Source organism: Phycodurus eques, chromosome 15, assembly GCF_024500275.1.
Source record: "Phycodurus eques isolate BA_2022a chromosome 15, UOR_Pequ_1.1, whole genome shotgun sequence".
Classification (NCBI taxonomy): Eukaryota; Metazoa; Chordata; class Actinopteri; order Syngnathiformes; family Syngnathidae; genus Phycodurus; species Phycodurus eques.
The window spans coordinates 9,563,396-9,632,687 of record NC_084539.1 but is presented as its reverse complement, the minus strand read 5'-3'; the positions used below and the strand labels follow the sequence as shown (position 1 = coordinate 9,632,687).

Below are 69,292 nucleotides of genomic sequence, written 5' to 3'. Positions count from 1 at the left end.
TCACATATCATATAGAAGTGTAAACCTCCAAGTCTCAAACACCGCAATTGTTTTAAAAATCCGATTATTGCAGCCACTTTAACAGTTTGGTGGAAAAGTCTAGAAACCACGCAATCTCAGTCAGTACCATATCATTCCTTCCCAATCTGGCACAATCCCGATTTTTGAGAAGAACAAAATACCCCTTTACTACATCATATGGGAACAAAGTGGAATTGACCACCTACATCAAAAATGTAAAAAAATAAAATAAAATGTAATGCATTCATGTCACGTGAAAGCGTATTCCAAGAATTTCAAATGAGAGGTAGTAACTTCTTTCAATACTGCAAAGTAAGAACAACAATCTTAGAGATTCTGAGCACGCATGAATACTTTAGAACTACCAGTTTTTGTTAAAAATAAAAAAGTAGTAGAACTACTCTCACAAAATACAAAACTCATTTCAAAAGTATACAAATTAATCTCAAGTGCTAATTTAATACCCTTACCAGTCGCAAAGCGGGAAAAAGACCACTCAGTGTCTACTGACATTGATACCAGTGTGCAAATCTGCAGAAATGCATTCTCAATGACAAAAAAACCCCAGTAATTTACAGCTAATCCAGTTCAAAGTACTCCATAGATCAAATGTTACGCAATATACTATGCATAAAATGCGCTGTTCAAAATCAAACATATGCACTCATTATACTGAAAATGCTCCAGACACTTATTTGCATGCTCTTTGGCATTGTACACCCGTACAGCGCTTCTGGTCTGTAGTTACACAAAAACCTTCCTCAGTTTTGAATTGTAGGATTGCAGTTTCTCCTAATCTTTGTCTATTGGGTGATTTTAAAAGGTATAGATCTTGCAAATAAACATGCTCAACTAATGCTTGCAATTCTAGCAATCGCTAAATAAACAATAATGTTAAACCAGAAAGATGAACAAACTGTCCCCATTAAGGGGTGGTTGTGGTTGGCTGGTGGGTGTGGCATTGGGTCCCTGCTCCAGGGTCCAGCTCTTTCAAATAAAATACTGAACTACTGCTGTCATAATTTACTGTACCGGCATTTCAAAACGAAAATTTGCACTGCTGTTGACTCAACTATTTTAACATTGATGAATATGTCAATTTTAGAACACGTGAAAACTTTTTGCTTCAAGATTATCGTTCTTTTTTTAATTTTTATTTGTATTTTTTATTTTTTTAAACTACAATTATATGTCAAAGGTTCTCACGGATTTCTGCTGGTTGCGCGATGGCTGTGTGCTTGCGGGTAGAGTAGCCCAAAGTTTTACTCAACTAAGACTACGATCATATGACTCAAGTAAAATGTACTCCTCAAAGTAATTGTTTGATCGAGATGAATATAATTAATAAAATCAATTTATGGTCGATACTTTGCGGATTTCGTCTGGAACCTCGAGCGAGAGTTGTTGTGACAGGGGGTGTTATTTTGAGCTCTGTGCTGACTGTGACGCTAAGCTAGGGAGGTCGAAGTCATCAGCGCATTCACTGTGTGGATACGGCAAGAAAACCAAACGACCAACGAGGCTGGTACATTGTGCTACATAAGGTGTAAAACAGCGTAGAATTACGACAAGGGAAATGGGAGTCCCTTTCACAAAAAACAAAAATCAATATATTCTTTTTTGCTTTAAAAAAAAAATGTGTTTATTGAAAGCATACTCTTTGGCGTTGACAAAACAATCCCCTTCCTAAAAATCAATTGAGGAGTAAGCAAATTGGGGCTTAATTTCAGTGTCCATGGATTGCCTTCTATGGCAAGGTCGACCTCCCAAACATGGCCGCTGTATGGGCACGTATGTTAGTCGGACTGCTTCATTGCGCTAGCGTAGCTACCTATTCATAAGTTGCGAGTAGGGGTGACAGTGTTGATCACATTTGACTTGATTTAACCCCACTCAAGACACAAAGCATAAGGTAGACATATGGGATGATAGTAATAATTCAGCCACGAAAATGCTTCATTTGTGACAGGCGTGTGACGTCACCTTTACAGTCTCAATTAAATGACGTAGTCGAGAAACGACAGTCTCATTTCTCCAAACATTTCAATTTCTCTGTCCTAGCTTAGTTTAGCTTGCTAGCCGCTAACAAAGAGACACGATCGACACATCTCTAAGGAGAGATCAAGTGGGAGCGCAAAGTGTTGTAATTATCGTGTGAAAATGTGGAAAAGAAGGACAGCAGAGTACGAGGAGGAGCTTTGTGGAACAAAAGAGGAGGACGAGCGACAACGTCAACCATTGGACGCTGTTTGCGAGAAGCCTCGCGTTGGGTTACGCACAGCAGGTTTGTTCTCTTCTTACGCTCGCTTGTTTAGTCACGACTTTGATTTTCGGCTACCTTATCCCGTTACACTTAATATCACACGATCCAATAATGTGTTGTGTGGATCCGATGTGTGCCTTGTGTGGACCCAGGGGCGTAGGCCGCATTTCAGAAATTCTGATGCAACACAAAATCGCAAAAAAACTTTTGAATATACAGTCCCGTAATTATATTGGAACTAGTTTTTATTATGAACTCGTAAAGTGGAAAACCTAACACAGAATCAGACTTAAAGCAATGACTTAATAGTCGTACAAAGTGCAAAAAAAAAAAAGCAATTTTCACGAGAGTGTGACCTGTTTTAGAAAGTACAACACACACACATGGTTGAAAGCAGAAGTGTACACTTACAATATAGTAAGACAATTTCATTTTTTTTCTCACAGTTTGACATGGAATAAGACTAGATTTTTCCTATTTTAGTTCAATTAGAATTACCAATTTACTAAATGACAGAACAATGAGCGAATCATTTTTCGACACAATTTTTCAAGTCAGAAATTGATATTTCATTAGTATTTGGTGGCATTCTGCAACGTATTACAATATATATTACAACAGCTGTATTCTGCAATTACGTTGGTTGGTAGAAAAGAGATTCATAAACTCATCCCAGTCCAGAGACTATGCTTGTCTTGATTTGCAAATAGGCACGGTGGCCGACTGGTTAGAGCGTCAGCCTCACAGTTCTGAGGACCCGGGTTCAATCCCCGGCCCCGCCTGTGTGGAGTTTGCATGTTTCTCCCCCGTGCGGTGGAGATGCTTGTGTGTGGCAGGGGCAGCCCTGTGCAACTGTACAGTTGCTCTGCCCTTCCAGACCGCACACTTCTCCCAGCCAGGTCTACCAGTGCTTCCTCCTGTTCGTAGCTGTACTGAATCCGAGCAACAATGGCACAAGACCTAGACAGCTGTGAGTTTCACAGCAATGCACATGCTTCATAGCTCACATAGATGTATGCCGTCCAACAGTCTTTAACTGCAAAGTCTGACCTCTGTTTAATAAATTGTCCGTATCAAGACTAGGAATATTCTCAGTCAGTTTTTCTTTCTCACATTTTATGTAGACCCTGCATAACCTTAACCGTTAGACACATTTCTGAAATTTCGTTTGGAAGCAAAAAAGTATCCATCCATCCATATCACTGCAAAAAGTCTGCAGCATGTCTTGTTGCAAATGTATAGGGTATAAAACTGGGTCCAGTTGGCAGAATGGTGGTGGTTAAGCCTGTGCAGGGTCGGATGAGTAAAGGAGGGTTGCTGTTAATGATTAGAAATTATTTTCACAATTTGCTTCCTCCAAGTTAAATACATCTTTTTGTGTTTTTATGAAAGGAGTTTTGGTTAGCCCTGTCAGTTGTCCGTGTGGATGCGGCGTACAGCAGCTTGGATTCACTTGATTGGCCCCTTCTGACGACCACGGGACTGAGTGCCAACACATCACTTGTGGACTTTGAATTTGGGCGAGTACAGAGGGGAAGTGTACTCTCCTATCAGCAGCCAAAACGTCAAGCACGAAGCAGAGTTGTATCTGAATGCCCCACCTCCTCCATGTCTTCGCATTATTACCCATCAGCTGTCACCAAGAGTGTGTGTTTGGGTATGCACTGAAGAACATCTACATATACAGTACAGGGCTTGTATTTATCTTTTTTAGATGGATATAAATATATATTTATACAGTATATATAAATATCACAGTAGAATAATAGTTTGTCTGATTTATTCATGAACTTTATACAAAATGTCATTGAACGTTTTTATGACAATACAAGAAAATCTAACAATATGCTGTTATGGCTGTGTTCAAATTTGTTCGTCACTGCGCGGCAGATTTTGTTTTTCCAGAACAAGGATGAATGAGTAATAAGCATTTTTATTATTTACAGAAACTGACTTTCGCTTTATGTGCGTTGTGCTTTCTGTTTCATATTGAAGTTTCTGTTTTTCAACATTACTTTGACAAGAGGTTTGTTTTGGTAACAAGCCACTGCAAAAATGTCATTTATGCGTCCAGCAATAAATAATAATCGGCTCCTGGGTGAAGTGCAGAGTGCAGACCTTGGTTGTATGATGGGACAGTGAACTTGTCACGACGAATATTCACAAGCCACCGCTTTCTGAGTTCGACATTGCTGGGAAATCCATCCATCCAGCCATCCATTTTCTGTACCACTTTTATCCTCACTTGGGTCGCGGACGTGCTTGAGCCTATCCCAGCTATCTTTGGGCGAGAGGCGGGGTACACCCTGAACTGGTCGCCAGTCAATCGCAGGGCATATACTGTATAAACAAACAACCATTCGCACTCACCGTCACACCTACCGGCAACTTAGTCTTCAATTAACCTACCATGCATGTTTTTGGGATACGGGAGGAAACAGGAGTACCCAGAGAAAACCCACGCAGGGACGGGGAGAACATGCAAACTCCACAAAGGCAGGGCCGGGACTTGAACCACAGTCCTCAGAACTGTGAGGCGGAGGTACTAACCAACTTCTTAGTAAATTATTGCCCATTAAGACCTTATACTTCCTTTAAACTGTTGGACTATTTGCTTACACAGTTGTTCACAAAATGATGAACCTCACCCCATCCTTGCTTGAACAAGTGAGATTTTCTGGGCTGCTCCTTTTATACCAACTCATGACTGCAGCAATAGTGGATACACAGGTAATGCAAAACTAGCATGCAACAGAAAACATTTGTACAAGAAGTACAGTGAAGTCATCCTTTATTAACAATTATGATTATAGAGTTATGATTAAGTTGTGAAATTTGCTAATTTATACAAAATTAGTTTCATGTGTAACATACTGCAGTGAGTGTCCAACAGTAATGTTCTTGACATAATTTTAAAAAATATGGAAATGAAGACGGCGGCACGGTGGACGACTGGTTAGAGCGTCAGCCTCACAGTTCGGAGGACCCGTGTTCAATCCCCGGCCCCGCCTGTTTGGAGTTTGCATGTTCTCCCTGTGCCTGCGTGGGTTTCCTCCCACATCCCAAAGACATGCATTAATTGGAGACTCTAAATTGCCCGTAGGCATGACTGTGAGTGCGAATGGTTGTTTGTTTGTATGTGCGCTGGGATTGGCTGGCAACCGGTTCAGGGTGTACCCCGCCTCCTGCCCGATGACAGCTGGGATAGGCTCCAGCACGCCCGCGACCCTAGTGAGGAAAAGCGGCTCAGAAAATGAATGGAAGGATGCATGGAAATGAAGACAATTTGTTCTGCAAGACAATTAGTCTGCAAGACAATTAGTCGATGAGCTGAGCCTGTGTCTGTGAGCTGGTATGGCCAAATCTAGATCTTCGCCCCAAAATCAATGCTTTTCCGCTTGCGGAAATCTAAAATGAAGGTAAAGGTACAACTGGAGAAGCCCACTCACAATTGCCTCTGCATATTCACATTTAGAAAGAGAGCAACAGTGTTGATCATAGTTGAGTTAAATTTTAATCCACCTGAAACATAAAGCGTACAGTAGAGTGGACGTGTTGTGAAGGTAGTAAGACACAGAGACGATTGATTTGTTACACTCATCAATGACATGGCGTCATCTTTAATTGTCGTTGACATGAAATGACGTAAACAGAAGCGTGAGGATCAAGGACAGAGAAGGTAGAAAATAAACAAAACAAAACAAAACATTTTGTCCATTTGTGTCTTGCAGACATCAATGAAGATCTTTGTCCTGAGCGGCTAAAGCCAGAATCCCCTCGCATTAAAGAGGAAGTGGAGGATAAAGGATCTTCTCACATTAAAGAGGAAGAGGAGGAGCCAGAGTTTCCCATTGTTAAAGAAGAGGAGTCTGAGCGCCCTCACATTGAGCAACAGCTGCTCTCCCTTCAACCTCACATGAAAAAGGAGAAGGAAGAGCCCTCATACATTAAAAAAAGAGGATGATCTCACCAAGTTACCATTGAGTGGTGTCCCTTTGAAAAGTGGAGATGAAGCTAAAGGTCAAAGTGAGAAGATCAGAGGGGTGGACCCTCCAAGCAGCAGTACAACTGGACACATGACCACAGAAGGTGATGGAGACTACTGTGGAGCATCACAAGCAGAAGGCCTCATCGCTCCACTATCAGATAGTGACAACACATCACACTCTCCTGACACTGATGATGATAGAGAACAGCCTGATGGTGATATGAGATGTCACACTAAAAAAAAACACTGGAAATGTTCTCAGTGCGGGAAAACTTTTCCTTATAAGTCGAATTTGAAACAACACATGAGAATACACACTGGTGAGAAACCTTTTGCCTGCTCAGTTTGTGGTAAAACATTCACTCAAAATACATTTTTAACAATACACACAAGAACACACACTGGGGAGAAACCTTTTTCCTGCTCAGTTTGTGGCCAAAGATTCTCTCAGAAGGGAAACTTGAGAAATCACGCAACAACACAACATGGGGAAAAACCTGCTTGTTCAGTTTGCAGTGAAAAATTAAATGAAAAGGAAACATTAAGAATACACACAAAAACGCACACTAGGGAGAAGCCTTTTTCCTGCTCAATTTGTAGTCACAGATTTTCTAATAAGACAAACTTGAGAAGTCACACAAGAAACCACATTAGGGAGAAACACTTTTCCTGCTCAGTTTGTGATCAAAGATTCTCTCAGAAGAGAAACTTAATACATCACATAAGAACACACACTGGGGAGAAACCTTTTATCTGTTCAGTTTGTGGTCAAAGATTCTCGAGAAAGGAAAGTTTAAGAAGACACACAAGCACACACACGGGAGAAAAACCCTTTGCTTGTTCAGTTTGTGGTAAAAGATATTGTGAAAATGGATTATTAAGAATTCACACAAGAACACACACTGGAGAGAAACCTTTTACTTGTTCAGTTTGTTGTAAAAGATTCTCTGATAAGGGAAGCTTAACAATACACATAAGAACACACACTGGTGAAAAACCTTTTGCCTGCACAGTTTGTGGCCAAAGATTTACTCAGAAAGGGCACTTAAGAAGACATTCGGTAACACACACTTTTGTCTGCGCTGTCTGTCGTAAAAGCTTCTCTCAAAGAAAGAAATTGCCAACACACACAAGAACACACACTGGTGAGAAATATTTTGCCTGTTTACTTTGTGGTCAGAGATTTTCTAAAAGACAGAATTTGACAATACACACTAGAACGCACACTGGTGCGAAACCTTTTGCCTGCTCAGTTTGTGGTCAAAGTTTCAATGAAAAGGGAACCTTAAGACGTCACACAAGAACACACACAGGGGAAAAACCTTTTCCCTGCTCAGTTTGTGGTCAAAGATTCTCTCAGAAGGGAAACTTAATAAAGCACACACGAATGCACACTGGGGAGAAACGTTTTCCCTGTTCAGTTTGTGGCAAAAGATTTACTACAAAGGGATATTTGACAGCCCACAGCGTAACACACACTGGGGAGACACCGTTTGCATGCTCAATTTGTGGCAAAGGCTACGCGCTAAAGGATAGCTTTATTAAACACTCAAGAACACACTCTGGAGAAAAACCTTTTGCCTGCTCAGTTTGTGGTCAAAGATTCTCTCAAAAATGCAATTTGACAACACACACAAGAAGACACACTGAAGAGAGGCCTTTTTCCTGCTCAGTTTGTAGCCAAAGATTCACTTGTCAGGATCAGGCTAAGAGACACAATTGTGCTGGTGAGAATAGCAGAGAGCAAGAAGCTTTAAATTAAAATGTAAATGTTTAAATCTCAAGGCATTTCATCGATTGTTCTATTGTCTTGTATTGTGTATACCTTCTTGCATTTTATGTATCTTCCTATAAAGTCTCCTGTGGAAAAATGTTTAGAATTAGCAGTTATGCTAACGCACTTAGCAATGCATCTGCTTTTTCAATGAGTCAAGGTTCGGTGTCCATCCAGATTTCGGTGCCACCAATATTGAATGGGACTCTCCCACTTGCCACTGTTGTTGGTTGAGACTTAACTTGCTGACCAATAAAGTTTTCTTTGTTCAGTCAGCTTGTATCAGTGAAGTCTTCTTCAGTATCACCCCTCGTTTCCTTGGGGGAAGAGGGATCCGATCTATTCACCACAAAATTGGAACAAGCGGCTTGCTGTCAGTCCTGACCTCGCTCCAGGCCAGCAAAATGCAAGTTGAGTGGTTTTTCACAATTGGGAGTCAGACGAGCCTGCCGAGGGGTTTTGGTTGATAACGGGGCACTTCAAATGAACTGTGGGCAGAACAGACAGATGTTTGTGCTTGGAAGGCAGTGCCATTAGCTCTTTAGAAAGGTGTAAATTAAAACAAGGTGGAGTTAGGTGTCATCCATTTCACAAAAAGAGAAGATAGTTTAAAGGAAGAGAATAAATGTCTAACAAAGAGAATGTGGCAAATGAAGAAAATATGTGAGATGAAGAAAAAATGTTGGAACCAATTAGAACGGTCAGTCGAGTAAGATTAGTGATGCTAAATAACCATGTGTGTCAAATGAAATTTAAGGTCACTTTTAACGGACAAGTTGGTAGTAAATTAGCAGTTGAATAGCCCGAAGATAGCTGGGATAGGCTCCAGCACACCCGCGGCCCTAGTGAGGAGAAGCGGTACGGAAAATGGATGGATGGATAGCACGGTCAGGGATGCGTTCACTGAGCCAAGTTTCAGTAGCAGAGGGCGGCAAAACGTGGAGAGTCTTTGTTGGTCCTTGTGAGAAGAAGAAGCTTGTCCGTTTTGTGGGGCAGAGAGCATAGGTTTGCAAGATGAATTGATGGAAATGGAGATCGAAACCCCCACTGGGGTAGTTTCACCAGTACGCCCTTGCGTTTCCCTCTGTTTCGCCTTCTGTGTCTCTGCTATGTGCCATAGAGCGCTGCTACGTCTTTGGTTATTCATCCATCCATCCATCCATCCATTTTCTGAGCCGCTTATCCTCACAAATGTCGCGGGAGTGCTGGAGACTATCCCAGCTGACTGAGTGAGAGGCGGTGTACATCCTAAACTGGATAGAGATGGAAATATGTTGACTGGTGCCAGTAGTGTGCTAGACACATGGAAAGAATACTGAGGAAAATGAGAGAGAAGGGAGAGCAGAAGAGGCAAGTGTGGTGGACCAGTAAGTGGCAATGAATAGTAAGGGGGACGTTAGAAAGGCATTAAAGAGGATGAAAAATGGAAAGGCAGTTGGTCCTGATGGCATTCCCGTGGAGGTATGGAAGCATCTCGGAGAGGTGGCTGTGGAGTTTTTGACCAGCTTGTGCAATAGAATTCTAGCGCGTGAGAGGATGCCTGAGGAGTGGAAGAGAAGTGTGCTGGTGCCCATTTTTAAGAACAAGGGTGATGTGCAGAGCTGTGGGAACTATAGAGGAATAAATATCTTCCAGATTTCTTAATTTATGTTTAAAAAAAATTATAATCATTCTCTGCGGGAGCATGAGGGATCTCTCCAGATCCTCCCCTTACAGTGTTTTTTTTCTTTTTTTGGTCACCTTTTTCATGTCTTTGGTGTTTGCATGTCTGATTACATGATATATGTTGAGAGGAACAGCGATATTTAAAAACAAATCTAAAACAAGAACAAATATAAAACAGATGTGTATCCGTAAGAGGAGTTAACTTATGGAATGATTATGGCAATGAATTCAAAACATGCAGCTCCCTAATTACGTATAAAAAGATGTGTAAAACAAGAGTGGTTAATAAATATACAAATCAGGTATAAGGGGAAAAATAAATAAATACAATTAAAGTAATAAAACATTGTGTTAGTTATGGGCACGGCAGAATCATTCGAATCAATTCTTTCAAAAGATTTGTTCACCATTTTATTGTTTGGTAAATATTTTTTGCAGGTGAAGTCCGCAAACTAGAGACTTGCGTCAGCAATACTGACCGTCGGTGGTGACGTCAGTTCGGAAAAGTAGAGCCGTATTCATTTGAAAGAGTATTGTCGTTTCCTGTGTTTGAAATGAAGATAGTTTCATGCCTCCTTGACCCCGTGACGTATTCCAACAAAGATGAAGGAAAGGTGGCATAAAGGTTAGGCGATTGGATTTACCGAAGAGGGCCATAGGTATAAACAAAAAGTAGATAAGACACGCCCATATCAGCTGCGTGCCTACGACGTGGCTGTGCAAGAGGAGACAAATTGTCAGTTTATTCCATGTTTGTGGCCTGCAAGAAAAAGACATAACTGATAAGCCGGCACATTATGCTGCATAGTTTTGGGGTGGGCGGCACGGTGGACGACTGGCTAGAGCGTCAGCCTCACAGTTCTGAGGACTCGGGTTCAATCCCCGGACCCGCCTGTGTGGAGTTTGCGTGTTCTCCCCTTACCTGCGTGGGTTTTCTCCGGGCACTCCGGTTTCCTCCCACATCCCAAAACCATGCATGAATTGGAGACTCTAAATTGCCCGTAGGCATGACAGTGAGTGCGAATGGTTGTTTGTTCCTATGTGCCCTGCGATTGGCTGGCAACCAGTTCAGGGTGTACCCCGCCTCCTGCCCGATGATAGCTGGGATAGGCTCCAGCACGGCCGCGACCCTAGTGAGGAGAAGCGGCTCAGAAAATGGATGGATGGATGGATGGATGGATGGATGGATGGACGGTTGCACACAACGCCGTAAATTACAACAAGGGGACTGAAAATTACCTTTCCCAGGTAAAAATATTTTTGGGCTCTTTTTTTTCAAATTGTTTGTATTGATAAGACCCGCTTTGGCGTTGACAAAAGAAATCCAATGAAAATCGTTCGAGAACTTAAGCTAGTTACGATTGATTTCAACGCCTTTGCCTTGCCTTTGTGGGGAACTTTGCCCCCACCAATGTGACCGTTGCGAAGGCACGCCGGTTAGCCGGGCTGCTACCGAGCGCCGTCGTTTCTAGAATTCTATGTATATCAGTGAGCCGCAGATCGCTTCCGCCCAGGGTTTCGCTCCAACTCCAAAAGCGTTTCCACCCACTTCACTCAATCTCCTTGAATTTGCACCGAATGAACCTACTGAATTCTCGACGCAGTGCGGTCATCAATACTTCGCTGGACTAAAACATCACTCTTCAATCTCCGTGTTTGGTTCAAATCGTCTCGGTGACCGCTGAAGCTTCTCGGCCTAGCCTAGCTTAGCATTGCTTGCTAGCCGCTAGCAAAGAGACTCGTTTGCGATCAAGTGTGAGCCTAAAGTCTTGTCATTGTCGTGTGAACATGTGCTCAAGAAGGACAGAAGAGTACGAGGAGGAGCTTTGTGGAACAGAAGAGGAGGACGAGCGACATTGTCAACCACTGAACGCCGTTTTCAAGAAGCCTCGAGTTGGGTTACACACGGCAGGTCTCACTTGTTTGCTGACTATTTTCTATTTTTACAATATTCCCGTTTTTGTTTAAGGGCACCGCGTGACGTTACATTTGATTTAACATCCAATAATGTGTACTTTGTGTTTTGTCTCACGAAGGCAAAAACGTTGGTCACGGCAAGTGAAATCAGGTTTCAGTCAGGACAAAAATAGGAGGGTGACGTAATTATGCGCATAAAAGTGATTGGCAGAAACTTCTTCCGCTTAATAACGCCGTAGCTGAGAATCTTTTCATCGCAGTATGCAAGTTTGTGCGAGCTGATGGCAAGCAAAGATATGCAGCAAAGCGTCTGTACAACAGCGACAACTCGTATTTGCATTAAATACGCAGCTCTAGACAAATGGGTCCCTTTCACCCACCTCGCCTGACCTCAGGCGATGGACAAAGGACGACACAAAAGATTGAATGAAAAGTAAAAGTATTTTGACCTGTGCAAATAAGTGTTCATCATTCAGTTGTTGATTTGGAAAATGTTCAGTGGAATGTCTCGATACATGACGGTTATTTTCATATTTGGTTAAAGCTTAGGCTCATATGCCATTCATCATTTGTATACGATAGTAGGGCTACTAGAAAAGGTCAAATATCACCAAAATGAACACAGGCATCAAGTATTTAAAGGAGCTATGGGGTCTTAATGGGCTATATTTCTCGAAGAAGTTAATTTTATGTATGTATTTATTTATTTTTTTGCTCAAGAAAATGAAACTGGCAGTAATTTCCAATAATATCAGTCCACTATGGGGGCACAAGCCAGTGAAAACTGTAGGCCGATCCCAAGCCCGGATAAATGCAGAGGGTTGCGTCAGGAAGGGCATCCGGCTTAAAACTTTGCCAAACAAATATGAGCGTTGATCCAAAGAATTCCATACCGGGTCGGTCGTGGCCCGGGTTAACAACGTCCGCCCTAAAGGGACAAGCCGAAAGGAAAAGAAGAAGCTAAATATTAAATAACTAATTGCCTTTGGAACGCTCCTTTATCATCGCCAAAATCGGCATTTCAGTCTTCAAACCAACGTAAGAGCCGTTGACAGTAAAAAAAAAAAAAAAAAAAAAAAAAAAAAAGCTTAACATTGAGCTGAAACTTCACCGTAGCAAATTTACATCACAATGAATTGGGACAAAATTCACACAAACGTCTCACAATGTCACAATCCCTTACCTTGTGCCTCATCGGTGGGTAAGGAAAATAATCGTTTTATAGCATTTGGTTCCATCCGTTAAAAAAACAAAAAAAAATTCCACCAGTGCCGTGTGAAGTTAATTTTCGTGCCAAAATGCTGAGTTCTGGTGTGTCCCCTTCAAAATAAAAGGTTACAAGCTTAAAACAGGAAGTGAAGTTAAAACTTGCGCACATAAACCATTTGACCTGATAACACTGTTCCAAATAATGATTTTTAACAATGCTATATTTAACTTTTAGCTGAAACATTAATTAATAAATATTAAGTCCAGCGGGTTAGTTCCACACACGTGACTTTTGAGTGCATAGGCTGGATATTGATCCAGGTTATAAAGAATCAAATGTTCATTTTGGTCTATGCTGCGGGCTGCTAAGAAAATGGATGTTCATAATTTGTACACCCTTTATTTAAACCATGCAAACGTTTTAGACCCCGCCCCCTAAAAGGTTTGGAATCGAGAATCGTTTGGCACTGGAATCGAAATAAGGAACTGGAATTTGGACCGGAATCACTCAAATTCAAACGATGCCCACCCTAAAAGTGGCAGTGCAGTGATCCCTTGTTTTCCGCGGTTAATGGGGACCAGAAACCCCCGCGAAAAGGGAAAAACCGCGAAGTAGGATTTGCCCCCCCCCCCTAGGAATTTACGTGTATGTGGGTACCAGAATGTTTAAAATATGTAAACAGTATTTTTACTTTACATATTTGAGAAAAAGATTACAACAGTACATGTATTTACTTAAATCTTCAATTATAAAACCTTATAAAGTCATTAACATTCATCAAGATTGCCTTCTGAGAGAGGCGAAGAAGCTTGCGTTGGTGGCGGAGGAGAGGCTCTTACTTGACTCGTAGAGGCTTTAGGTTCACTCTTCTGATGGAGGCGCTGACGGTGTAGCTGGGGTTTTACCTTGGAGAAAAAACATGGTGATGGGTAGTTGTTGTCTTTGTTTTTTCTTTTGCTTCAAAATTCCCCTGTACAAGGACACAACCCCGTCTCTTTTTACGCGGCGTTACCACACGTTTCGCTTCCTTATTGTTGAAGCAGTTTTGCGGATTTTTGCTTCCTCTTTCTTGATGTACCGCACTGTAGATTCATTCACGCCATAATGGCGTGCCACAGATGCACAACTTCTGCCCTCTTTGATCATATCTAAAAGTTTCACTTTTTCGCTCACGGTCATCATCATCTTCTTCCTCTTGGGTGCCCGGAGGAAGCTTTCGCAGGGGCACAGCGCTTAGGCGGCATTGTAAGGGCTTAACTACTCAAAAAAACTTTATCGCTTAAACAAAAAAAGTTATCACGATTTTGTGTCCACGCCGCCATCTTGGGTAACTTGCTACTTTGCTGTGGAGTGTACACACTACTTTGCCTCATTGGAATATGGGGGGGGTAAACAAAAACAAAAAAAAGGTTGCGCGTGCTATGAACTGAACAGGACACACATAGAAGTAATGAAATAGTCATTTGGACAGTTTTTGAAAATCGTTCCAGCCGTAGTATTTACTCATATTTTATATCTCATCGCTGTCGGGTGGAATCCCCCTCCTTGAAAATGACAATTTCTCACGAAATTGAAAAACAAAAAGGACAACTTTCTTGTGTTTCAAAACACTGCTTTGTTCACTGTGGTATTATAGCTTATATTGCTATCATATACCGTTGTACTCACATGAACACAACAGTTAGCACCCCAAAAATGGTTCAATTGCTAATGTAATATGCTGAAAAATCGCTAGTTTATTAGGATGTCATCGATTAAAATGGCAAAACCACGGCGGTGGGTGCTGTCCTGATCACAAGCCTTGTTCCCAAGCAATATTATACCGTTGCACTTGCAATCTTACATGAACACAACAGCTACATATAGCACTCCAAAATTATATTCTATATGAAAAATCGCTAAGTTATTAGGGTGTCATCAATTAAAATTTCAAACACAGCGGACATCTTCGTCACTCACTTAAGCCAAGCAATCATATAACATATCCCTAATGTCACAAAATCAAATGCCTGTGTAACATCATCATCCAAAACCCTTTGTTTCAAGCATTCAGGCCTGATTAAAGAGGACGAACATGGCACTTTGATGGCAGGTGTTGGCCGTGCTGACAGCCAACCGTGCACATCAAAGTCCGCCTGTGTCACGCAACCCCACAATACGCTACAGAAACATCTGTGTCACGTCATCCAACGGAGCTCTTTTCAAGAGACATTTGTGATGCCATCAATACATTTAGCTGACAAAAAACGTTTATATATGCAGAAATTAATCTTAAAGCACAGAACGTGGAATGATGTGGCTGTCTTCTATCTTCATATGCATTTCAACGAATGTATTTTTTTAAAACAAGCCTACTAAAATTTAAAACTATCATTATTTTCCACTTGTCTAAAAAAACATACAGACTTCCAATATAGGCAAATTTTCACAGAATAGTCAATAGTTCAATGAGGAAACGTCATCGCCTCCTGTACCAGACGTCTCAGGCCATGAAACTGATGTGACCAAAAAGTCGGTGAGCCAAAATCGGGCTGAAAATCAAATCTATCTTAAGAAAACAAGCCTAAAATTACTACTGAGTCTATTTTGGGGGAAATCTCTTTCTGCAGACATTTGTGAGGTACACCTTGAACTGGTCGCCAGCCAATCGCTGGGCACATATAAACCGCGCGCACATTCACACCTAAGGACAATTTAGAGTCGTCAATCAACCTACCATGCAAGTTTTTGGGATGTGGGAGGAAACCGGAGTGCCCGGAGAAATTTTTAATCCATTACGTCGTAGTGCGTTACTAATGTTTTTCTTGGTGACTGTGGTCCCAGCTGCCTTAAGACCTTTAAGAAGCTCCTCTTTTGAGGATTTTATTTTAGACATTCTGTCGCTCGCTGTTAAGATACTTACCATTAAAATTATAGACCGTTCATGTCTTTGTCAGTGGGTAAACTTACAAAATCAGTGAGGGATCAAATAATTTTCTACCACTCTGTGTGTGTGTGTGTGTGTGTGTGTGTGTGTGTGTGTCACACACACACACTAGGGGTGTTAAAATTGATCGGACGATTCAGTGAAACATCGCTATCTTACATTGTGCAGTTCTCGTATCGATTCAAGATGCATCCTAATTGATGTTTACACATTGATTTTTGGCCGAAATGTTCAATGCAGCAGTGTCTTACTTTTGTGATGCACCTAAACACCCTTCCACTAGATGCCACACACCACACCAGAGCCCTGCAGCCCGCCAGAGAAGCATTAGAATCTCAAGAGACTTAACCTGGCAGGCTTTTTTTGACACTGAACTCCGCTGTAGTCTCACGGAGTTTAGAACAAAAAGTAAAAGTTTAACATGGCAGAGAAGGAACTACGAGATGCTCCGAGACACATTTACAAATCTGAAATCTGGACTTGTATGTGTGTAATGTATTTTCCTTATACCTGTGTTGTAAGCTGTATCGACTTTTGATGATTTTTTTTTTTTTTTTTTTTTTGAAAAGAAATGCAAATTATAAACAAATTGCGCTATATGTTTTGTTTGTTTGGTATACAGTTTTTGTACATTAATTATATTTTTTTTTAATTCAAAGTCTGTATTTGTATTTGCTGAGAATCTGTTCTAAACGGCTTTATCTGGATAAATAAAGGTTAAATACAATGACGCCATCAAGAAGTGTTGTCGCGATTGATCAGTTGAGTCCAAAGCTATACTCTATGCCAAATTGACACTGTGTACCGCTTACACCGCATGTACCGCGTATACCCTGCACTAAAATGAAGCTTTGAACCTGCTCACCTGTTTAACCAACTAGAATAGTTCAAAAAGGGACATTTTCAACCCAAATTATCTTGCAAATCCGATAAAATTATATTAAACATTATTTATTTATTTATTGATGGAACGGGACCTTTAATTCGTATTGTAAAGAAAAGGGCATTCATGTGCGGAATGAGCAAACACGTCCGCTGTGGGTGGGGCCGTGACACATCACAGACCAGATTTTTTCCGATAACTCTCCATTACGTTGATAAAACACTTCCAGGAATCATGCCTGCGCATGCGAGATGGGGCTTTCTTTTAATGACGTTACCATTAGCGTTTGTTCTGCACTGGTAGTGTAGTGGTACCTGCTGCTCAGGAGTTGCGTCAGGAAGGGCATTCCGTCGTACAAACTGTGCCTATCAAATCATGCTACCTCTTATAGGTCAGGCCAAAAGTCACAACAACAATAAAAGTCATAAATTGTTATCAGTATAACTTTTCAAAGGCAGATGCGGTCTGTGTGCCTCAAAACAAAACAAAAAAAATGTAATTTTAAAATGCCTTTCGACCCATGATTACTGTTATTGATACCTTTGTTTTTATGCACTTTATTATATTTCTACTGTTATTAGTTTTATTTCCAATCCATCTTATCTTTTTAATTCACTAATTTGGCTGTCTTAATCATCTCAAATATAAATATCAACAATAATACACAACATCAAAATCACAACAGACTTTACCAAACCATGTGTCTTTGTCATTTTGTGCCCTGCAGACATCAGTGAAAAATACCTTCGTCCTGAGCAGCAGGAGATGGATATCCCTCACATGAACATGAAAGAACCAGAGCACCCACAGGAGGAAGAACCCTCTCAGATTAAAGCAGAGGTGGAGTCAGTGCATCCTCACTTCAAAGAGGAGGAGGAAGAGTGCCCATACATTAAAGAGGAGGAAGGGCAGCCTTACATTAAAAACGAGAAGGAGCCAGAGCACCCTCACAAAGAGATGGAAGACCTTCCTCACATGAAAAATAAAGCAGTGCTGGACTCCCCACACATTAAAGAAGAGGAGGAAGAGCCCCCATACATTAAAAAGGAGTATAATATCACCAGTATGCAATCGATAGGCGTTCCTTTGCAGAGTAAAGATGAAGATAAAGGTCAAAGTGAGGCGATCAGAGGTACAAAGCCTCCAAGCAGTAGAAGCTCAACTCAAAACATGACAACAGAAGTTGATGGAAACTACTCTGGAGGATCACAGGCAGACAGCCTCTTAGCTCCACTATCAGATAGTGATGAGACAACATCACATACTCACGATGATGATGTTTATAATGATGAAGAAAACTCTAAAAGTGATACGACATGTCACATTGACAACAAACACTGGGAATGTTCTCAGTGTGGGAAAACATTAAGTTCAAAGTCTAATTTGAAAGTACACATGAGGACACACGCTGGTGAAAAACCTTTTGCCTGCTCAATTTGTGGTAAAAAATTCTCTTCAAAAGCATATCTAAAAATACACACAAGGTCACACACTGGTGAGAATCCTTTTACGTGCTCTGTTTGTGGTCAAACATTCTATCTGGAGGTAAACTTGATAAAACATACTAGAACCCACACTGGAGAGAAACCTTTTGCCTGCACAGTTTGCGGTAAATTTTTCTCTGAAAGGGGAAGCTTAAAAACACACACAAGAATACACACTGGTGAGAAACCTTTTGTCTGCTCATTTTGTGGTCTAACATTCTCTCAGAAACAAAACTTAAAAAAGCATACTCAAACCCACACTGGAGAGAAACCTTTTTCCTGCTCAGCCTGTGGCCAAAGATTCTCTCAGAAGGGGACCTTAAAAATACATTTAAGAACACACACTGGAGAGAAACCTTTTGTCTGCTCATTTTGTGGTAAAAGATATTCTGGAAAGGGAAGCTTAAAAGAACACACTAGAACGCACACTGGGGAAAAACCTTTTACCTGCTCAGTTTGTGGTCAACAATTTTCTGTAAAGAGAAAATTAAGCATACACACAATAACACACACCGAGGAGGAGCCTTTTGCTTGCGCAGTTTGTGGTAAAAGATTCACGCGCAAGGGAAGCTTAAATGCACACACAAGAAGAACACACTCTGGTGCAAAACTTTTTTCCTGCTCATTTTGTGGCCAAAGATTCTCTCAGAAAGGAACGTTGACAATACACACAAGAATCCACACTGGTGAGAAGCCTTTTGCCTGTTCAGTTTGTGGCCAAAGATTCGCTCAAAAGGGAAGGTTAACAAGACATTCAAGAACACACACTGGAGAGAAACCTTTTGCATGCTCAGTTTGCGGTCAAAGATTCTCTCTGAAGGCAAACTTAAGAAGTCACTCAAGAACACACACTGGAGACAAACCTTTTGCCTGCTCAGATTGTGGTCAACGATTCTCTGACACGGGAAGTTTAGGAAGACACAAAAGAATGCACACTGGAGAAAGACCTTTCACCTGTTCAGTTTGTGGCAAAAGATTCTCTCATAAAGTAACCTTAAAAAATCACACAAAAACACACACGGGAGAAAAACCCTTTGCCTGCTCAGTTTGTGGACAAAGATTTTCTCAGAAAGGCACCTTGACATTACACACAAGAACCCACACTGGTGAGAAACCTTTTGCCTGCTCAGTTTGTGGGCAACGATTCACTCAAAAGGGACACTTAAGATGTCACATACGAGCACACACTGCGGAGAAACCTTTTTCCTGCTCACTTTGTGGCCAAAGATTCTTTCAGAAGCAACAGGTTAAGGGACACAAATGTGTTGGTGAGAATAGCAGTGATCAATGAAGGTTTTGCCTCTCATCTGAGCAAGCTTCATGAGTTCATGCACCAAGGATGATTGTATTCTTTGTACCTTCTTGTGTTAAAACACTTGTAGCAGTACACGTGCGTTGTCCAGTGTTTTTGTGACGTGCATATCGAATGAGCAAACGATTGAAATAGCGGAAACTGACTCTTTGGGGTACGATGGAAAACTGTATGTGATCCTGAATAAATTGGACATACATTTTGGAATGAAATGTATTATGTCAATATATCACACTGTATCATTTCTCATCTATGTATTTGTATTTGCTTTTGATTTGATTTGTTTTACTCTGCTCTCTACTCCCAGGTCAGCCTTTCTAATTAGATTATATCCCCAATTGCCTTACCTGGATGAATATAGGTTGGGAAAAAAATGTACCGGTACAACTTTTTAAACAGTGAGAGTTACTTGCATATCAAGTAAGGAGCTTCAACGATGATGAATATGCAGGTGGCCATATTAGCAGCCAGGACGTTATACAATGAGGTGGCGCGCTGTGTTAGATAAAGGCATGTTATCCCTCCAGATTTCAGAGCCACAAATATTCAATCGGACTCTTCCACATGCCACGGCTGTTGGTAGATACTTTGTTTGTTGACCAATAAAGCCGTCTTCGTCAATGAGCTTGTATCAGCTGAGTCTTCTTTATCATCAGCCCAAAGGGAATATCCGGAACGAGTAGACTTCCATGTGCCGTGATCCGCAGCTTGCCGTCAGTCCTGAGCTCGCTCCAGGCCAACAAAATACAAAGTGAGTGTTATCGCACAGTCAGGAGTGACACAGGCCTGTCGAGGGGCTGCAGGTAATAATGAGGCACTTAAAACGAACTTTGTGGGCACAACAGGCCTCCTGTTTGTAATCGTGGAGCAGCACTAGCACGTTTTTATTAAGGTGTAAATTAAAAAAAGGTTGAGTTAGGTTTCCTAGGAAGATGATTTAAATGAAGAGCTCATATGTGGAAAATGAAGGAAATATGTGTGGTGAAGAAAAGATAAACGTGGTAAAGTAAAGTGGTTTAGTGAGTAACATTAGTGATGCTAAGTCAAGATGCACGTTTGGCGGAAATTTAGCGCCCCAATTCTAAAGGGGGTGTCGCCCTCATCTCTGAATCCGTTGTCAACCTTAGCAGTAGCCCAAACAGTGGCTTTAAAGCATTCGAGGTTCTCGCTGTGTTCCACAACACGTTCCCATTCTATCTTGCAGTTATGTACCATCCCTGTGGCCCTTACTCTGTTTTTTAGATGAATTCTCAGAATTTATCGCTGACTTGGTGACCCACGCAGACCGTATATTGATCATGGGTAGGGTTAGGAAGAAGGAATTCGCTATTCGAATCAATTTGCAAATTCAAAACAATATCGAATTAAACTTCACATTTGATTGGAAGTGAATGAACTCTTATCTTATTCTGGCAGGAGCTGGAATGAATGAAGTCATCCAGCCACGTCCTTATTTTACGTTTGACTTCCTGCGCATGCGCAGTTGTACAATACCCTCTGTAAGCCCTAATGTATAATACGCAACGTACTGTATCCGCAGAACGAAGCCTCCCATGAGGAGAAGCTGCACGAATGTTCATGGCAGACTGCGACAGATGAAGTGGATAAAGTTATGCAAGATTCATTCAACACATCTTGGAAGATGTTTGACGAAAGATACCACTAACTAGCAGCTAAGCTAACTAGCTGCTCGTAAAGAAGATGTTGTTGGGCAGTGTGGAGTATGCATTTTTCGACACCAGGGCCTGCTTAAACTAACCCTAACCCTTTAATGTTCATATAAATTCCCGGTCGGAACCTTAGTGCAGCGTTTCAGACAATAATTGATACTTTTGGTTTTGTTCGATTAATACATGAACCGACCCATAGTAATGGTGACACTTTAGATTTGGCATTGCAAACTCAAATGCAATGGTACTCCTTTATACCATTGCTATGTCCGAGCATTACTTGCCCCATCGCCATCGTTTTGATCGTAATATTAGTTCTTCAACGACGACTGCACTTGCTGAGCTCTTACCCTCAGCAATTTCCTTCTTATCTAAGTCGTATTGATAATTTCAAAAAATTATTCTAATGTGGCTCTGTGTAACGCTCTCGACACGATAGCGCCTTTAAGACTTAAAACGGGTCCTAATAAATTTACTCCTTGGTTCACAGATCAAATCGGAGAACGAAAAAAAAGCATGTTGGAATCGTCTCCCCACTAGGGTCGCGGGCGTGCTGGAGCCTATCCCAGCTGTCATCGGGCAGGAGGCGGGGTACACCCTGAACTGGTTGCCAGCCAATCGCAAGGCACATACAAACAAACAACCATTCGCACTCACAGTCACACCTACGGGCAATTTAGAGAATTTAGAGTCTCCAATTAATGCATGTTTTTTGGGATGTGGGAGGAAACCGGAGTGCCCGGAGAAAACCCACACAGGCACGGGGAGAACATGCAAACTCAACACAGGCGGGGCCGGGGATTGAACCCGGGTCCTCAGAACTGTGAGGCTGACGTTCTAACCAGCCGTGCCGCCGGAGTATGTCATAAATCCTCAATATACTGTACTTTTTCTGGACGCATCTCTTCTATTTCTTTTCTTCCCATCTCTAATTACTTGGAGACTCCTCACCTCTCTTAATGCTGCTCCTCTCAAATTTGATTTGATTTCCTCCATTGAAACCTTCTCTGGCATTCCCCAGATCTTCCCTTTATTCTACTTACGCTCTATCTCCACCCGGCTGACCCTCATTGGCTGCTTTATACCATCCCACCTCCTTCGCTCTGCATGCCCTCTCCTTTTGCTCCTCATCTCCTGTCCACTATGCTCCTGTACACCCTCTTCAGCGATGACACCACTATCGTCAAGTTTGCTGATGACACGACAGTAATTGGCCTAATCACCAGTGGTGAAGAGACAGCCTACAAGAATGAAAATATGAAAATAGTCCCTCTTTCAACGCTCTAAAGAGCAATGAGCAATGATTAGCTTGCATGACTTGTCATCGGTGGGACTCAAGTGGAGAGGACGAAAACCTTCAAACGTCTTGGTACTCACATCATAGATGAGCTCACATGGACCCACAACACACAGCACAACATCAGGAAGACTCAACAGACACCATACTTCCTGAAGAAGCTGGGAAAATTAACTTCAAAAACAGTCACTTATGAGACTTTTATTCACCCATATACAGATAATATACAATGGTCATCTTTGAAGCTCCTTTCTTGATAAACAAAGGATAAACAAACTGTTAGAAAAGTTGTCAAGTATTTTATTTTCATTTAAATGCCATGAAAATCCAATTTGTTCGCCTGTTTTATGCATAACAGGTCAAAATGAGTCTGTGACATGGTTAAAGTTTGACATCTATGCAGTTTTGTCAACTGAATGGAAAAGGCAATCAACGGCTTAAGGCTTGCGAAACAGGTGGATTTGAAATCGCTGTCGTTGTAACATACTTTAGGCAATGAATATTCAAGTACCTCCCCACGTCATGGTTGGTAGCCACCCATTCAACTCAGCTGAGCGACAACACGTCATTTCCGGGTTTTAATGCGCTGCTCCCGCCAAGCCATACAAAGTCTATAAATAAAGTATACATAATAAGTTGTGTTTTACAACAATACTCAACTATATCATTTAGAACTTAACTGGATGTAATAGCGAAGCTTGTATTTATTGTCGCCAGCGTCACGCGCGGGTTCAATTAAAGTGAATGGGAGCGGATGACGTGGCCCACGTAAAAAGAATGACAGAATAGCAGCCATCCCATCAGAGTAAAGATTATTTACAAATCGAATATTAATGATAAATCTACCCATCTCAATTGCCAGGTGTAAAAGACCAGGTAAAATGGCTTAAGGGCATCCTGAGCATCAAAGATTATGAAAAGAAATTGATGGCATGGGACCTTTAGCCTTTGTTTGCCCAGGTAAGGCAACTGAGAACATATTCTCATTTGTAATGCCGACCAGGCAGCAGACAGCAAAGCATAATAAAAGCAAACACAGAACATAGACATATAGTTGCGTAATACATGATATGGCAAGATGTCTGTTTTCTTCACGATCACATATACTGTACACTTTACCACTAAAAGTCAAATATTTGTTTAAAGTATTTCAACCAATCATTCGTTTATTTAATATGCACGTCACAAAAACACTGGATGAAGATGTATGCATGCTGTATATCAGACGCATTTCTAAAAGTGTTTGATCAAGAGTGTTACAACGCTTGTCTACAGGAGACCTTTAGGAACGGACCAGGTACAAAGATTACAATCATCCTTGGTGCATGAACTGATTAAGTTTGCTCAGATGAGACGTGAAACCTTCATTGATCATCGCGATTCTCACCTACACAGTTGTGTTTCTTAAGTTTACCCTTTTTTGAGATTTTTTGGCCACAAACTGAGCAGGAATTAAGTTTTTCTCTGGTGTGGGTTTTTGTGTGTCTTCTTAATTTTCCCTTTTCAGAGGATCTATAACCACAAACTGAGCAAGCAAAAGGTTTCTCACCAGTGTGGGTTCTTATGTGTGTTTGTAAGTGACCCTTGCGAGAGAATCTTTTGTCACAAACTGAGCAGGAAAAAGGTTTCTCCCCGGTGTGTGTTCTTGTGTGTATTTTTAAGTCTCCCATTCTATAGAATCTGTGACCACAAACTGCGCAGGAAAAGGGTTTCACCCCAGTGTGTGTTCTTGAGTGATATAGTAAGGCTCCCTGCTGAGAGAATCTTTGGCCACAAACTGAGCAGGAAAAAGGTTTCTCACCAGTGTGTGTTCGTGTGTGATTTTCCAAGTTGGTCTTAAGAGAAAATCTTTGATCGCAAACTGAGCAGGGAAAGGGTTTCTCCCTAGTGTGTGTTCTTGTGTGATTTCCCAAGTTTGTTTTATTGTAGAATCTTTGACCACAAACTGAGCAGGCAAAAGGTTTTTCTCCAGTGTGTATTCTCATGTGTTGTCTCAAACCCCTCTTATAAGTGAAAGTTTTCCCACACTGAGAACATCCCCAGGGTTTGTCGTCAGCGTGACATGTCATATCGCCTTGAAAGCGTTCATCATCAGCGTCAGGAGATTGTGAAGTTATGTCGTCATCCGACAGTGGGGCTAAGAGGCTATCTGCTTGTGATCCTCCACAGTGGTCTCCATCACCTTCTGTTGTCATGTGCTGACTTGAGCTGCTGCTTGGAGGCCCCGCCCCTCTGTCCTCCTCACTTTTACCTTTATCTTCACACTTCAAAAGGACACCAATCAATGACAACTTGGTGATATCCTCCTCCTCCTCCTCCTCTTTGATGTGGGGGACCTCTTCGTCCTCCACTTCCTTTTTAATGTGACGGGGCTCAGGGCAAAGATCTTCATTGATGTCTGCAAAACACAAGGGAACAGACACTCATAAGTGACTTTCACCTTTTCCCTGTCATGGGGTAGCCACAGTTTGGCAGTTTGAAATGAAACAAAGGAGATGTACTTTATCTGCAGACTTTAACCTTTAATTTAATTTCACCTAAAAAATATATATATACTTAAGAGTAAAAAGTACGTAGTGAAATTATTACTCAAATACTGAGTAAATAGTGAGTAACTTCTGATTTTTGTTACCATAGCATGACCATCAATTAAATAAAATAAAAAAATACAAAATAAGATGTGAATTTATAAATTCTGATGTTGCTGTGTGTGTGTGTGTGTGTGTGTGTGTGTAAGTGTGTCCACGGTCAAAACTACAGAAAAACATCTGCAATTTACTGCACCGTGTTTTCTCAATTTATAAGTGGGTTGACACATCCACGTTTGGGCAGACAGTACCAGACAAATACTACAATAACTGAAAGCTGTTGTTTTTGTTTGTCTAAATGTAAACAAGAGTAGCGCGTCATTGCCTTCATGGTAACGACGACCTTCCCAACATGGCCGCCACACACACACACACACACACACACACACGACGATCAGCGGGGCAGGCTGAGCTAGTGTGAATACCTATGTCCGGGAAGCCCTTTCTTGTGTTGTTTGATTGGTGAACTAAACTTAAAACCTAACTAGCGGTTAAACTGGATGACGCAAACAGCGCCCAATGCGGAAGTCGAAGTCGTAGCATCACACACGAAATAGCTGATAAATAAGCTATAATTGAACTAAAAGTGGCGGCACGGTGGACGACTGGTTAGAGCGTCAGCCTCACAGTTCTGAGGACCCGGGTTCAATCCCCGGCCCCGCCTGTGTGGAGTTTGCATGTTCTCCCCGTGCCTGCGTGGGTTTTCTCCGGGCACTCCGGTTTCCTCCCACATCCCAAAAACATGCATTAATTGGAGACTCTAAATTGCCCGTAGGTGTGACTGTGCGTGCGAATGGTTGTTTGTGCGTATGTGCCCTGTGATTGGCTGGCAACCAGTTCAGGGTGTACCCCGCCACCTGCCCGATAATAGCTGGGATAGGCTCCAGCACGCCCGCGACCCTAGTGAGGAGAAGCGGCTCAGAAAATGGATGGATGGATGAAATAAAAGTAGCAAGCGACATTTAGATCATTGTAACGGACTGAAAGTACCCTGACTTACTAACAGCAGAAGCGTCGGAAGTTTTTTTCTGTTCTCGTCAACTCCTGTGACTTCGACCGCACAGGCGGAACCTCAGGCCGCGTATTAGTCCGCCATGGAGTAATATTCACAATTACATCTGTGTGTGGATGGTGGATGTGTGGAATGGATCTAGCTTCCAGCATTCAAGGAGTACGAAACAGTCTATGACGTCAGTGACGGCGACGCCCCTCCCTTCCAGGAAAAACTCATCGGATCTATACGATTTACATAGATGGCCTATTTTGAGTTCAAAACGGTGAATTTTGCCAAAAGGCGACTGATTTGCATGTATGATTTTTTTCTTGGTTAAAGAGCAATTATGAATACACAAGAGGAAACGAGATATTTCACTTAATAATGAACGACCTGCATTTCCTTCTCGACAAACATTTCCAGTGAGACAATTTAAAATCAATATAAATAGATTTCAGTTTAAACTTGGCATTTATTGTGAGTATCAAAAACAAGGCAATTAAAAAAAAAGAGGAAGACAAGTTTGTCATCTGATTATAAAAGGTACAATTTTATCCAACTGTGGTATCTTAGTCAGAACACTAGGGGGTACTATGTAAAAAATATCTTTGATGAGTTCGGGCCCAGAGAAGCCGGCGGCTTTTACGGGTGTTGTTGATAAATGGCTTTTGCTTTGCATAGTAGAGTTTCAAGTTGCACTTACGGATGTGGCGCTGAACTGTATTTACTGACATTGGTTTTCTGAAGTGTTCCTGAGCCCATGCGGTGATATCCTTTACACATTGATGTCGGTTGCTGATGCAGCGCCGCTTGAGGTATCGACGGTCACGGGCATTCAATGTTGGTTTTCGGCCTTGCCGCTTACATGCAGTGATTTCTCCAGATTCTCTGAACCTTTTGATGATATTATGGACCGTAGATGACGAAATCCCTAAATTCCTTGCAATTGTACGTTGAGGACCATTGTCCTTAAACTGTTCGACTATTTTCTCACGCACTTGTTCACAAAGACGTGAACCTCGCCCCATCTTTGCTTGTGAATGACTGAGCAATTCAGGGAGGCTCCTTTTCTACCCAATCATGGCACCCACCTGTTCCCAAATAGCCTCTTCACCTGTGGGATGTTCCAAACAGGTGTTTGATGAGCATTCCTCAACTTTCTCAGTCTTTTTTGCCACCTGTTCCAGCTTTTTTGGAACGTGTTGCAGCCATAAAATTCCAAGTTAATGATTATTTGCTGGAAACAATCAAGTTGATCAGTTTGAACATTAAATACCTTCTCTTTGTCGTGTATTCAATTAAATATAGGTTGAACATAATTTGCAAATCATTGTATTCTTTTTTTAATTGATGTTTAATACAACGTCCCAACCTAATTGGAATTGGGGTTGTAAATACTGTATTTCACTATCCCGTCACCGATCACCCATTGCTTTACTTATTTGAACCGTGTACTGTATTACCAATATCAGCTGTTAAACTTGTCACAGGGGATTTAAAAAATAATAATAATAATAAATAAAGATTCTGCAGTAATGACGTCACATACAATATTACTGTTTCAAAATTATGTGTGCGCGTACGCCCGCAATGTAAAGCTGGATATATTTTTTCATTTCACGCTCTTCACAACAAATACCTAGTCATGTGGAAAAGTTGTAAAACTTTGTTATGAAGTTAGTACATCTAATTTCCCCTCAAGGGATTGAAAAAAAGTATCCATCCAGCTATCCATCCATGACTTCCGCTAAAGAAGATCTGCAAAACACACTCAGAAAGCCCTCGCTGAGTCATTAAGCAAACACGTACTACATGAGAAAAACAAGCAAACGCTGGCAAGACATAAAGAACGCCATCGACTAGATTTCTTTCTGGAGTGTTCTACCCAAATTTGTATGCCATTGTGTGCTGTAGTGACAAACTTGTCTATTTGATTTAAAATATTTAACTAGAGTTACAGTTTGATCTCATCTTAATTTTGGACATTTGTTAAAAAAAATTTAAATAGAAGCTTAACTAAAATACTGTTGTGCAAACCTGATTGGGCATATTCTCCTGTATACAGCCTGGACATAATAAAGTTATTAATTGTTAAATACTGCCATGCAATATTCTTGTGCAATGTCCTGGATGAATGTCCAGGGAAGCAAGTAGAGATTTATACTGTTTTGTGTGTGTGTGTGTGTATATGTGTGTGTGTGTATATATATATATATATATATAGATAGATAGATAGATATATATATAGATACATGCAAATTATCCCAAAATATTTTTATTTTATTTTATTTAACGATGATAATTTGCATATTATATATAGATGGATGCAAATGATAATTTGCATATTATATATAGATAGATGCAAATTATCATTATCGTGAAATAATAATAATAATTTAAAAAATATTTTTATTTCCCCATATCGCCCACTCCTAGACTGAGCCCATAGCCCTATAGTATCGATATCGCAATATCTGGCATGAATAACAAGATATGACATTTTGTTCATATCCTTTAGTCCTAATTAATACGATCAACAAGACCACATAGTCAAAAAAAAAAAACAATATGCTTGTCCCGATTCCCACACCTGCCGCTCATTACCTGGAAATTCCTATGTATCCCTTTTTGGCGTTTGTGCACCACTTTGTGTTGGAACTAAAGAAATACATTCCAAAGAAATATTGAAATTAGTGAGGATAAAGCGGTACAGAGAATGGATGGATGGCCTCTAATACGCCCCATTTTTACGATATATAACTACATTTCCCATCATTCCCCATCAATGACTCACCCACAGCCGCCACCTCCCCTCGCATTCCACAGTGCTCCACAAGGGGGCGCAAATCGCCCATACAAACGCCAATGAGTTAGATGTAATGGCAAAATACCAATAAAAAACAAACATTCAGCATTTTTTTTTTCTTCTTTTGGGGGGCATTTTGTCTGGTAATTTATGATTGTTCTGTTGTCTCAGTGTGTGCGTGTACTGTTTTGTGTATACGTTGTGGTTATATGTACAGTGGTGTACATCACAATGTGCAGTTTGTCGTATATGTATTATTTATATTTGCTTTTATGTTGCCTTGTTTTACTCTGTTGTCTGCAGCCAGGTCGGCATTGCAAAACATAATATGTTCTCAATTGCCTTCCCCGGGTGCATGCATGGATGGATGGATGGATGGATGGATGGATGGATCGATCGATCGATAGATAGATAAAAAGACAGCTCCATCGACAGAAATATCTTGCACGCATTTTTCCAAGCGCGCCGTGTAAATTGAGGAAACACTTTGATAATGCTGCATTTTCGATCCCATCTTGATGCTTTCTACACCTCTGGGTCAACACCAACACGAGGGGACACCATCAGGTCACCGTAGAACATATTATAGGAATTGAATTGAATTAATATTACACGTGCCCAGATGAGGATTCTACTAATACATGAATACATGAATGAATGCGTTTACGTTTCGAATGTACTGCCTAAACTCGAGCGTGAACAAACCTGCTGTGCGTAACCCAAATCGAGGTTCTTCAAAAGCAGCGTCCAGTATTTGACGTTGCGGCTCGTCCTCCTCTTTTGGGCCCCAACGTTCTTCCCCGTAGTCCGCCGTCCTTCTTGCACACATTTCGACACGACGATCACAACGCTTTGCGCTCACACCTGAGCTCTGCTTGGCGGTGTGTCGATCACAAACGCGTCTCTTTGTTAGCAGCTAGCACGCTAAGCTAAGCTAGGCCGAGAAGCTCGGACGCGCGCGAGACGACTTGAGCCGGGCGCGGTGATTGAACGAATGATGATTTAGTCGAGGCGAAATACTGATGGGCGTCGCGCGTCGAGGCTTCGGTGCGTTCGGTGACAATTCGAGATTGAATTATTTAGCGAAGCGCGGTTACGTCAAGAAGGGCCTGGGCGAAATGTACGGAAAATCCTCTTGGACAAACTTCGTCTCACGAACACGTGATTTCGACACGATATAAAATCCCTCAGCGAAATGGAAAATTGTCTTGTTTGTTTACGCCGAGACAAAGCTAAACGACGTTTTAGTAGTGCAAAGCGGGTGTACTGTACTGTACATTATACAAAATAATCTCACTCGCGAAATAATTGTAAAAGAAAAAAAACACTTTTTGAAAGGAAATTTGAACTGCATTTTAAAGAGCGACAGAGGAACAAAATTTCAAAAGTTGAGTATATTTACTCCCCCCCCCCCCCCCACCTTTTTTTTTTTTATATACACACTTGATGTGCAAAATTCGAGTAATTTCCGGACGACCTTGTCATCATAGATGTATGTTGACTCTTTTTTCTCTCGCCACATAGGAGTATATTATAATTATATTGCATGAACTTTGTCTAAATGGCGTTGCCGTACGTTTTTCGCCGCACAGCCACTTGCGCACTCGTCCTCTTGACTTGAACCGCACTTGCTTCCGCGCGCTTGACTAAATCTGACTGAATTTGTATCGAATAAACGAACAAAAGCCTCGACGCAGAATCCCCGTCACAACTTTACTGGACGAAAAAATCTTTCGTTAAATTTCCATGTCCGGCTTCTCGGCCTCACCAAACTTAGCCTAGCTTAGCTTGCTAGACGCTAACAAAGGGACGCGGTTGTGTTCAACACGTCGCGGTTGTGTTGAACGAAAAGTGTTGTGATTGTTGTGTGAAAATGTGTGCAACGAGGACAGCAGACTACGAGGGGGAACTTTGTGGAACAAAAGAGGAAGACGAGCGACAACAACTGGACGCTGTTTGCAAGACGCCTCGAGTTGGGTTACGTGACGCAGGTTTGTTTACTTGCTACTCTCACTTGTTTACGAACTATATATTTTTTTTTTTCAACAATATTTCTGTTTATTTCTCATGGAGGAACCTTCATCCTAGCATTGTATGACGTTCCATTGAATACCGAGATGGGAGTGAGTCCCAAATCCCTGTGGGGGTGAAAAACACGCAAATCAGGTCATTACTTGGATTAAGCAAATCGCAAGTCAAGTCATACACTCTTGTTCCAGTCGTAACATATATTGGAGCGGTATTAAAATGTTTTTTTCAAAATTCCACCCCCCCCCCCCCACCCCCCAAATTAAAACACACAAAAAATAGTCACATATTATGATTGACTGAATTTATTGCACTGAATTGTTTTAAAGTTGTATTGCAAACTCAATTTAACTGAATTTTATTTTTCAACAGACTGCTGTGCACTTTGTGACGACAGCCTTGTAACTCCAACGGTTCATAAGAGAACATAATTAAGCAAAAGTCAAGAAGACTGTTTTCTGTTGGTGAAGTATAATTAGATGTGTAGATAATGGAGAATGAAAGAGATTCATAATTAAGGGAATTATATGTGACATAAAAACGTTGTCATCCTTCAAAGACTTTTGCGTGCCTGTGAACCAAAATGAAAGGTTCGGACAATTATCATAAACCGTCCCACCCCTCGTTACGTTACTTAACTGTAATAAAACATTCACAATCACATCATTTTTTAAAATTGTCACCCAAACCAGTCGATGCAACTTAATGTTTGACCAGCTAGCTATACTGTTAAATTAGCTTACCTGTCTTTGTGAGTTTTTTAGTGACGGATAATGCGTGAGTTGCAAGCCATGCAGGTTGCCATCCTCTTTGTGCAGATTTCATAGACAACATAATCCTTGAATCCAAATGTTATTATCTTTTGCAGCTCCTTCCATCGTTGTTCATGCAGGTGGCTACATCAAACTGGCAAGTGCGCAACAACGCGGACTGTGTTGCCAGATTGCCCTGAATGACCCCCAAAACATTTCTGAAAGAAAAAAAAACAAACAAACAAAAAAAACCTCAATAGAGGCAGCATGGTGGACGACCGGGTAGCACATCCGCCTCACAGTTCTGAGGACCCAGGTTCAAATCCGGCCTCGCCTGTGTTCTCCCCGTGCCTGCATAGGTTTTCTCCAGGTACTCTGGTTTCTTCCCACTTCCCAAAAACATACATGGTAGGTTAATTGAAGATTAAATTGCCCATAGGTGTGAATGTGAGTGCTAATGGTTGTTTGTTTATGTGTTATATGCATATTTTTATATGCCTTTAAGAGTACTCCTGCATTTATGACTTCACTTGAATTTTTGTACTCAAGCAAATAAATCACTGTTAGTAGGCAGTATCCAATTTCTAATGTCAGAAATAAAAATATATATAACAATGCAGTACATACTGTTAAATTATTGAACAGAATTTCTCAATGGACAGTTTTGCTATTGTGAGCATATATTATTGCTGCAGCAATAATGTTTGGAGGTATATGAATGAAAACATTGAATGGACGGGGATAGAAGTGCACGGTAATATATGATTTAAAGCTGTCTTTTTGACAAAAACTTGTGGGGAAATGGACAGAAACTACTAAAACCTATTGAAAAGGACCCAGCAAAAGTCGAGTACAAGACGAGCAAGAAAAAGGGAGGTTTTTCGGTTCTCCTGCTTTTGCCTCTTTGCCCCACCTGTAATGTGAACCTTCTGTAGTACCGTGAGTCTTCTTGCTTTACCGTGAGCATTCCCATAATAAAGCAATAATTATCGTACCGTGAGATTAATACTGTGATAAAACCAAACTGGGAGATGCACTGTAGATATTGTTATATTTAACTCGGGTGCTATCCATTTCTTCTGCTCATCCTTGAGATGGTTCTACACCTTCATTGGAGTCCAGCTGTGTTTGATTATACTGATTGGACTTGATTAGGAAAGCCACACCCCTGTCTATATAAGACCTTACTGCTCACAGTGCATGTCAGAGCAAATGAGAATCATGTGGTCAAAGGAACTGCCTGAAGAGCTCAGAGACAGAATTGTGGCAAGGCACAGATCTGGCCAAGGTCACAAAAAAATTCTGCTGCACTTAAGGTTCCTAAGAGCACAGTGGCCTCCATAATCCTTATATGGAAGACGTTTGGGACGAGCAGAACCGTTCCTAGAGCTGGCCGTCCGACCAAACTGAGCAATCGGGGGAGAAGAACCTTGGTGGGGGAGGTAAAGAAGAACCCAAAGATCACTGTGGCTGAGCTCCAGAGATGCAGTCGGAAGATGGGAGAAAGTTCTAGAAAGTCAGTCAACCATCACTGCAGCCCTCCACCAGTCGATGTTTTATGGCAGAGTGGCGCGACGGAAGCCTCTCCTCAGTGCAAGACACATGAAAGCCTGCATGGAGTTTGCTAAAAAAATAAATAAAAAAAAGACCTGAAAGACTCCAAGATGGTGAGAAATAAGATTCTCTGGTCTGATGAGACCAAGATAGAAATGGTTGGCCTTAATTCTAAGTGGCATGTGTGGACAAAACCAGGCACTGCTCATCACATGTCCAATACAGTCCCAACAGTGAAGCATGGTGGTGGCAGCATCGTGCTGTGTGTGTGTTTTTCAGCTGCAGGGACAGGGAGACTGGTTGCAATCGAAGAAAAGATGAATGCGACCAAGTACAGGGATATCCTGGACGAAAACCTTCTCCAGAGTGCTCAGAACCTCAGACTGGAGCGAAGGTTCACCTTCAAAAAAGACAATGACCCTAAGCACACAGCTAAAATACCGAAGGAGTGGCTTCAGAACAACTCCGTGACTGTTTTTGAATGGCCGAGCCAGAGCCCTGACTTAAACCCAATTGAGCATCTCTGGAAAGACCTGAAAATGGCTGTCCACCAATGTTCACCATCCAACCTGACAGAACTGAAGAGGATCTGCAAGGAGGAATGGTAGAGGATCCCCAAATCCAGGTGTGAAAAAGTTGTTGCATCATTCCAAAAATGTTGCAACAACCGTCCGTAGGTGTGAATGTAAGTGCGAATGGTTGTTTGTTTATATGTGCCCTGCTATTGGCTGGGGACTAGTTCAGGGTGTACGCCGCCTCTCACCCAGAGTCAGCTGGGATAGGAGCCTGGTGAGGATAAGCGGTTCGGAAAATGGATGAAAAGAATACACATCAATGTCACAACATGAGAGCGTGTGTTTGTCTTCTTGTGTCCTGCAGATGTCAGTGAAGACGTTCGTCCTGAGCGGCAGGAGCCAGAGTCCCCTCTCATTAAAGTGGAAGTGGACGACAAAGAGTACTCCTACATTAAAGAGGAAGAGTCGCCGCACTCCGTTCACATTCAAAAGGAAGAGGAGCCAGAGCTCTCCCACATTCAAGAGGAACAGCAGCTGCAGCCTCGCCAAGTCAAAGAGGAGGAGCATGAGACCCCCTACATTAAAGAGGAGGACGATATCACCAAGTTGGCATCGAATGATGTCCCTTTGAGGAGTGAAGATGAAGGTCAAAATGAGGAGGACAGAGGGACGGAGTCTCCAAGCAGCAGCTCAAGTCAACATATGACAACAGAAGGTGACGGAGACGACTGTGGAGGATCGTCAACAGATGGCCTCATCGCTCCACTATCAGATAGTGACAACATAATGTCACACTCTCCCGACATTGATGATGAACACTCTGGAGGTGATATGACTGACGACAAACGCTGGAAATGTTCTCAGTGTGGGCGAACGTTTGGTAATGAGAGCGGTTTAAAAAGTCATAGGACAGCACACACTGGAGAAAAACCTTTTGCCTGTTCAGTTTGTGGCCAAAGATTCACTGAAAAGGGAAGCTTAAAAAGACACGCAAGAACCCACACTGGTGAAAAACCTTATACCTGCTCAGTCTGTGGTAAAAGATTCACTCAGAAGGGAGATTTAAAAATACACATAAGAAAACACACCGGTGAGAAACCTTTTGCCTGCTCAGTTTGTGGTCAAAGATTCTCTGAGAACGGAAGTTTAAGAAAACACACAAGAACACACACCGGTGAGAAACCTTTTGCCTGCTCAGTTTGCGGTCAAAGATTCTCTCAGAAGGGAACCTTAAAAAGACACACAAAGACCCACACTGGTGAGGAGCCTTTTACCTGCTCAGTTTGTGGTCAAAGATTCACTCAAAAGGAACATTTACTAAGACACACAAGAACACACACTGGAGAGAAGCCTTTTGCCTGCTCAGTTTGTGGTAAAAAATTCACTCAAGAGGTACATTTAAAAAGACACGCAAGGACACACACTGGAGAGAAACCTTTAGCCTGTTCAGTTTGTGGTCAAAGATTCTCTGAGAGTGGAAGCTTAAAAACACACATAAGAACACACACTGGAGAGAAACCTTTTGCCTGTTTAGTTTGTGGCCAAAAATTCTCTCGTCAGGGTCAGGTTAAGACACACAAGTGTGCCGGTGAGAATCTCAGTAATCAATTAAGCTTTGAATGAAAGTTTAGATGTTTAATATTTAAACTGGTTACTATGGCACAGATTTTACACAAACAAGCTTGTTGTGCTCTATGTACCTTCCTGAAAGTGGGCAAGTGTAGAAAATTAAAATGCGAGCCAGAACTCTGAAAGCAAAGCACCTAGTTTGTCCAGTGTTTTTGTGTGTGTATGAAATAAGCAATTGATTGGTTCAAACAGACTGTAAAGAAACTTTGACTCGAAAGTAAGCTGGAAAAATGGAAATGTGATTCTGAATAAAATACAACTCTTGATCCAGACAACGCATGGCTCAGAACCCTACGAAGAGCAAAATATTTGGAGCTCGTTTTCCGGATGCGAATGACGGGGGCCCTCCCCTGGAGCAAGCCTGGAGATGGAGTCTGACCATCTACAGAAGCTAGCTGTAGAGAAATGGTATGTTACTTCTCTGGCGGGCAAGGAGCGTGAGCAACCCGACCTCGGGTACGCGGAAGACGACGGATGGATGGATGGATAGATCCTGATCAGCACTGGACCAAATCTGGTCCAGATTTGTACCAAAACGGGTTTAGCATTGAAATGGTGGTCTTTTATATATATACTTTATCTGCTAAATGTATTCAAACAATGACAATACTTCATTTAAGTTTCATTAAAGTGACATTTTTTACATCACCATTACATTGCACACATGAGCATGATAAATGCTAAAACCCGTAAAAAGCATATTTAAATACAATATTGCAATAGTAACAAAAGGTTGAACATTTTATTTTGTAAACATAAAAATTCAAGTGGTGCAAATAGGCACAATTTGGCATGCTCTCACTGCAAAAACTAAATCTTAAAACAAAACACAACTGGTTTTCTATTTTAAGTAAAAAATTGCCTGAAACAAGTGAAGTTCATTGTGAAAACGAGTTTTTTGGTAATGAATCTTCTATTAAATGTAATGAGAACTGTCTAGAAATGAGACGTTTTCCCCAGAAGTCCAGGGAATCATCAAGATAGTCATCAAAATTGAGACAAGCCTTCATGCTCTTTTTGTTCAGCAGTGGTTTTTCGTCTTGGAACTCAGCCATGCAGGCCAATTATGCATGAGACATTCAGACTATAAGATAAATGGATGGATTTGGATTGGATTTTAAACACCATCATTCACATCAAGAGTGATGAGAAAGATAATCGCAGTTTTAAACATCTGGTTGCTCTAATGGTTAAAATGTTAAAACAAGTCGGTTCGTACTAAGTTGTTTTTCTGTGAGGAATTTGATGGTTCTTTCAGCCACTACTCAAAGTGTTCCACCTCCTCCAGTGAGCCAAAAGGAAACTCGGGTACTTCAGGAATCAAGTTTACCATGGCGCTCTGCTGTGTTACTTTATTTAGTAAAGCTGCTGCTTTACTAAATAAAGCAGCAGCTGTGTTAGCTGCTGCTTTATTTGTTCCATCGGTGCAAGCATGTGAAGTTTAGCAGCTATTGTCTGGAAATGTTTGCCCCTTCCCGATGCTCTATGTCACCAAGTCGATTGCTGCGCCTCCTACCTGCCTTTACCTGTTGATTGAAAATGAACCAACTCGTACTTGTTTTCAGTAACTTCATGCGATGAACAAAGGGCTAATGACAACGCTAAGGCAGTGTTAACACATTCAGCGCCATTGACGGCTTTAGCCGTCAAATATCCGTGTTGACTGGGAAGGCTGGCAGTGAATGAGTAAAAATGAAAATTGACTGTTCCCAAAGAGGACAGACACACTGTTTGTATCTTATGTGAACAACAAGCTTTATTGTTAGCAATGAGGTTAATTTGTGTTGTGTATTTACTTTAAGGTTAGCTTACGCAAGCAGTGCTTAATTGTATGCTCAACCTTTTACATAACTGAGCCCAAACGCTACTCCGAATGAGAGTTACCCGTGAAACATGTCGATAACTTCTTACTGCACGAGCATTGTGTTCAATAAAGCACTTATTTTCAGTATTTGCCGTTTCTTGATGCTATAAGTCACCTGCTGTTGCTGTCTCCTACCTGCCTGTGGTGGAGCTGAGCTGCCCGACTTTCAATCAGACTCAGCTGTTGATGGTTCTGGTGCTCCCTGGCCTGTGCTGGTGGGCAAGTCTGCTGCTTCATACAGTGGGTTGTACTTCTGTCTTTACTGCCCCAGAACCGCTGGATCCAGGTGGCGACAACACGAACTGGTGTTCGTAGACCAGTTTAGCCATGTTCCACGGAGTAGTTGTTATGGATTCCACTGGTTTAGTTTGGCAAAACTGTTGTGAGCTAAAGCAGGTGCAGCAGACATGGGCGCTGGCGTCTTATCTATGTTCTCCTGCTGACTGTCAATCAGACATTGTACACAACTGCTGTTAGATTTGTGATTGGATGACTGAGTGTGTTGAGGCAGAACCTTTGGCTACACACATACACACACACACACACTGGCCTTCTGACTTCTACCGTGGAATTTTCATTGAGCGGAAAACTAGTTTCAATTCAGGAGACACTACAATACAATAAATATCAGACAAGCATAGTGTAGAGAGTATTTTGAAATGAAAATATTAAAAACAACGACGTTACAGAAAATTGCGAATAGTCAAGTCTGTCCGCGAATACCGAAAGATAGGCTACCAATTTTTCTTTTATTATGGTAAGTGGATCACCATTATGGTAAGTGGACCATCCGGCCCCCAGTTTGTACACCACCGGTGGTGTGGAAGATGTCAGTCTGAGAAACGTTCTCAGAATCGCATCAAATGACGGCAGGTATGAGATTCCCTCGAGACAAACTGTCACAAGAAGAATACACGAGTTGTAAGAAAAAGAGAGGACTGCAAAAGAGACAACAACTCTGTTGCTCTGGATATCATTAGATCACCATAATTACCTGGGGATTACAGTGCATTATATCAATGAACAGTGAAAGCTGAATTCACGTGCACTGGCTATAATGAAAACACAGGCGAGACATTATGCTGAAATGTGCGTGGGATACTTTATTCAAGTTGCACAGCTGTGGAATGTGTCAAATAAAGTCACCACACTCAGCATAGACAGTGTGAGAAACATAAGAGCTGCTGCAAGACATTTGTTGATTGAACATGTACCCTGCTTTGCGCAAAGTCTCCAGCGTTCTGTCACAGTATCGCTGCGTAACAGTGCGGTTGAATATGTCCTGACCAAGTGCAGAAAAGTTGTGGGGCACTTTAAACACAGTTCAGCAAAAGCTGCAGAATTAGAGCAACGACAAGTTGAACATGGACAAAAGAAGGAATCGCTGATGCAAGACATTCCAACCAGATGGAATTCAACTCTGGGCATGATTAAAAAAAAAAAAAAAAAAGATCAGAAACGATCAACCACTGAGGGATGTCCTCACCGACCACACCAAGATTGCAATGGCAACTACAGCTGAAATAAACAGCTGAAAACGCTACTGGAGCCTTGCAGGTATGTTTAACATTTCTCACTATCCTCCTGCTAATCCTGCTAATGTAAGCGATAAAAAGTGTACAGTGTACACTGTACAGTATTTGTGTGTGTGCAGCGTGAATATGTAGACAAGATTTTTTTGTACACAGGGTTTTTAAGGTGAAATTCAAACACTTACTGCCTAAGGATCATTTTAAAATGTTTCCGGCACCTTATCACTGGGGTAAAATTCATATTGACAGGAATAAATATACTCATAATTATTTTATCACTTTATCACCAGGTGCATTGTATTATGTTATAAACATTTAAAATACTTTCATGAATAAACAAGTTTATAAATTAAAAGTTCCTAATTTAGTAAAAATACAACCAGTTATAATGTCAAGCACTTTTCGCTGATGTTCAGGCATTGACTGTCAAGAAGCGCACAAATAGCCTGTGAAACGGTTAGTTAGCAATTGAGTCAAATTGGGGTACATATCAGTTTACATATCAGTTTAAAACATTACACACACTAAAAAAAAAGAGAGATTTTAGAATAAATTTAAGTTAAAAAAATAGTACATGGAATTAGGAGGTAGTTTTTTTTATTTGATTAGCTTTTAATCAGTCCAAAACACAACAAAGGATAAAGCTAACTGAAAAGGTAGAGGGTGAAGCTGCATCCAATTGTGCCTCTGCCCTTCTTTACAAAACAAAAGCACACTTTCAAGTCTCCAACACAAACAGGTTTTAACACCTTGAGTTAAGTTAAATGAGTAAAAAAAAATAAAAAATAACTCAAGAGTAAATTAAGTCCTTAACGCAAGCGAGGTCCCACAGTATTTTATTCAGAATCACATACAGAGCTTTCCATCTTACCCCAAAGAGTTCAAGTTTCTATCAATGATTCGCTTCTTTGATATGCACATTACAAAACATTTGACACAGCAGTCGAGTGCATTGCTTTGTTTTAGCACGAGTGCTAATTCAGTCATCCACAGGATGTCTTTAAGAAGGTATATAGAATACAAGACGATAGATAGCATACAACAAAGTAGATAGAATGCAAAAATGTAGATTATTCCAAATCACTGTCACAGCAGTTTTAATATTTTACATGTAGATTTTCATTCAAAGCTTAATTAATCACCACTACTGTACCAGCACATTCATCCTGATCCTTATACTGAGAATTTTGTTTTGACTCAACAGGCAAAAGGTTTATCTCCGGTGTGTATTCTTGCATGTATGTTTAAGTTTCCCTTTCTAGAGAATCTATGACCACAAACTGAGCAGGCAAAAGGTTTTTCACCTGTGTGCGTTCTTGTGTGACTTTTTAAGTTTCCCTTTAGAGAAAATGTTTGCCCACAAACTGAGCAGGCAAAAGGTTTTTCTCCAGTGTGCGTTCTCGTGTGTGATTTTAAATGTTCCTTTGTAGAGAATCTTTTACTACATGCAGAGCAGGGGAAAGGTTTCTCTCCAGTGTGTATTCTCATGTGTATTTTTAAATATCCCTTCATAATGAATCTTTGGCCACAAACTGAGCAGGCAAAAGGATTCCCATCAGTGTGGGTTTGTGTGTGTATTCTAAAATATGCCTTTGTAGTAAATCTTTGGCCACAAACTGAGCAGGCAAAAGGTTTCTCACCAGTGTGGATTCTTGCATGTGTTTTTAAATGTCCCTTGACAGTGAATCTTTGGCCACACACAGAGCAGGCAAAAGGTTTCTCACCAGTGTGGGTTCTTCTGTGAGTCCCTAAATGTCCTTTCTGGGAAAATCTTTTACCACAAACTGAGCAGGAAAAAGGTTCCTCACCTGTGTGTGTCCTTCTGTGAACCCCTAAATGTCCCTTCTGAGAGAATCTTTTACCACAAACTGAGCAGGAAAAAGGTTTATCTCCAGTGTGTGTTCTTGTGTGACTTTTTAGGCTTCCCTTTTCAGAGAATCTTTGACCACAAACTGAGCAGACAAAAGGTTTCTCTCCAGTGTGCGTTTTTGTGTGTGTTGTCAAATGGTTTCTCTGAGCAAATCTTTGCCCACAAACTGAGCAGACAAAAGGTTTCTCTCCAGTGTGTGTTCGTGTGTGTGTTGTCAAACTGGTTCTTTGAGCAAATCTTTTACCACAAACTGTGCAGACAAACTGTTTCTCTCCAGTGTGTCTTCTTGTGTGTCTTCTTAAATGTCCCTCTTGAGTGAATCTTTGCCCACAAACTGAACATGCGTACGGCTTCTCTCCAGTGTGTATCATCATATGCTTTTTCAAAAGAGACTTGTAGACAAACGTTTTCCTACAATGAGAACATTTCCAGCATTTGTTGTCAGTGAGACATGTCATATCCCCTTCAGACTGTTCATCGTCGTCAGTGTGAGGAGAGTGTGACATGTCATCACTATCTGATAGTGGAGCTATGAGGCCGTCTGCTGGCGATTCTGCGGAGTGGTCTCCATCGCCTTCTGTTGCCATATGTGGACTTGAGCTGCTGCTTGGAGACTCCGGCCCTCTCTCACTTTGCCCGTCATCTTCGCTCTTCAAAAGGACAACAATCGATGGCAACTTGGTGAAATCCGCCTTCTCCTCAATGTTCACAGGCTCTTCTTCCACCTTCTCAATGTATAGGAGTTCTTCCTCCTCTTTAATGTAAGGATGCACTGGCTCATCCTCTTCTTTAATATGAGAAGGCTCCAAGGTTTTGCTGATGTCTGAAAGAAAAAAGAAGACAAACACACAGTTTGGTAAAATCAAGTCTGTTGTGACTTTGATGTTGTGTATTACTGGTTATATTCCATCCATCCATCCATTTTACATAGCGCTTATCCTCCCTAAGGTTGCAGGTGAGCTGGAGCCTATCCCTGCATTTAAAATGATCAGGCGTAAAAAAAAAAAAAATTAAAAAAAACTGTGGAAAATGGATGGATGGATTACAGACCCTTTGCAAAAAAATAGAATATCATGGAAAGGTTTATTAATTTCCACAATTCCATTCAAAATTCCATTCTTTCATAGATTATAGATTCAAGGCCCACAATTTAAACAATTACATGTATTTATTTGTTAATTTTTTTTTACACAATTTGAGCTTTCAGATTTCTTCAGAATACCGTGAAGAAATCACAATTGACTTCTCAGTTTTTGTAGAAAAAAAAGAGAAAGAAATGAGGGTCACATTAAATCAATCAAAATATGGTACTTTCAAAACGATACGTTAATATTAGGTTGGGAATCAGCTTGCTTTAATCACTGCCTCGATGTGCCGTGGCAGTGAGGCAACAATCAACCTATGGCATCGCCTGGGAGTTATGCAAGCCCAGATTTCCTTGATGCTTGCTGTCAGTTCTTCTTTGTTTTTGAGTCTGGCGCCCCTCATTTTCCTCCTGATAATACCCCATCGATTCTCAATGGGGTTTAGATCCGGCGAGTTTGCTGGCCAGTCAAGCACTGTGATGGCATGGGGATCAAATCAGCTTTTGGTGCTTCTGGCGCTTCGGGCAGGGGCCAGGTCCTTCTGGAAGATGAAATCTGCATCTCCATACAGATCCTCAGCAGAAAGAATAGACTGTTGCGGTGACCTTGGATTTAAGAAATCAGAGTTTACCAACACCTGCACTGGACATCGCACCCCAAATCATGACGGACTGTGGATATTTCACACTGGACCGCGAGCAGCTTGGGTTCTCTTCTTCACCAGTCTTCCCCCAAAGCCTTGGAACCTTGATTACCGAATGAAAGGCACACTTTCATCGGAAAAGAGGACCTTGGACCACTGGCTATCAGTCCAGTTCTCCTTCTCCTTGGCCCAATTGAGACGCTTCCTACGTTGGCTCAGGCTCAGAAGCGGCTTCACCCGACAGTTGTAGCGCATCTCCCAGATGTGTCTGAATGTGGTGGTTTTTGAAGCTACGACGCCCGCCTCATTCCACTCTTTCTGGACCTCTACTAGATTCTTGAATCTTGGCTGTTTGACAATCCGCTGACTCCCACGGTCATCTCTTATGCTGGTGCATCTTCTCCTGCCACATTTTGTCCTTCCACTAGACTTCCCATTGACATGCTTGGACACAGCACTCTGTGAACCACCAGCCTCCTTAGCTATGAACGTTTGTGGCTTACCCATCCTAAGGAGGGTATCAATGATGGTCTTCTGGCCTGTTGTCAAGTCTGCAGTCTTCCTCATATTGAACCAAACTGTGACAATTGAACCAAACTGATGCAATTTAATGACACCTGGGGAAACCTGTGCAGGTGCTTTGAGTTTAGTAGATGATTAGCGCGCATGCATGCTACCGTATGTTTTAAGCTAGCGTATGTTTTACCATGCCTGTGCCCAATAATACGGTGTGCCTTAGGTATGTGTTAAATACAGAAATAGACTCCGTAACTCCGACTGCGCATTTTAATACGGTGCGCCATATGGTCGTGAAAATACGGAAATGACACCTGGGTAAACGTGTGCAGTTACTTTGAGCTTAGTAGATGAGTAGTGTGTGACACTCAGTTTAAAACATTAATGACCTGCAAAATTTGGGCTGATTTCTTCACAGTATTCTATTTTTTTTTTTTTTTATTCCTGATTTCGTGGGTTTTATGAGCTGGAAGCCCAAATTGTGTAAAAAAAATAAACAAATAAGTACATATTAAATAATAATATTAAATACAGCTTCCCCTACCACAGAAGTAACTAACTGGCGGAAGGAAGTTTGGATCAGGACTCAGGACCGAGAAGCTGTCCCATATGGATCTACACCTACATCCAAAAAAGATAGATTCAAAGATTGAAAACATGTCTGGGCACTTCTATTTTTATCGGTGCAGTCATTCTTGGCTTTACGGAATCAAATCTGCATTTCAGCCAGTAAACACGACGCAAAGACAAGACAGAGACAGACGCTGAGAGGATGAAGCAGCAAAGACAATTACTGCGCAGGATTAAGGGAGAGAAAATACAGAACAAATGACGCTCTCCAAAAAAATGTCAGTGTAATGGCCTGAGTCATCAGTCTGTTTATAATGGCCCTCGCACCGAGAGCACCAATAGATGTTTACTGTCACGTGACTACATCCCGGGTACTGGATGACTGCAATCTTCACAATAGAAATACGCTTTAACAAAGACAAATGATGTCTAAAAAGTCTTTAGAAGAAATACATTTCCGGGTTCGCAAGCCGGGCGTGCCACCTCAAGTCATCTAAGTAGTGCGACAGTCCCGTGGGTCCCGCGAGAAGGGAGTAGATGTCACTATTAATCACATGATTGGGCAGGAGTGGGCGCGAACATCACCGGGACCGGGTGGGAGTGGAAACCATACTCCCGTTGACTTTCAAAAATATTAACATTTCAAAATCGACAACATCACAATGATATGGATTTCCCCGGCTTGCAAAGGCCAGTCAATCTCAAACTTCATTTCATGTTGGCCGTGTCACAACAGCCGAAGCCACCCAGTGACAAACGTCTGAGGGCGGGAGCAACAAGGGAGACAAGTACAGTACACACACGCGTAACTTCATACACAGCGGAGAATTCATAAAGAGAGCGGAAGGTCTCTACGGAATTCAGCAGCTTTAGAGGCAACAATTATAGAATTCTCCACTATTTGGAGGTATTTTGGATTAAAAAGAAAAAAAAAGAAGAAGAAGAGTTTCTAAACCAGATCGTGCTCACTTAGCGAACATAGCGACAAAGGATTACGGCATGTGTGTTTACTTTTTAACCATCTGGTTTAAAGGTTCTGTTAAGCTATGGTTCATTTTCCATATAATTTGATCAATCAAGGTAAAGACATTTATGAAATTAAAAAAATGTCTCGTTTAGCATTTTTTTTTTTTTTTCATGCTGTTTTGGTTTTATATGGGCAAATGTCTCCCATGCTGAAACAGCCATGCCTTAAGGAAGTATTGGTCTTAATGGTCGATATTTTACTGACAAGTTAATTTGATGTATTTTTTTTTGTTCAAGAAAATGAAACTGGCAGTCATTTCCAATCATATCAATCTGTTTTGGAGCAATTGGCAAATAACTAATTGCCTTTAGGAACGCTCCTTTTTTATCGGCAAAACCGACACGCCCCTCATGACGTCAGCGGCAGAAGTGGCGACCAAATTTACTGCACAGCCGGTGTGGCAAAAGGAATGAAAACGTATTAACGCATATTTTATATATAGAAGTTGTCGGGTGGAATCCCCTCACCTCCAAAATGACTGCTTTTCAGGAAACTTAAAGAAGACTTCTTGCTTGCCCAAGGATGTGCCCTCTCTCCGCTGCTCTTCTCTCTCTACTAGAAAAAACTGCACCTCAACGCACCCGGCTGTCAAACTCCTGAAGTTTGAAGACGACACCACAGTCATTGGCCTCATCAAAGAGTTTGCGTATCGACAGGAAGCGGAGCAGCTGGACCTGCGGTGCGGCCGACACAACCTGGAGCTGAACACGCTCAAGACTGTAGAGATGATCGTGGACTTCAGGAGTCATCCTTCGCCACAGCTTCCCCTCACGCTGTCCAACTGCCCTGTGTAAACCGCTGAGACCTTCAAGTTCCTGGGAATTACAGTCTCCAGGTCCTGAAGTGGCCCAGCAGAGGATGTACTTCCTGTGGTTTCTGAGGAAGCAAGGCCTTCCACAGGAGCTGTTGAGCCAGTTCTACACAGCGGTCATCGAATCAGTCCTGTGTTCTTCCATCACAGTCTGGTTTGGTGCTGCTACAAAAAAGGACAAACTCCGACTGCAACAAACAATCGGGACGGCCCACCAACCCCCCCTTGAGGACTTGAAGGCTGCCAGAACTAAGACAAGAGCGTGCAAAATCCTCTTGGACCCTCCACATCCCAGTCACCACCTCTTCCAGCTCCTTCGCTCAGGTAGGCGCTATCGATCAATGCAAACTAAAACAAGCAGACATTCCAACAGCTTCTTCCCTCGTGTATTCAACTTCTCGTGACCGATCTTGCGGTCTTATTTTTAGTCAAATATTGCCACCACCAATTGTTAGTTTCAGCTTGGCGTCGGTTGGTGCCAAAACATGTGATCGGCGATTCATCAAGCTCATGCTATAAGTGTCAAATTCGACGCATCGGCGGTTCAACCATTGCGACCCCTTTTCAAGGTTTCTTCCTTTTTTTCCCCACGTGGGTTTTCTCACATTTTGTTGTTGTTGTCGTTTTGCCTCGATGGTGGCCTGCGTTTGCCCCCTGGGTCCACGTCATAATCGTGAGGGGCCACCACCAGATCCACAAACTAAGTAGACATTACAAATCATGTTATATTCCATGTAACGTGATACACACAGCGCGCGGGAGATGATTTCGTTTAAAGATAAACACGGCAATACGTTAAAAACAAAGCATTTCCTAGCAAGAAGTGAACAAACCTGCAGGGTGTAACCCGACGCGAGGCGTCTTGAAAACAGCGTCCAGTATTTGACGTTCTCGCGCCTTCGCCTCATTTGGTCCACAAAGTTGCTCCTCGTACTCCGCCGCTGTCCTTCTCGCACACATTCTCACACGGCAGTCACGGCGCTTTTTTTGTGTGGCTCCCACTCGATCTCGGCTTCGCGATGTGTCGATGACAAACGCGTCTCTTTGTCAGCAGGCTAGGCTAGGCTAAGCTAGGCTAGGCCTGGAAGCTTCAACGGGCACCGATACGACTTAAACCGGACACGAGGATTTAACGAATAATGTTTGAGTCCAAGCGAAGTACCGATGGACGCACCGCGGATTCGAGGATTCAGTTCGTAGAAATTCAGTAAGATTTAGTGAGGTTCGTCGAAGAGAGAGCAGCGATTACGTTAAAAAATAATAATAAAAAGTGTGCGGATGGGGAGCTGCAGCGGAAAATCCACAGCAGCGCGCTTGGTCGCAAGTTACGTCACGAGCACGCAAATCGACATTATCAAAACGGAAATACTAACCAAAACAATAACACCTTTAACTGTGTATTCTTCTTGCGGGAGACAAGCCGGCGTTGAGGCGGCTCAAAAGATCCAACTTCGAGAAGCTTCAGCTTGTACCAAGATGAAATTGAACCATGTTTTCCTTCTGTTAAGCGTAGTAATCAATTAAAAACGGTGACTAGTGTATTGCACATTATCCAAAATAAACACACATCTGACCGGGCTTTGCTAGTATTGCTTTAAAAATAGATATATATATAGTTCGTCAAGTTACACAGTTTCGCTTCTACCGCCCTACGTCATTACCCTCACGGATGTATTGGTAGATTGACACGCCCATTTTGAGCTCCGTGCCGATGTTGACACTAAGCTAGGGAGGTCCACGTCGTCAGTGCATTCAATGTGTGTGGACAGCAAGAAAACTAAAAGACCAAGGATGTCAGTACATTGTGGTGCATACGGTTGCGTAAAATGGCGTACAATTACGACAAGGAAACTGGGAGTCCCTTCTGCGTGTAAAAATAATAATTGTTGCTTTAGAAAAAAAAGTGTCTATAGATAGGATATGTTTCGGCGTTAACAAAACAGTAATCCACATGAAAATCGGTTGAGAAATCAGAAAGTTACGACAATTTCAGTGTCCATGCATTGCCTTCAATGGGAAAGTCCGCCTTCCCAACATGGCCGCCACGTAGGCACATCGATTATTCCGGTGGCGAAAAAACGGCTAGTGTATCTCCTGGTCATAGCTATGATGACTCTCTCTTCCTGCTGATTTTTTATCATGGCATCGCTATAGTAGGCGTTGTCTGCCATCTAGTGGCGAATAGTGTTATTACAACCTAAAACTGCTCTGTTATGGTGGAGGATACTTTTTTTTTTTTTTTAATGTAGGGGCCACTACGACTGTGGGCGCTAGCCAAATGTTTCCTCTACCAGATGTTAAAAATTTTCAGGAAAATTGTTTTTAAAAACATTTTGGTTTCAAATATTTTTGTTTTTTGCTCAAATTAATTCCAAGTGCGCTCGCGGGTCGCATGCCAGTTGCCCATGGCTGCCTTAATGCATGGAGTAAACTTCCATCCATCCATTTTCTGACCCGCTTCTCCTCACAAGGGGCGCGGGCGTACTGGAGCCTATCCCAGCTGTCATCGGGCAGGAGGCGGGGTACACCCTAAACTGGTTGCCAGCCAATTGCAGGGCGCATACAAACAAACAAACAACCATTCACACTCACACCTACGGGCAATTTAAAGTCTCCAATTAATGCATGTTTTTGGGATGTGGGAGGAAACCGGAGTGCCCGGAGAAAACCCACGCAGACACGGGGAGAACATGCAAACTCCACACAGGCGGGGCCGGGGATTGAACCCGGGTGGAGTAAATTTAAAAAAAAAAAATTGCTTTGTGAACATGAAGTTACCCTCGCAGAACAGACTAACAATCATGTAAATTTCTCCATCTTTGTGTACAAAGCAAGTGGCAATATTTTCCCCTTCAATCTTAATAGTGTGAACAATCTTTTGAAAAATTGATTTCTCTGATACTAAAGGGGGTAGCCACAGAAAAGATGAGTTACACTTTCTTCACTGGGGGCAGCGTGGCACAGAGGTTAAGTGTCCACCCTGAAACCGTCTGAAGTTTGAGGCCCTGATGGGTCGACTGATAGATCAACTGTAAGAGTTAAATTGATGACACTTTCCTTATAGTTTACATTTTATGTTTACACTTTTTTTTTTTTTACAATGTTCACTACCGGGGTGTGTGCAGCTTGTCGGCCTCAGTTAGAGCCCCACTGTCACGCTGCCAGCAAGCTGTTGTCACTCATCTTCTCCTGCCATGTTTTGTAGAATTTAGAAGCTCTCAACATCCTGGCATCATGGACCTTCCCAGGTGGTCCAGCAAGCATGTCACAGAATCGCCCCCTCTCATCCACGGTCCCCTGATGTGGGAATCACCTCTTACTGGTGGCCTTTGCACCCTGATGTGGCATCCATTAATAGCACCGATGACACATCAAACTTGCCAGAGATCTCATGGAAGCTGTTTTGGTTGGCCATGTGCCACAGGAACACCCTCACCTTCTTTGTTGCAAGGACTGGTGGTGGTAGACCTTGACCGTGTTGTTCCGCAAAGCCATTGTCCTGCAGCGGCATCACAACATATTCAAACTGGGGCTTTGTGACACAGAAATGGTGTGTAAAAGTGTGGTCATCTATGGTCAGCATGATCTCTCACTCTGTTATAATTGTTATAATTCGCTGCGTAGGCAGCAGCAAAGTGGTTATTCCAGGCAAGAAACAAAACCTATTTCAGTTATGAAAGAAATATGACACATATAACGTTTTAAACCTAACCCAAGAAAGAACGAGGGAGACAAACACAGAGACAAGACAGGCACCAATCGGTTAGGAACATTCACCCTTTTACTTTTAGTAAACAATGAAATACGCTCAAACAAACAAATGGCTACATTCTGCATCTTTATATTTCCTCTTCATCCACCGTGGTTGAAGGTTGGTCGGAATCCGAAGAGGGCCGTAGATCGGAAATGACGAAAAACAGCGTAGGAATCGAAAGATGGCGGTAATGCAACGCAAAGGATGCTAACCGCCGTTAAACACCAGAGAAGAAGAAAGTGCGACACATTACTGCTTATTCTTTTCGTCTCTACACGTTCTTCTACGCGCTTCACGATTTGTTTTCAGACTTTGTACTGACCCCTCTTAAATCTCGAACATAAAACTCAATTCGTTAAATCTTCGTGTCCGGTTTAAGTGGTCTCGGTGCGCGATGAAGCTTCTCGGCCTCGCTTAGCCTAGCTTAGCCTAGCCTAGCTTAGCTTGCAGGCCGCTAACGAAGAGACGCGTTTGCGGTCAACAAACACATCGCTAAGCAGAGCTCGAGTGCGAGTGTGCGGTGTTGTGACTGTCGTGTGAAAATGTGTGCAAGGACAGCAGACTACCAGGAGGAACTTTGTGGGACGAAAGAGGAGAACGAGCGACAACGTCAACAACTGGACGCTGTCTTCCAGAAGCTTCGAGTTGTGTTATGCTCAGCAGGTTTGTTCACTTCCTGCCCCCTTCTTTACTAACTACTTTCCATTTGTAACAACAGTCCTGTATTTGTTTTCGGCCACTGTGTGAGGTACATTAGTTTAAAAAAAATAAATCCCATTATTTAAACTATGGAAAGTGAAGACGTTTGTCCCGTGACGTCACGCACCTCTGGAGACGATCGCTGCCATCACGTTGGAGGTACGGTTCAACTGTCTCCCGATAGCAGTTGGGGCACTGTTAGTCCAGTAATCTTGTCCTTCCTGTTTGCGTCACTGTTTCACAATGCTGCATAGAAATTGTTCAACTGTATATGTGTCCAAGGTTTCAATATAACACGCAAAAACACAATGGCTCGTTTGGAACTCCTGATTGACTGCAAGACAATGTGAACCTTGCTTAAAAAAATAGAGAGAGGAAAAAAAAAAGTAAAACTAGACTGTACGCAAACCTGTGATGCAAAGAAATAAAACTACACTTTTGGTGCAACAGCTTTAACCACTCGTCTACGAGGTGCCACACTGTCACCAACGCGGAATGTCTACCAGTAGTTCTTAACAGGTGCCCGACGGGGTGGCACAAGTCAATCTGGTGCTGAATGTGTACGCCCGTGTCAACTGGCCTCCGGGAAGCAACTTGACACGGCTGCGATCATCTTGTTTTCAACGAATTAAAGTTAATACCCGACACTCCCACAGACTTTGCCAAAATCAATAATGGCGAGGACAGATATGCATTTGAAAAGAATACATGTAAAAATAAGCATAAATGTGTTTGAAGCAATATTATCAGCTTCATGCACAATACGTCTGGCATGGATGTTATGCTTTAACCGCTGTTTGTCCCCAAAAAATTCCGCGGGTCACATTGTTGATACCGTTTCCATCATAGTTATGACTGTGAAACCAGAGAAAATTTTCATTCCCTCATCATAATACTACATATAAATGATCTGGGCGGGAGCAGGGAAATAGAAGGGGCCCGAGTAGTGTTTACATTCGCGAGCGACTCTTTCAAATGAACAAATCCTTTGAGTGAACGTACAGAATTGAATCACTTCATGAACTGATTCGTTCCTTTTTCAATTCAGTTGAGCTCGGCCGCAAGCATCTACCCTGGCCAAAGGTGACACTTGTGGGGCGGGGGCGGTGGCAGAGCAAGGAGTGGCCGTCGACCTGGTCGGTGGGCTTTGTGGGCATCTCAGTCTCGCTGCGCAGCGACTCCAATGGTCCGTCAAAATGTCTTTACGTGAAACCGGCCCGTGGTGCAAACATTTTTTAAAAATCAGGAACCACTGCCCTACAGAACAGTGCCAAATCAGCTGATTGCGCGGTCCTGTAGTGCAAATCGTGAAATTCATCCATGAGGTGAGTGGGTCGAGAAAAACAACAACAAGCCAAACAATAACCTCTGGTGCTCCTTTAAGAATCAGACCAAAATTGTTATGTGCACCCTTGACTATATATAGGCATGCTTTTATGTATGGGTCATTATTGGTTGCAGCGCTCTGTGGTTGCATGCCGTGTCGAACTTTAATTATTTGAAAACATTACGATCGTAACCACGTTAATGTTATTACCCAGAGGCCAGTCGTCATGGGTGTCCCATTTCTCCAGCAGACAAACTTGTGCTGCGCCACCAAAGCACGTTTATATCGTCTACTAATGGAGATTTTATGCTGATGATATGTGCAGCAATTTGTAGCCTAGTGTTTAAGATGCCTTTATTTATTTGCATTACGGGTTTGAGTCCAGCTGTCTTCAACCACATTTAGTGTCCCCTTGAACTTGTTTTTATTTTTGTGTACCATCTTTGAAAAATGGTTGGAAGAAGAATGAAAGTAAGTGTGTGCCTGAAGTGATTTTCTTCAAACGCGTTTATGCTGATTTTTACATTAATTCTTTTTACATCTATGCATACCTGTACGTGTCATTATTGATTTCGGCACGCTCGTGCTGGACCACCGACAGAGCGTCACAGGACCCCTGCTGGACACCCTGTAGTTTGCCTGTATCGAACAAACAGGTCTGTGGATGACGCAGTCAACATGGGACTGCAGTCCGAGGGCTGCACGATATTAAAAAAAACTTTCGATATGGGTGTTGAATATTGCAATATCAATATTATTGCAATATTTAACATGCCTGTAAAGAAATATTTTTATTATCCAATGAAATGATTTTTTTAACAAAATAAGTGGCAAAATAAATGGCAAAATAAGTAGGCTATTATGTACTGCGCCATGAAAAAGTATGGGCCCCCTTCGCAAATTCTTATATTTTTGCATATTTAACCCACTTTAATGTTTAAGATCATCAAACAAATGTAAATATAAGATATAAATATAACCCAAGTGAACTTAAAATGCTGTTTTCAAAAGGTGATTCATCAAGGGAAAAAACACTATTCAAATTCATCTGGCATATGGCTATATTTAATGTATATGCTAAAAACCCATTCCAGTTATTTTTTTTATGACGACTGAGTTGCCTGAGTTGGGCCAATACACATTTTGAGTAGTTCAATATGTGTATTGTATCATCAAATTTAGAGCTAAAAAAAAAAAAAAAAAATCAAACTGTGTGTCCCATATAATTTATATACACACACACACACACACACAGACATGTAACCTGAGCGTGGTTCTGTCATTGATTTCTGTGCTTGAGTTTCAACTCCCACCTCCAGCAGAACTTGGACCACATCCCGGGGAAGGCATGGGACATTGAGTCCGAATGGACCATGTTCCACGCCTCCATTGTTGAGCCGGCCGACCGGAGCTGTGGTCTTAAGGTGGTCGGTGCCTGTTGTGGCAGCAATCACCGAACCCGTTGGTGGACACCGGCAGTAAGAGGTGCTTTCAAGTTGATGGAGTCCTATCAGGTGTTTTTTTTTTTAACCTGTGGGACTCCAGAATGCAGCTTTGGTGGTCGCTGAGACAAAAGACTGATTTGTGACATGCGTCAATGACGTAGCATCATCTTTACTTTGCTGTTGCAATGAAATTACTGTCAAGGAGCTAACGTCTTGTTTCGCCAAACATCTCCTCGATGGGTTCTCTGATGGGAGGTGCTAACATGTAAACAGAGAATCAAGGACCGAGGAGGTTGCAAATACAAAATGAAGTTTTGCCCATGTATGTTTGTCTTCTTGTCTTGCAGACAACAGTGAAGATCTTTGTCCTGAGCGGCAGCAACCAGAGTCTCCTCACATGAAAGATGAAGTGGAGTATGAGAAGCCCCCTCACATTAAAAAAGAGAAGGTGCCAGGGCATCCTTACATTATAAAGGAAGAGCAGCCAGAAGCTTCCTACATTAAAGAGGAAGAGGCGCCAGAGACCCACCACATCAAAGTGGATGAGGAAGAGCATCCCCACTTGGAGGAAGCGCTCCTGCATATTAAAAAGGAGGAAGGTGATGAGCTCCCATATATTAAAGAGGAGGATGATATCACCAAGTTGCCATCGATTAGTGTCCCCTTGAAGAGTGACGATAAAGTTCTAAGTAAGAACAGAGGGACTGAACCTCCAAGCAGCAGCAGCTTAAGTCAACACATGACAACAGAAGGTGACAACAAACGCTGGAAATGTTCCCAATGTGGGAAAAGTTTGAGTTATAAGACCAGTTTGAAAGGTCATATGATGATCCACACCGGAGAGAAACCATTTGCTTGCTTAGTTTGTGGTAAAGCATTCGCGACAAATGTAGATTTAAAAAGACATACAAAAACACACACTGGAGAAAAACCTTTTGCCTGTTCGGTTTGTGGTAAAAGCTTCGCTAACAAACATTATATAAAAAGACACACAAGAACACACACTGGTGAGAAAGCTTTTGCATGCTCTGTTTGTGGCCAAAGATTCACACAAAAGGGAAGTTTAAATGCACACTCAAGAATCCACACTGGTGATAAACCTTATGCCTGCTCTGTTTGTGGCAGAAGATTCTCCCATAAGGGAAGCTTAAAGGTACACTCAAGAATCCACACTGGAGAAAAACCTTTTCCCTGCTCAGTATGTGGTAAAAGATTCATTGAAAAGGGAAAAATGAGAAAACACACAAGAACGCACACTGGGGAGAAACCTTTTGCCTGCTCAGTTTGTGGTCGAAGATTCTCTGTGAAGGGAACCTTAAAAAGTCACTCAAGAACACACATTCGAGAGAAATCTTGTGCTATACAACACACAACAATCGAAGGAGACAAAGATGTTGGGGAACAGCTGTTCTATGTAGGGTTGGGGTATGTTCAATATCATCTAAATGTTGAGAATTAGCATTTGTGCTAAATCACTAAAAATGCATCTGCTTTGTCCAAAGTTTTTGTAGAGTGCATATTAAATACCGAAATGATTGAAATAGCCTGTGAAGTAACTTTGACACTTTGGTGTAAGACGGAGAAGTGTATATGTGATTGAAATCATTAGACAGTGAGAGTAACGCAATTTACTTGTAAAAACTGTAAAAAAAATAAAAATTAAAAAAAAGAATACATGGAATAAACGTCTGAAAGTGCATCGATGGCTGTCTCTCCTTACCCAAATGCCGGGGTGTTTTTTTTTTTGGTTTTTTTTTAATACAACACTTGAAAACAAACTCCAATGGTTCTCCTCTTTTGTCCAACAAAGCTCCTGCTCATAGTTTGCTGTCCTTCTCGCAGACATTTTTCCACGACAATCACAACGCTTTTCGTTCCCACTTGATCTCCGCTTAGCGATGTGTTGATCACAAACGCATCTCTTTATTAGCGGCTAGCACGTGAAGCTAAGCTAGGCCGAGAAGCTTCAACGTGCACCGGGACGACTTAAACCGAGGAAAACGAAGATTGAACATTGATGTTTTAGTCCAGCAAAGTAGAGATTGACGTTTTACGTTGAGGCTTCAGTACGTTTCGTACTAATTCGGCCAGATTTATTAAAGCGCGGGAAATTACGTAAACAAGTAATTATTTTGGGGGGCTTTTTTTCTCAAACATTGTTTTATAGCACACGCTTTGGCGTTGACAAAAAATAATAATTTATAAAATAAACTCACGTAAGTTGGTTTATAACTGAGCAAGTTATGGCCTAAATTTAAAAGTCGATTTATTGTCTTTGACGGGAACATCGACTTTTTCAACATGGTCGGCATGTAGGCACGTAGGTTAGCTGCGCAGCGAGCAGAGGTTACTATGGCGTCTTCAATTCTGTGATAGGCCAGCAGTGTACGTGGCACCACGTTGGAGGGGTGTTATAGTAAAGTCACGACAGAGCAACGAGGGCAATCAAACACAATCAAAATGATAACAAAAATAAAATCAAAATGAATCAAATACAATAAATAAAAGCCCACCAGAGTAGTAATTGAGAGGAATAACATTAATTTGAACAGATTGAGTGCGTGTCAGTGACTGATACACACAAGATGTCCACGTGACACACGAAGTAATGAAAAGCATAACAAAACACCAATAATTTAATAGCATAGAAATGTAAGGAGGGCAGGAGGCGGCACGCACCCTGAACTGGTTGCCAGACAATCGCAGGGCACATACAAACAAACAACCAACCAATGCTTATTGGCATTTTATCCTCAGTTATTCATTAATTTTGGGGTTTAAAGAAAGTTCAATGCAATGATAATGGGCATCAATTATCTTTGGATTTTTGCAATTTGAAATCCGGCCCCATCCTTACTCTCTGCGAATAGTGGGTGTCCACGCTACCAAAGTAGAGGTATGATTGCCACTTATCAAGTTGGTTTCAGAAAAGGAAGGGGCACTCGTGGTGCAGTGGTGAGTCTAGATTCTTGGAAATGAAACACGGAAGGCTCAGGTAAACAGGGAGGCAGTATTTTTTATGTTGAAAAAGCACATGATATGATGTGGAAGGAAGGGGTGTTGATTAAGTTACATAAAGTAGGAATTGGATGGCGAATGTTCGATTGGATAGTTCAAATAGAAACAACGTTATCAACAAAGCACTAGAGAGAACGGGACGCCCCAAGGAAGTGTCATGAGTCCGACTTTATTCACGGTGACGATCAATGAAGTCACATGAACGCACACGTCGTCTTTGATTGGGCTTCCCGGGCATAGGTATTACACAAGATAAACCGGCCCAGTTAATTGTCGTGCCTATGTGGCGACCATGTTGGGAAGGTTGTCGTTACCATGAAGGCACCTGCGCGCGACTCGTGTTTGCATTTAGACGAATTAAAACAACAGCGTTCATGTATTGTAGTATTTGTCTGGCACTGTCGGCCCAAACGTGGATATTTCAGCCCACTTATAACTTCAGAAAACACCTTGTGGTAAATTGCAGGTGTTTCGTTCTTGATTTTGGCTGTGCATATTAGCCCACATTAGCTATTTTATCACAACTGTAAAACAGGCATCTCTTGGGGTACGTGCTAAACTCGCTCACACTGTATACACCCACCCCCCTGCCCCTCCCACACACACACACACAACAGTAATATCAGAATTTGCACATTCACATTGGCGTGTTTAAATATAGCAAAAATCCATCCATCCATTTTCTGTGCCGCTTATCCTCACAAGGGAGTGCTGGAGCCTATCACAGCTATCTTCGGGCGAGAGGTGGGGTACACCCTGAACTGGTCGCCAGCCAGTATAAAAAAACAACCATTTGCACTCACATTTATACCTATGGGCAATTTAGAGTCCTCAATTCAACTACCGTATCTGTTTTTGGGATGAAACGGGAGTACCCGGAGAAAACCCACACAGGCACGGGGAGAGGCCGGGATTTGAACCCCGGTCCTCAGAACTGTGAGGCAGATGTGCTAACCAGTCGATCACCGTGCCGTCTCATGATACCATTAGTACTACATAAATATGGACGTGGATGATTTACAGATCAGCTACCGGGACAGCAATTGAAAAGGGGGTCCGTCCGAGGAGTGCAAAGAAAGGCAAAGAGACAATGTGGCGAGAAACTAAGAGCAGCTCTACAATGTGATGACCTTTTGAAAAGACTGTAGCGTGTGTGTGTGTGTGTTTTTTTTTTTTTTACAAAGAAGCACTAGTGTTTTCAAAAACGCACCATCTAGTGTCGACAAACATGCAAAATGAATTCTTTTATTATATAACTCTTCTGGATGCATTTTTGTGCACTGGTCAGACTAAAAAGGCCACTGACGTCCCTGCTTCAGGCAGCTGTTGATGTACTGCTACGCATCAATGTTGCTCAAATTGGGGGGCAAAGGGTGACGCCGCTTTATATTTAGTGTACTGTAACGGGCTTCCCCCCCACTTTCCAAGTCAGTGATTTAGTGTAAGCTAATAGCTGATGCATTGTGAGCCCACTGGCTTAGTCTAGCTCTGGATGTGTAAGAGAACAATGTATGGCATTCAGTGATAGGCAAAATTAAAATTTGATCAAATCTTCATGCGCAGGTGTAGGCCTGCATGAAATCCACATGTAAAGAATTGTGCTGCCAAATCTGATGTAAAGCTACCATTTGAATCCTGTGGACTGTAGATCAACCGTGATATTTATCAGTATTAAGTGGTTATTTCTTATGTGGAATATTTTCAATACAGGCGGTGGTCAACAACAACAACAACTGGAAAATCAAGATAAAGAGATAATTGATGGGGGAAGGTTGTCCTCATATTGTCAGTCTGTGACATTGACTTGCTGGATGAATAAATTAAATGGCACAAAGTTTCAGACGAGCTGTGTCTTCTTTGCTCAGATTTTTATTTCTTTTTTTATCGTCCACAGCCAAATGTTCCCCATGCAAAAATAAAGGTTACACGTAAATAACGACTGCACACGCACAGTCGTGCACATAATAGCCATAGTTAGACAAGCACACCCAAACAATTTTTCACAGAACTTTATAATCAGTAACACAATACACAAATTCATCAATCTTACACTGGAAAAAAAAGAATGATATTCAATCTGAGAACGTGTGAGCGTCAAAGATTTTGCAAAGCAGCTGTTTTAAATCCACTGCAGCCTTGCTTCTCCGCCAGGAGAGGTCACCATAATTGAAGCTTCCACAACGGAGCCCATTTTCGAAACAATTCGTCCAAGTGCATCACGAAAGCTTCATTTGCCCATCACTAAAAGCGTACGGACTATGATCGGCTGGCTAACAACAACTGGACTCATAAGAAGAATCGGAATCACGAGAGAGCGTGGGAGCAGATTTCCCCCGACAGGGGGCGCTAATGCAACTAATTAGATGCAAAGTCCGCTATCAAACAGCGAAGAAGAAAGAGAAGCAGACAGCAGCGAGGCGACAGGATGATTTTTTCCCCCACGCGCTGCACTGAATTTTGGCCATTTAGTACTGAAGCCCCCACGCAGGACGTCAATCACTCCTTTACTGGACTAAAACATCGTCAATCTTCATGTCCGGCTCAAGTCGTCTCGGTGCACGTTGAAGCTTCTCTGCTTGCTTTAGCTAAGCTTAGCTTAGCTTATTTTAGCTTTAGCTTTTTAAAAAAAACACACCAAATATTTTGGTGCTCAAGAGACGCGTCTGTGATCAACGCATCGCTAAGCAGACGTCAAGTGTGAGCGTAAAAGCGTTGTGATTGTCGTGTCAAAAATGTGTGCAAGAAGGACAGCGGCGTACGAGGAGGAACTTTGGGGGACGAAAGAGGAAAGCGAGCCACAAGGTCAGCAACTGGGCACCGTTTGCAAAACGCAGCCTCGTGATGGGCTACTACGCGTAGCAGGTTTGTTTAACTCGTTCTTAATTATGGAAAGTATGCAACTTCATTTCCTAAATTTCCAGGTCTCGAAAACTGTGGAAAATGTAAACTATTGTATAGAAAAATACTCAAAGTATATATATATATATATATATATATATATATATATATTTGTTAATTTGTCATTTATTAGTACAAAAGAAACGAAATAATATACTCTTAGGTTAAAAGCAGCGTAAAGTCAGAGCATTCAAAATAAGAAATAACAAATCAAATAATTCATAATTATCAGCTGATCATGTACGCCAATGGAATTTTCTGAGCCAATCAGAATGGAGGATTCACCAAGCCAGCGGTATAATACTGTGTGCTCTCACAAAAACATTGCACTGTAGCTGTGCTGTGCTTCCAAGCCACCTTCCAAAAACAAGGCTCGAGCTACAACCCCAATTCCAATGAAGTTGGGATGTTGTGTTAAACATAAATAAAAACAGAACACAGTGATTTGCAAATCATGTTCAACCTATATTTAATTGAATACACTGCAAAGACAAGATATTTAATGTTCAAACTGATAAACTTGATTGTTTTTAGCAAATAATCATGAACGTCTTGTTAATAATCTTATGGCTGCAACAGGTGGCAAAAAAGATTGAGAAAGTTGAGGAATGCTCATCAAACACCCGTTTGGAACATCCCACAGGTGAACAGGCTGATTGGGAACGGGTGGGTGCCATGGTTGGGTAGAAAAGGAGGTTCCCTGAATTGCTCAGTCATTCACAAGGAAAGATTGGGTGAAGTTCTTTTTGTGAACAAGTGCGTGAGAAAATAGTCGAACAGTTCAAGGGCAATGTTCCTCAACGTACAATTGCAAGGAATTTAAGGATTTCGTCATCGATGGTCCATAATATCACACATACATTTACCGAATGTGTAATAGCTATAATCTTCTTGAAATTATTTGGTGACATAATGGCATATAAAGAGGCGGTACGGTGCTAGACTGGTTAGCACATCTGCCTCACAATTCTGAGGACCCGGGTTTGAATCTGGCCTCGCCTGTGTGGAGTTTGCATGTTCTCCCCGTGCCTGCGTGGGTTTTCTCCGGGTACTCCGGTTTCCTCCCACATCCCCAAAACATGCATGGTCGAGTAATCAAATAGTCCGTAAGTGTGAATGTGAGTGCGAATGGTTGTTTGTCTGTGTGCCCTGTGATTGGCTGACAACCAGTTCAGGGTGTACTCCAACACGCCCGTGACCCTAGTGAGGATAAGCGGTTGACATATAAATACACGTCTACTCAAATTTCAAAAAATATTTTAATATATATATATATATATTTTTTTTTTTTTTTTTTTTTTTTTTTTTACAGAGATCTCTGGAAATAAGGTTGTGTAAATACTATGAATTTTGAAACCGCAAATGTGTAGGAACCGGCTAAATAATAAACTAGCACACTTAGCAACGGGAGAGCGCAAGTCCGGTCAGAAGAAAGTACAGCAAAAACTGGAGATGAATCAGGGATCAGTATCGGTTGGCTGGGCCTGTTCTGGATTCAGCGCAAGGGACACAAAGCAAGAGGTTATTTGGAAAGAGTGCAGCAGTGTTGTGTCTGCTGCGCAGGGTAACACAACTCATCTCTTCCACCATCTGAAAAAAAACCTCACAAATACGATGAATGTATGAAAGCCAAAGCTAACGTTGCTTCTCAAAATACTTGTCGGAGCCCAGTGGGAAGCCAGACAACCATAACGGCGACCCTTTAACACCATATCAGTCGACCTCCCCAAAAACACTGGACAAGAAATATGCAATTCCCTTGTGTAATTATTTCTCCAAACGAGCATTACCTGTAATACATGAGAAATGTTGGTGGGGAAATAAAGAGGGAAATCACCACCTTTCTCTGCAATCACAAGTGACCAAAGGTCATGCAGAGCAATGAAAACTGGGTGCTTGGATGTCAATTTGTCCCACAAGACCACACAGGGGAAACTGTAGTCCAGGGACTGTGGGAGAGACTGACTTCTTGGCACCTGCATGAGGAGAGACTAGTCCGCATCACAACAGACAGTGGCTCGAATGTCGTCGAGACAAGCTTCTCATAATACTGTAAATGGACGAGACTTCATTGCTTTGGGCGTAGGCTCCATCTCGCAATTGGTGAGTAGGACAAAAAAAAAAAAAAATACTAATTTTGAAATGTAATTGGATTGTATAGAACCTATGCTAATAAAATGGAGTGCAATGAATGGATTGACCGTGCAGTCAGGATCTGCAAAAAAAATTGTCAGCAGTTTCTCCAACAGCTGGAAGCGTAACAAAAGAGCTAGCCCGGGCTCAAAAGAAGACTGAATGCCCCACAAGCTGGAAATCAAGGCAGCCAATGATGGCAAGAGTTCTGGAGCCATTTCTCAAGTCGTACCCTCTGACCAAAAATCAAGACACCTGTGAGACCAGTGAGACGTACAGCATGTCAGCGTGTCTTTTGTGAAGCCAGTCCGCCGCCTGTTCAGCTTCTCCGTCCACAAAATAAGTGAGGATTTCCCAGATTTGCCCAACCCCATCAAAGCAAAAATACAAGGATCCAGGTACGCAAGAACTGCTTGACATGACCTCTGCTCTTGAGCCACGCTCCAAACGGAGACATGTCAGTGAAGATAGGACTGAACCGATCCAGAACAGACTCCTGTCTGACTGAGATGGCTGCCTCTTCAAGCGTGGTTAGTAACAATTGGGAATACATAGATGCGGGACTTTAAGATATTAAGTGGAATGAAATGTGCTAAACGGTTATTAATGTGCTGTAATCTGAATATGGACGTGCTTTTCTTAATTGATTATGTTCTGTTAAATGAGAAGGGCCCAACTGATCCATATGGAGGGACTGCAGACAGTGTAGAGCAGGGGTGTCAAACTCAAATTCACGGTGGGCCAAAATAAAAAAATTGGGGCAATGTCACGGGCCAAACTCAATATTTTATGAAACATTACTGCAATGTGCATGTTTCCCTTCTCTGCAGAAATGTAGCATTAAGTTTGAATCATATGACAACAAACTCAAATTTTGCTTAAACTGAATTTGGAATAAACAAACTAATATTATAAACATGAGAAATCAAATTTGAGATAAAAGACTGGTATTTTTTTGTTGTTTTGTATTTCAATAAACAACATCAATTCTTCTGTCTCCAGATCTTCTTTTGATCTATCTCCAACTACCTTTCTTTTTGATGTAAATCTTTTTTTCAAAGGCCAACAACAAAACAACCCAAAATATAAGAATGTCCTTCAATAAAAATCCAAACTTCAAACTATTAACAGTCCCTGGCTAGGAGTTGATAAAGGGCATTTAAAAAAAACGAAACATTCATTCAATTACGTTATATTAATTTGTTACAGCCACTTTTGCCATTTTTGGGAAGGGGAAGTGTAAATTTGCTCGAGGAGACTAGTAGCATAGTTGCTAACAACTGCAACAGAAAAGGAAGGGACGCTTGCCGGTCTAGACTGATGGGCCAACACAGCATTCTGGGATTTGTCATATTAGTGGCACATGTGCTATATACTGGTGGGCCAGCTCTAATACACATTTAATATGGTCTTGCGGGCCAAATATAATTACATGGTGGGCCAAATTTGGCCCCCGGGCCTGAGTTTGACATATATGGTGTAGAGGATGCACCCAGTACATCGAAGAAAAAGAAGACCTTGGAAAGGCTTCTTCCAGATAACCTGGGCAGCCACACCAAGATCCTCTCCTCACCAGCAACAACAGGCCGTTGCTTCTGAGCTTCAGTCTTGCCTCCAGTGTGCCAACCTTGACAGTGAAGAGGACCCTTCGGGCAGGTGGAAGGAACATCAGAGACTCTACCACCCACGACTTTCAAAGTTGGCAAGAAGTCCTTGTGCATTCCTGTCACAAGTTCCCCGTCAAAAGAGGATGTTTCGCAGTGGCGGAAATGTCGTGGCCTCATGTCTCTCAAGTCTGAAAATGTTGGCAGGCTGTTGTATGCCTGCCAAAAACATGTAGGCTCAAGCCTAATATTATTGCTTTTTCTGGATAAGTTGGAATTGTTTTCATTGATTTTGACTTTGTGATTTAAAAAAAAAAGATAATTTATTCAGTCCTTGGAAATTTAGATTTTACAATTTATTCTTATTCAAAGATTTTTTTTTAAATTGAAAACTGTTTACGTATTGTTTGTAGTGCTATAAAAATACAGATTTATTTTGTTCCTGAAAATGATGATTGTGTTTAATAATTGGGATTACAATATAAATCAAAATAACCGTGATGATCATTTTTGGCCGTAATGGTGCAGCCCTATTATCCAGCTATGAACAGCAAATTAGCAGGTCAATTAAGAAGTGTCTAAAAAGAAAAGGATACAACAGGTACACAGCATTCACACACGTCCGAATACTGGAAATTAATCGGCACGTTGCTGCATACATCATTCATGAGGAGGAGCCGAAAGGTCCAAAATATACTGTGTAGTATATCAAATATTTGTGTTGTTTGTTTGCACCATAGAGTGCTAAGTTTTAATTTTGTTTTGAGATCAGTACAATAAATCTCATTTTTACACTTTAGTTTGCATTGCGAGAAATGCCATCAGCCTGAAGGGACTCCAGTTATATAGAAATATGAAGTTTAGGCCATATCGCCCAGCCTTAGCTGGTGTGGCCAAAGCGGGCAGCTTAGCTTCAAAATCGATGCTTCTCCGCTTGCAAAAATCTAAAATACAAGTAATTAAAGAACAATACAAGTGGTAGGTGTGCGTCTCCTGTAGGGTGTGCATGTGTTGCGTTGCAGACAGGAAGTGTTGCTCAGTAACTTTCCCCTGTCAATCACTCGTGCCTGCTCTCCGGGCTCCTTCCGAGCAATGCAGACGCTCTCGCGGGCCGCAGAGAGGCCGTCTGACGCGGCTAGGCAACCTCTGAGCCCCGGCACAATCACCGTCAGCCGCGCTGGGACAATTTCCACCCTCATTTGAAATTCAGCGGGCTGCTGGCGGAATTGTGGCCGCTCATGGTGCACTGAGGCGGCTACAGCAGCGCGATGCGCCGATACCCTTCAATGATTTTTTTTTTCCCTCCTTGTCCTCACGCCACAACGTCGCAGGCAGCCAGCAAGTACTCTGAGGAGGTTTACGGCCCCAATGCCGGTGTGCAGGTCCGCTGGTGGCTACTAGCTACTAACGCTGGTGGGCTGGCATGAGGCGGTGGGGCGGTCCGTTTCAATGCTGCCTCGCTATGTGCGCCGAGTGTGGGTGTGCGTGGCAGAGACGTAGGCATTGTCAGAATTGGGCCAAGTTATTATATTCACTAATGATGTGGCATTTGCGCCGAATATCCACTGATGGAATGAAGGTGCTCAGTACTTATGTAGTGGTGGAGGGGCAACTCGTGGCCAGGAAGCTGCACTTAAACTTGGTTGTAGTCCTTGCAAAAAATCTGTACAGGTGAGATGGTATAAAATAATCAATAATCATCAACAATTCAGTACGTAATTGGTGTCAGCCTTTGCACACTTTCCACACTTGAAATATTTAATCTATTTAGAAAGTAATCACAAAAATGACTTTGCCAGGTCTTTAAATATAAATAGAAACAATAATACATAACGTGATGCAGAGGGTAACAGAACACACTGCAACTGGCGGGTCGCCAGTTCGTAACCCCAGCTGAGCGCATGTCATCATTGTGTCCCTGGGCAAGACACTTAACTCACATTACCATGAATGAATGTGGTTGGATGTTTGGTTGTGGTCAGAGGGGTTGTAGGCACAGAATGGCAGCCACACTTCTGTCAGACTCGCCCAGAGCAATTGTGGCTACACAAGTGGATTACCACCACCAAGTGTGACTGTGGAGTGAATGAATAATGTATGAAATTGTAAAGCATCTTTGACTGTCTAGAAATGTGCGAGATAAGAGTAATGCATGATTATTATTATTATTAAAGTCAGCATAAGAATTTATTTGACCAAACCATAAATGTCTATCTTCTTCCGTCTTGCAGACACCAGTGAAGACCTTCGTCCTTATCGGCAGGAGCCAGAGGCCCCTCACATTAAAGAGGAAGTGGATGACGAAGACATCCCCTACATCAAGGAGGAAGAGGAGCCGCAGGCTCTTTACATTAAAAAAGAGGATGAGGAAGAGCCTCCCTACATCAAAGAGGAAGAGGAGGAAGAGGATGTCACCAAGTTGCCATTGACCGATGTCCCTTTGAAGAGTGAAGCTGAAGATGAAGGTCAACGTGAGGAGAACAGCGGGGCGGAGCCTCCAAGCAGCAGCTCAAATCAACACATGACAATAGAAAGTGATGGAGACCACTTTGGAGGATCACAAGCAGATGGCCTCATAGCTCCACTATCAGATAGTGATGACCCAACGTCACATTCCTCTGACACTGATGATGATGATGATGATGATGATGATGAAGAAGAACAGTCTGAAGGTCATGTGACAGGTCACACTGACAACAAATGCTGGAAATGTCCTCAATGTGGGACAACTTTCGTCTACAAATCTCTATTGAAAAGGCATATGTTAAGCCACACTGGAGAGAAACCTTTTTCCTGCTCAGTGTGCAGTAAAAGATTCACTCGGAAGGGATACTTAAAAATACACTCAAGAAAACACACTGGTGAGAAACCTTTTACCTGCTCACTTTGTGGTCAAAGATTCTCTCAGAAGGGGCACTTGATGAAACACACAAGGACGCACACTGGGGAGAAACCTTTTGCCTGCTCAGTTTGTGGTCAAAGATTTACAACAAATAGGTATCTAATAGTACACACAAGAACCCACACTGGTGAGAAACCTTTTGCCTGCTCAATTTGTGGTCAAAGATTCTCTGAAAAGGGAACATTAGGAACACACACAAGAACACACACGGGAGAAAAACCTTTTTCCTGCTCAGTTTGCGGTCAAAGATTCTCTCAGAATAGTCACTTAAGAAATCACACAAGGATCCACACTGGTGAGAAACCTTTTGCTTGTCTAGTTTGTGGCCAAAGATTCACTCAGAAGGCACACTTAAAATGTCATTCAAGAACACACATTTGAGAGAATCTTTTTTCCTGTTCAGTACGTTCTCTCACAGCCAACATATTAAGAGACACGAGTGTGTTGGTGAGAACAGCGATGATCAGTGAAGGTTTTGCCTTGGCAGTTTAATTTGAATCCCATTAAAATTAAATTAAATGTGTTTCACCTGGTCCTTCATGTTTTCACCCATCTTAGACATTCTGCCTGGGTAATCCAACATAGGAGTACAACGGGGTGTTTTCTAACTTACTAAATAAAAGTAGGGCTGTGAATTTCAAAATAAGAGCCAGTAAATACACACACAAAAAAAAAGGATTACATGTTCAAAATAAAGTGCTTAACTTCAGAATCATTCTTTGTAAAAACTAACAAAATACAGATAACACTTCGTTTTGATCATATGGGTAGAAGCAAAATCATGCATTGTAAAAATGCATTATACATAGGTAGAAGGGTTTTCCGGAATTTTGAGGTCAACTTTGGGGGTACGTATTACACATGGGTGCGCATTATACACGAGAAATTACGGTAGTAGTTTTGAGGTTATGCAAGCTATAACACTTGGAGCAGTACATCTGCTTTATCCAGTGTTTTTGTGTGGTATGCATCAAATGAGCAAACGATTGAGTGAAATAGACTGTGAGGAAAGTGACACTTTGGGGTAAGATGGAAAAATGCGTACATGATCCTGAATTAAATGGACATACATTAATCAGAATAATTTTTATTTGCCAAGTATGTCAAAAACACACAATGTATTTGTCTCCGGTATTTGGAGCTGCTGTAGTATGACAACAGAAAATGCTTTTGAGACATAAAAACACAGTACGGAGAGTCACTGAGCAATGAAAGGTTACCAGTAATGTGGTAATGCCGATACATCTTTTTTCTTTTTTTTGACAACTGTGCATATGACAACTGTGAGTCCTCTAGTAATTTAGGGCAGTTTGAAATAACTAATAGACCAGTAGTCTGGTACAGTGGCCTTTGTGCAAATGGCGCAGACTTTAAGAAATTTAAGCAGTTTAAAGTGACTAGTAGTGCGATAATCTGGAACAGTGTCAATTGTGCAAATGGTGCAGATACTTCTCAAGCACACAAGTGGCAAGTATTGGCCAACAACAGATATGCAAATAGTGCAGAGTGGCAAGACGACTACAGTGAGTCCATGAATAATGTATAATTGGCCCAACCGAGATGTGACAACAATCTCAAGACAAAAATTGGCAGCTTGTGACAATTGAATTGTGAGTTAACTGTTTAAGAATGTAATGGCAAGAGGGAAGAAGCTGTTGCAATGTCTGCTAGTTTTAGTTTGCATTGTTCGATAGCGCCTACTTGAGCGAAGGAGCTGGAAGAGGTGGTGACCAGGATGTGGAGGGTCCAAGAGGATTTTGCATGCTCTTGTCTTAGTTCTGGCAGCGTGCAAGTCCTCAAGAGTGGGTAGGGGGGTACCGACAATCTTTTCAGCAGTTTTGACTGTTGCAGTCGGGGTTTGTTCTTTTTTGTGGCAGCACCAAAACAGATGAAGACGGGACTTATTCGATGACTGCTGTGTAGAACTGCCTCAACAGCTCCTGTGGCAGGCCGTGCTTCCTCAGAAGCCGCAAGAAGTACATCCTCTCCCGGGCCTTTTTGAGGATGGAGTGGATGTTGATCGCCCACTTCAGGTCCTGAGAGACTGTCCACCAGACATTCCAGCAGGTTCTTCCCTCTTCCCAATAACTTCTTAAACAGGTAACTTACAATTTCATTGCAACATGCTACCAATTTTTTTTTTTTTAATCACGCTGCACTATTTGCATACTGCTGTTGATTACTATTGGCCGCTTATGTCTTTGAGAACTCTCTGCACCATTCGCACAATCACTGTACCAGACCATTTCACTATTAGTCACTTTAAACTGCTCAAAATTGCTTTAGGACTCCACATCATTTGCACAATTGCCATTATATCAGTATCACCACGAGTGTTACACTTTCATTGCTCAATGGCTCTCCACACACGTTTTTTTTTTTTTTTATGTCCTAAAGGTACATTTTGTTATAGTGGCTGTTTTTGGGTCATACTAGAGTGGCTCCAACTCCCAGAAACAAATTCCTTGTGTGTCTTGCAACATAGTTGGCCAATAAAACGGATTCTGAAAAGTGCATCCAGCCATTTTCCATTACGCTTATCCTCACTATCATGTGTTAAATTCTGATATTATCTGTTGGATGTGAAAATTTAATATATTCTACATGGGAGGAAGTCTCTTCCAACAATGAGCTATTTCCCTTGTATTGTTGTAATCATATACTGTACATTGATTATTGGATGAACTTCGATCAAGCGATCAATAATTACTTTTTTAAACAATCTTTATTGAAAATATTCAATTTACAATAACACAAAAACGGACAAACAGATAACATGGTCATAAATACATAAAATACTAAAAAAGAGGAGGCAGTTTTTTTGTTTTTTGTTTTTAAAAAATGAAGAGCCTAAAACAGTTGTAACTGTTTTTTTTTTTGTTGTTTTCAGAGTCAAACTCATGCATTGTTTGGTTTTCTTATCAAAAAGTAAAGATAGAGTTTTGAATGCCTACATTTGGATTTGTGGATTTGGATTTTTGCAAGAATAATTAATACAATTTATATCAAACACTTCTTTAGTTTTGTTGCTACCATTATTGAAGAAACCAAACATCCATCCATCCATCCATTTTGTGAGCCGCTTATCCTCACAAGGGTCGCGGGAGCGCCGGAGCCTATCCCAGCTATCATCGGGCAGGAGGCGGGGAACACCCTGAACTGGTTGCCAGCCAATCGCAGGCCACACATAAACAAACAACCATTCGCACTCGCATTCACACCTACGGGCAATTTAGAGTCTTCAATTAACCTACCATGCATGTTTTTTGAGGGGGATGTGGGAGGAAATCAGAGTGCCCGGAGAAAACCCACGCAGGCACGGGGAGAACATGGAAAATCCGCACAGGTGGGGCCGGGGATTGTGAGAACTGTGAGGCTGACGCTTTGTCTTGAGTTTGTTGTCGGGCCAATTATATATTACTCGTGCACTCAGTCTCGTAGTCTCGTCACGGTGCACTATTTGCATATCTGTTGTTAACCAATACTGGCCACTCATGCCAGAGTAGCATCTGCTCCATTTGCACACTGACTGAGGAGTATCTGTAACATTTGCACAATCAAAATTGTCCCAGATTATCGTACTACTCGCTTGAAGTCTCGGCGCCCTTTGCACAACGGTCATTGCACCGGACTATTGCAATATTAGTCATTCGAACTGCTCTAAGTGCTGGAGGACTCTGCATCTTTTTGCACAACTGTCAAAAAAAAAAAAAAAAAAAAAATTTTTTACCGGCATTACCAGATAACTAGCAACCCTTTATTGCTGCGACTGTTTTTCTCAATGTCTTTCTGTCTCCAAAGTGTTCTCTGTCAATTGACGGTCTGTTGTCGTACTAGAGCGGCTCCAACTACCGGAGACAAATTCCTTGTGTGCTTTTGGACATACCTGGCAAATAAAGAGGATTCAGATTCTGATTCTAACCTGTTGCCCACCGTGCCGCGAGAAACCATTCTTTTTAATTAAGAATAAAGTCAGAGGATACCAGGATACATCTTCCGAAGTGATCTGTAATTACTGTTCAGCAGTTTACGTCAGCTGTGTAAAATACAACTTCATCCGAGAAGTGGCTCAATAGCGACCCCTGCTGATAGAGAAGTGCCATTGCTAAAAAGTCATTGTTTCATTTGCCGGCGTGTTTAGTTGTGATTAGTTATTTCTTGTGGTTATTTTAAATTGCTGTCGTGTTTTGTAACTTGCCGTTGTGTTGAGTTCTTCGCTGTTGAGTTTTGCACTTCAGGTCCACCGCAAGCTCGTTAGCTCGAGGACGTTTGTCCCAATTGAGTCGCCGTACATGTCGCGCTGCGGGCTCTCCTTCCG

General features: G+C 41.9%; 8 protein-coding genes across 17 annotated transcripts in view; 6 read left to right on the top strand and 2 right to left on the bottom strand.

Annotated features, from left to right (window-relative positions):
- Nucleotides 1-8,310, top strand: part of LOC133413661 (oocyte zinc finger protein XlCOF6-like) — a 9,068-nt gene extending 758 nt beyond the window's left edge. The window contains exons 2-4 of one of the 4 annotated variants that reach the window (XM_061698311.1): nucleotides 2,083-3,254; nucleotides 3,677-3,941; nucleotides 6,016-8,310. In XM_061698311.1, the coding sequence (XP_061554295.1) occupies nucleotides 6,361-8,034 (1,674 nt within the window). In that variant the 5' untranslated portion in view covers nucleotides 2,083-3,254; nucleotides 3,677-3,941; nucleotides 6,016-6,360 and the 3' untranslated portion in view covers nucleotides 8,035-8,310. The remainder of the gene's footprint in view (nucleotides 1-2,082; nucleotides 3,255-3,676; nucleotides 3,942-6,015) is intronic. The other 3 variants (XM_061698309.1, XM_061698310.1, XM_061698312.1) reach the window with 3 other exon arrangements.
- A 2,910-nt stretch (nucleotides 8,311-11,220) lies between these two features.
- Nucleotides 11,221-20,067, top strand: LOC133414236 (gastrula zinc finger protein XlCGF57.1-like). 3 transcript variants are annotated; one of them, XM_061699501.1, is made up of 2 exons: nucleotides 11,221-11,623; nucleotides 17,375-20,067. In XM_061699501.1, the coding sequence occupies exons 1-2, from the start codon at nucleotides 11,500-11,502 to the stop codon at nucleotides 19,420-19,422; spliced, it is 2,172 nt and encodes a 723-aa protein (XP_061555485.1). In that variant the 5' UTR covers nucleotides 11,221-11,499; the 3' UTR covers nucleotides 19,423-20,067. The 3 variants fall into 3 exon arrangements, with proteins under 3 accessions (XP_061555485.1, XP_061555486.1, XP_061555487.1); XM_061699502.1 differs by having other exon boundaries at nucleotides 11,562-11,609; XM_061699503.1 differs by having other exon boundaries at nucleotides 11,572-11,604.
- Nucleotides 20,068-22,603: 2,536 nt separating this feature from the next.
- LOC133414242 (gastrula zinc finger protein XlCGF8.2DB-like) lies at nucleotides 22,604-29,978 on the bottom strand. Its single transcript, XM_061699511.1, has 2 exons — nucleotides 29,504-29,978; nucleotides 22,604-24,808 (listed from the first exon to the last, which is right to left on the bottom strand). Exons 1-2 carry the CDS (start codon nucleotides 29,625-29,627, stop codon nucleotides 23,775-23,777), a joined length of 1,158 nt encoding a protein of 385 aa, XP_061555495.1. The 5' UTR covers nucleotides 29,628-29,978; the 3' UTR covers nucleotides 22,604-23,774.
- Nucleotides 29,979-30,244: 266 nt separating this feature from the next.
- LOC133414105 (zinc finger protein OZF-like) lies at nucleotides 30,245-35,524 on the top strand. The gene is made up of 3 exons (XM_061699247.1): nucleotides 30,245-30,290; nucleotides 30,691-30,789; nucleotides 34,012-35,524. Exons 1-3 carry the CDS (start codon nucleotides 30,245-30,247, stop codon nucleotides 35,268-35,270), a joined length of 1,404 nt encoding a protein of 467 aa, XP_061555231.1. The 3' UTR covers nucleotides 35,271-35,524.
- A 3,065-nt stretch (nucleotides 35,525-38,589) lies between these two features.
- On the bottom strand, nucleotides 38,590-49,837 carry LOC133414237 (gastrula zinc finger protein XlCGF57.1-like). 5 transcript variants are annotated; one of them, XM_061699506.1, is made up of 3 exons: nucleotides 49,775-49,837; nucleotides 48,631-48,693; nucleotides 38,590-41,365 (listed from the first exon to the last, which is right to left on the bottom strand). In XM_061699506.1, the coding sequence occupies exons 1-3, from the start codon at nucleotides 49,794-49,796 to the stop codon at nucleotides 39,870-39,872; spliced, it is 1,581 nt and encodes a 526-aa protein (XP_061555490.1). In that variant the 5' UTR covers nucleotides 49,797-49,837; the 3' UTR covers nucleotides 38,590-39,869. The 5 variants fall into 5 exon arrangements, with proteins under 5 accessions (XP_061555490.1, XP_061555491.1, XP_061555488.1 ...); XM_061699507.1 differs by lacking the exons at nucleotides 48,631-48,693; nucleotides 49,775-49,837 and adding exons at nucleotides 45,800-45,894; nucleotides 46,028-46,115; XM_061699504.1 differs by lacking the exons at nucleotides 48,631-48,693; nucleotides 49,775-49,837 and adding exons at nucleotides 43,331-43,407; nucleotides 44,851-45,244.
- LOC133414243 (gastrula zinc finger protein XlCGF17.1-like) lies at nucleotides 45,339-54,133 on the top strand. The gene is made up of 3 exons (XM_061699512.1): nucleotides 45,339-45,518; nucleotides 49,507-49,611; nucleotides 52,767-54,133. Exon 3 carries the CDS (start codon nucleotides 52,817-52,819, stop codon nucleotides 53,876-53,878), a length of 1,062 nt encoding a protein of 353 aa, XP_061555496.1. The 5' UTR covers nucleotides 45,339-45,518; nucleotides 49,507-49,611; nucleotides 52,767-52,816; the 3' UTR covers nucleotides 53,879-54,133.
- A 3,706-nt stretch (nucleotides 54,134-57,839) lies between these two features.
- Nucleotides 57,840-65,471, top strand: LOC133414241 (oocyte zinc finger protein XlCOF6.1-like). Its single transcript, XM_061699510.1, has 2 exons — nucleotides 57,840-58,299; nucleotides 64,304-65,471. The coding sequence occupies exons 1-2, from the start codon at nucleotides 58,170-58,172 to the stop codon at nucleotides 65,353-65,355; spliced, it is 1,182 nt and encodes a 393-aa protein (XP_061555494.1). The 5' UTR covers nucleotides 57,840-58,169; the 3' UTR covers nucleotides 65,356-65,471.
- Nucleotides 65,472-69,284: 3,813 nt separating this feature from the next.
- The window catches only part of LOC133414240 (zinc finger protein 691-like), a 6,632-nt gene continuing 6,624 nt past the window's right edge, over nucleotides 69,285-69,292 (top strand). Inside the window, exon 1 of the mRNA XM_061699509.1 lies at nucleotides 69,285-69,292. This exon is cut by the window's right edge and continues 389 nt beyond it. The gene's annotated coding sequence lies outside the window, so the exon portion shown is untranslated.

Excerpts from the sequence above, each read along its gene's own strand:
- LOC133414105 (XM_061699247.1), top strand. The coding sequence starts at position 30,245 with ATGTGCAAAATTCGAGTAATTTCCGGACGACCTTGTCATCATAGAT. Across the intron at positions 30,291-30,690 it reads ACGACCTTGTCATCATAGAT|CAGACTACGAGGGGGAACTT; the intron begins GTATGTTGACTC and ends CAACGAGGACAG. Across the intron at positions 30,790-34,011 it reads AGTTGGGTTACGTGACGCAG|ATGTCAGTGAAGACGTTCGT; the intron begins GTTTGTTTACTT and ends TGTGTCCTGCAG.
- LOC133414242 (XM_061699511.1), bottom strand. The coding sequence starts at position 29,627 with ATGTGTGCAAGAAGGACGGCGGACTACGGGGAAGAACGTTGGGGCCCA. Across the intron at positions 24,809-29,503 it reads ATTTGGGTTACGCACAGCAG|ACATCAATGAAGATCTTTGC; the intron begins GTTTGTTCACGC and ends TGTGTTTTGCAG.
- LOC133414236 (XM_061699501.1), top strand. The coding sequence starts at position 11,500 with ATGTGCTCAAGAAGGACAGAAGAGTACGAGGAGGAGCTTTGTGGAACA. Across the intron at positions 11,624-17,374 it reads AGTTGGGTTACACACGGCAG|ACATCAGTGAAAAATACCTT; the intron begins GTCTCACTTGTT and ends TGTGCCCTGCAG.
- LOC133414241 (XM_061699510.1), top strand. The coding sequence starts at position 58,170 with ATGTGTGCAAGAAGGACAGCGGCGTACGAGGAGGAACTTTGGGGGACG. Across the intron at positions 58,300-64,303 it reads TGGGCTACTACGCGTAGCAG|ACACCAGTGAAGACCTTCGT; the intron begins GTTTGTTTAACT and ends TCCGTCTTGCAG.
- LOC133414237 (XM_061699504.1), bottom strand. The coding sequence starts at position 45,017 with ATGAGGCCAATGACTGTGGTGTCGTCTTCAAACTTCAGGAGTTTGACA. Across the intron at positions 43,408-44,850 it reads GAAAAGCAGTCATTTTGGAG|GTGTAGATCCATATGGGACA; the intron begins GTGAGGGGATTC and ends TTTTGGATGTAG. Across the intron at positions 41,366-43,330 it reads GCCAGTTAGTTACTTCTGTG|ACATCAGCAAAACCTTGGAG; the intron begins GTAGGGGAAGCT and ends TTTTTCTTTCAG.
- LOC133414243 (XM_061699512.1), top strand. The coding sequence starts at position 52,817 with ATGAAAGATGAAGTGGAGTATGAGAAGCCCCCTCACATTAAAAAAGAG.